Genomic DNA, 72,089 nt, shown 5'->3' with positions numbered 1-72,089 from the left:
CACCCACCCCAGAAAGTTCCCACCCTCCCACACCCCTAACGGGGAATGAGAGGATGGGGACAGCGGCAGACCCCCGGCCCCCCCCCCCCCGGCCCGCCCCCCCCCCCCCCCCCCCCCACAAGTGCACTTAACCCCGCCCCAACCACACACAGAAACACATGCACACACCTATTTCCTTGCATACTCCTACTCATCATAACTCACCTATGCCCTCTCAGCCCCACCCAAAAAATATAAACACTCGCACAGCATCCAACCCTCCCACTCTCACTCCCCAGACACACCCCCACTCATCCTAACACATGCATACGCACGCACACAAACATACCCCCCCATTCACACAAACATCCACAGTATAGACACACACACAACATACAAGCATCCCTGTCTCACACCCCAGCACCTCCCCCTATAATCCCCCGAATCCCACTCAGCCCTCCTTCAAACCCCTGTACCCCCCCTGCCCCCGGGCCATACCCTGGGTCCCAGGGTGTCAACCAGACACCAGGGCATGCACCAACCCACACCATGGCAGCACATCCGGGCAGGCCCAGACCCCAGGCACATACGGAGCCCACCACCCCGGAGGGAGGAGGACCACCCCCAGGCACCAGAGCCCAGAACCCCCGCCCAGCCCGCCCCAGAATAGCCCGGCCACCCGGCTCAGGACCGACGCCCACCAACCCAGGCACCACCAGTGGCCTCACCCCCCGCCACGAGGCGACTCCAACCGCTGGCCCCCACAGCCCCCGACGGGGACAGACTCAGAGCTACCCCCACCGCAGAGCAGCCCGGTCCCGCATCACGGGCAACCACAAAGAACCCGCAACCACCAGTCACTCCTGGCCATTTCTCAAACCCCCATAACAACGAGGTCACAGTCCTCCACCTACACTAAGTGATGGAACTAAGCACAGGGGACCAGAAGGAATGAGATTCAGCCGAATAGTTATTTAAGGAGGCAGACATTGTCTCATTACTGATGTGGCCAACTAAGAGATTCCTAAACTGCTGAATACACAGATTATTTTTGTTTTTCCAGTTCACAAGGATAGTTTTCTTTGCGATGCATAATGCTGTGCGTATCATGTGTGCAGAGTTAATTGCCATATTAATGTCACCCAGGTCACCTAGTAGACATAGTGCGGGGATTGTAGGAATATTACATTTAAACCATGTTGACATGTCCACACATACCTGAAGCCAGAACCTGCGGACAGGTGTGCAGGACCACAAGGCATGGAGGTAGTTATCTGGTGTGTTTTCATTGCAGTGTGTGCAGATGTTTGATTGTGACAGACCCATCCTGAACATCCTTTGTCCTGTATAATGTGTTCTATGCAGAATTTTGAATTGTATTAGTTGCATATTTGAATTTTTAGTCATTTTAAAGGTGTTTAAACATATTTGTGACCATTTATCTTTATTAAAGTTACTGGATAAGTCACCCTCCCATTTTGAAGTTGGAAGACAGATTGAGTCTTCTAGTTTAGATAATAGTCTATATGTTTTTGATAATAGCTTTGGGGCATTGAGATTCATGAATTCTGCCACCCTAATAGGTAGCTGTAAGTTTAATTGATTAATGGTATATTTTTTACATATAATAGATTTAAGCTGGTGATATTCTAAGAATGTTTTGCTACTGATTCCATATTGTGAAGTGAGAATATTAAATGATAAGAAGTTTCCATTTTCTATTATATGTTCTAACTGTTTTATTCCTTTATTTTTCCATTGAGTAAAATTGATAAGCTTTTTGTTTTGCAGGATGTCAGGGTTGTTCCAGAGGGGTGTAAACTTACATGGAAAAAGTGAGGATTTGGTTATTTTTAGAAAATCCCACCAAGCCACTAAGGAGGAACTGATATTGATGCTTTTAAAACACTTATGTGTTTTGATGGTTGAGCTGATGAATGGCAGATCAGAGATAAACACATCCTCACACAATGCTTGCTCTACATCTAACCATGGTTCATCCAGACTGCAAGGTTTAAGCCATTTGGAGATATACTGCAGCTTGTTAGCTAAGAAAACATGATTAAAGTCGGGTAGCTCCAATCTTTAGTCTGTTGTAAAGTTTTTAGACTGATACGTGATGGCTTATTTTTCCATAAAAATTTAGATATATGTGAGTCCAGTGACTTAAACCAACTGGAGGATGGTTTAGTGGGTATCATTGAAAACAGGTAGTTTACTTTAGATAGAACCATCATTTTAACTGTGGCAACCCTCCCCATGAGTGATATGGGTAAACGCCTCCACCGTGAGAGATCATCCTCTATTGCTTTAAGTAGCTGGACATAATTTAGCTTTGTTAGTTCTGATAAGCCTGGGGGAAATGTTTATGCCTAGATATCTAATGTTTCCAGACTGTATTGTAGTATTGGGTATGTTTTGTAGGTCACAGTTGATGGGCATAATAATAGTCTTAGACCAGTTAATAGAGTATTCAGATATTGATGAGAATGTGTTAATAAGTGTGATTGTCTGGGGGAGAGACATCGGTGAGTTCTGGAGAAAGAGTAATACGTCATCAGCATAAAGACTTATGTTGTGTTCTATATTTTTGGCATGGATTCCTTTAATCTCTTTATTTTGTCTTATGGCAGCAGCTAGGGGTTCAATAAAAATAGCAAAGAGTGATGGAGAAAGTGGGCAGCCCTGTCTGGTGCCTCTCTGCAAACAGAAGCTTGGAGAGGTTTGATCATTGGTCTTCACACATGCATTTGGGTTGTTATATAATATCTTTATCCAATCTATGTAAGATGACCCAAACCCAAATTTGTTCAACGTTGCAAATAAAAATTTCCAGTTTACTCGGTCAAACGCTTTTTCTGCGTCTAAAGAAATTACTGTGGATTCCAGATTATGTAGAGTAGAATAATCTATGATGTTAATTAATCTACGCATGTTAGTAGAGGAATGTCTACCTTTAATAAAGCCTGTTTGGTCAGGATGTATTATTAGAGGGGTTATTTTTTCTATTCTTCTGGCCAAAGCTTTGCTAATTATTTTGAGATCTACATTTATTAATGAAACTGGACGGTAACTGGATGGAAGTGTCGGGTCTTTACCTGGTTTTAATAGTAGAGTAATATTGGCTAGGTTCATATTTGAAGGTATTTTTTGTTTTTCCTTTATTTCTAATATCATATTGTAGAAAGTGGGTGCCAACGTTGTCCAGAATTCTTGGTAGAATTCTGCTGGGAAACCATCTGGACCTGGAGCTTTATTGTTGGGCATATGCTGGAGAGCTTCATGGAGTTCGCCGACTGAAAGGGGGGAATCCAAGACCATTTTATTTTCATGTTTTAATTGTGGAAGATTAATGTTACTAAGAAATTTATCAATATTGTCATCTGTTGTAGTTAGTTGCGATGTATATAATGTTTTATAGAATTCTTTGAAAGTGTTATTTATCTTGTCAGGGTCGTGGCTGATGTTTCCTTCTGGATCTCTGACAGAGGAGATGGTTGTTTTCTCCTTGTTTGTTTTTAACTGATTAGCCAGGAACCTTCCAGATTTATTTCCATGCTCAAAATTCTCCAAGCGAAGTCTTTGCACCAAGAACTGCGTCTTTTTATCTATTATTTCATTAAATTCAAGTTTAGCTTTCCTTATAGCATTTAGTGTGTGTTCTTCTGGGGAGACATGGTAAGCTCCTCTAAGGATTTAATTCTGAGTTCTAACTCTGAAATTCTCAAAGTTTCCTTCTTTTTCTTATGAGAAGAAAAGGAAATAATTTTCCCTCTCATTACTGCTTTTCCTGCTTCCCAAAGAACACTTGCTGAAGTTTCTGGCAAGTCGTTATTTTCTAGATATAAGGACCATTCTCTTTTGAAATAGCTGATAAACTCAGGATCTTTAAGTAGTGACGTATTAAATCTCCAGTTTCTAGTTGCTGGTTTATTGCTCTTACTTCTCAGAGTAAATGATACTGGTGCGTGATCACTAATGCTAATAGGATGGATCTTGATTTCTGACATGTCATTCAGCGAGCTGCTAGTTAAGAAATAATCTAATCTAGAATAGGAATGGTGGACTGAAGAGAAGAAGGTGTATTCTCTTAGTGTGGGATGGTGAGAGCGCCAAGCATCACAGAGACCAAAATCCTTCATGTACTGTTTTACAGTTTCTGAGGATTTCCAGACTCGATGAGCTCCTGTGGTACTTTTTTTCTCCAGTATAATGTTAAAATCACCTCCTATAATTAATGTGTTATCTGAGTGACCATAGAGTGAGGCGAAGAGGGAGTGAAAGAAGGACGGATCATCAACATTTGGACCAGATATATTTGCGATACATAACTTAACATTTTTAATAGATAATGTAATTATTATAAATCTGCCTTCTGGATCTATGATTGTATTATCTATATCAAAATTTAACCTTCTATTAATAAGAGTTGCTACTCCTCTCTGCCTAGAATTATAACAAGCTGAATACACGTGTGGAAACTGGGTTGTTGAGAGAAGATCTATTGTTGAGTCTGATAAATGAGTCTCTTGGAGTAATATTATATCTGCTTTCATTTCTTGCAAACGATTAAAAATTTTTAACCTCTTTTCCCTTGTGCCAGCTCCACGCACATTCCAAGTGACAAATGTGAGTTCGTTCATGAACCAACCACAGAAATGAGGCTATATGCATATTACTGAAGCGTGTGTGCGTGCATCCCACTGCTTCTCTGCGTGCATGTGTATGTGCCTGTTGGTTGTGACAGGGATGTATGTGCACTTGTGCTGTTCTGTGTGTGTTCCTGCGAATCATGAAAAGTGCTGATGTGTATATAATATAATGACAAGTGTTACCGTTAATCGTTAAAGGGTCGGAGAGAAGAAGTGTAAAGAGTGAAAAGAGCGACAGTGCCAAAGAAAAAAAGTAATTTAAAAAACTCATCTGTGCTGAGAGCAGTGTAGTGGAGACGGGCAGTGGATTCATTTTAACATATAAACATACCAAGCATTAAAAACACAGATCCTTATAAATCAAGCATGTAAATAAATAAGTAAAAGATGTCAAGAATAAGAAGAAGATGAGTCAGCAAGTATTGATGATTGAAGTCTGAAGAAACAAGACATGTTGGTAATTTAACAATGTCTGCATTTAACAAACAGGAGTCCCGGTATCATGTAGAAGAATCACACAGCCGCAGCAGCCGGGTAACTCCTCCTCATGGGACGGCATCCCATTCCTCAACCAGCATCACCAGTCAACCAGTGTGGTTGTGCTGGTCACTCTGGTACCAACGCCAGTCCAAGATAATCCCACAAGTGTTCACTGGGGTTGAGGTCAGGACTGCAAGCAGGTCATCCATCCACTGTTTAATGAAAACAAATGTGACATTTAACCTAAATGTGTTTTCCATTTACTTAATTCTAATTTAATCCACTTCAGACCTTATTTTCAGAGAGTTAAAGCCCAGATGTAAAACCAACTGTTTTAAATATCCTTTGTTTCAGCCTCCAGCAGGAATTTAATTAGCTTGTGATGTGTTACTGTCCCCTTGTTTTTATTTTTAAGTGTTGTTTATTGTATTGTATTTAAGAACGCATGTAATTTACTTTTTTTTTTTGGTATGTCAAGTGCTTCAGTGTTTCTGTTGGGACCTGCTGCTTGTATAAAAAATGGCCCCTTCAGGACAGTAAGGTTTACCTAGAACCTTGATGTTAACCGAAGCTGAAGTTTTCACAAAGCTGGACGCAACCTCTGGATTTCTGCTTCTCATGATTTTCATCGCCCCATTCAAGCACTATGCATGGGATCACCTGCCCTTTGGGATATCATCAGGACCGGAGCATTTTCACCGTTGCATCTCACGGATGCTGAAGGGGTGTGAAGGAGGGGCGTGTCATGTCAATGAAGTGGCGCATGGCAAGGATCAAAGACTGCATCAGGTCCTGAAAGGGTTGAAAGAGGTGGGATTGACCCTAATGAGAAGTGTAAATTAAACAAGAGACAGTGTTATGTTTGTGGCTCACCGTATTTCTGGAGATGCTGAAGCTAACAGGTGTGGAGGAGGTGAGTAGAGTGAAGGGATGGCCAACTATCTGGACAAGTTTCTGTCCCACCTCAGATCATAAACACGTCCCATTAAAGATGTGATCAGTGAGGTAAACAAACATCACAGTAAGACGGATTTCAGAGACTGAAAACACACCTGAGCTCACCAGAGCAGCTGATTCATCATCCTCTGGTCTGGGGGCGGTCCTCAACCTCTTTTTGACTAGACCCCCCTGTACAAGGGGCAGCATGAAATACTGCAGTACAGAAGATGTTTGCACGCACTAAGAAGCTGTAAACGTAACACACAGCATACAGAAATGAACAGGGACAAGCTCTGTTACATAGACTCCCAGTTTAAACCCCAAGCAGTTAGTACATGGGAATGTAACAAAAACATGAGAAGAGCAATGTCCACGTTGAAGCGTCTGTTAATTTCTCCACTTCAAGCAAACCACACAAACACGGAGTCATATGAAAGCCGAGACTCTGCTGATTACAGACATGCCTGTCTCACCACTGTGGGACAAAAACTCTTAAAGACATAAATCATGTCTTACTTTTGCTGTTTTGTGCTTAAAATGTTTATTCCAGCTTTAAAAACTCTGCTACTGTGTTGTCTTATGACTCTGCCTTCCTTTGAAATGAATCATGAAGGTCCTGGTAGTTTCCATGGAAATGAAGGGGTTTTATAGTGATGTATTCACTCTTCCTGTCATAGACTATATTGGGCTTCACTTCTTTCTGGATCCTCATGGTGTTTCTAAGATGAATTTGGAGGCTATCCCGGGACTCTCCTGACCATTGATAGGTGTCCATCATCATCATCATTGTCTTCCTGAGATATTTACCTGCATAATATTTCTATTAAAGCACCTGCAAAACTGCTCAGGTTCACCTTTTTCTACTTTTCCACAGTTCCTAATCAGACATTATTTTACTCATTCCTAAATTAATTGGGCTGCTATCCCTGGTTTTCACTGAAAGTAGATAATCGTTTACATTTTCTACTGTGTTCCAGATGAGTAACACAGAGTAACACATGTCTTGATTCTGATATTTCTGTAGTAATCTCATATGTCTCAGCTTTCTATTGAGGCCACATAGTTGCTGCAGATTGTTGGCTGCACAGCCATGACAAGAAGTTCCCGTTCCAGCACATCCCAACTGGATTGAGATCTGGTGACTGTGGAGGACAATGGAGTCCAGTGAACTCATTGTGATGTTCAAGAAACCAGTTGGAGATGATTTGAGCTTTGTGACATGGTGCATTATCCTGCTGGAAGTAGCATCAGAAGATGCTCCACTGTGGTCATAAAAAGATGGACATGGTCAGCAACAATACTCAGGTAGGCTGTGCTGGTTAAACCAGCTTGGTGTGGTTGTTTTTAAGTGCTCACCAAAACTGGACAAAAGAAGATGGAAAAACATGGCCTGGTCTAATGAGTCTCCGTTTCAGTTCCACATTCAGATGGAAAGGTCAGAATTTGGTGCAAACAGCATGAAAACATGGATCCATCCTGCCTTGGATCAACGCTTCAGGCTGCTGCTGTAATGGTGAGGGGGACATTTTCTTGGCAGACTCAGACTGGTGAACCTCTGTCCATCTTTACATCTGAGAGGCTCTGCCTCTCTGAAATACTCCTTTCATACTCAGTCACGTTACTCACCTGCTGCCAGGTAACATAATTAGTTGTCAAATGCTCCTCCAGTTGTTTTTGATTTGTACCAATTACTTTCCAGCTTTTTGTTCTCCTTGTTCCAACTTTTTATAGATGTGTTTCTGCCATCAGATTCAAAATGAGCTGATATTTTCCATGAGATGGTAAAATGTCTGTTTCTAACGATTCAGCCAGAGTGGTTAGAAAGACGAAAAAGTTCCTTCCTTTTCAATCCGCATACATAGCAGATGAATAAATCCATCTTCTAAACAGTGAACATAAAGTCATATAAAACAGATAATCACATATTTCCAGCCTGACTTCTCTCTGTATCTCAGGTGCGTTCTGACCGTGGATAGGTATAGCTCTTCATCTTAGCAGCTTCACCACAGTTCAGCTCAGTTGGAACAAAGGACGGAGGAGTTGTTGATGACAGCTGCTCTGTGGATCCCCATCCCAGCTGACTGAGCTGCAGCTGTCCGCAGCAGAGGGAGGAACGCCTGATGACAAGTCAGAGGGGAGGATCACTACATACATACAAAAAACAGTTCAGAAAGTGAAACAGAGACAGGCTCAGCTGAATACATTAAATATGACAGCAAATACAGAACAGAGGGCGATCTGAGCGTCAGTTCACTTCATTAAAAAGTTATGTCCCAGACACATTTGGGCCTGAACTGGGCTGCTTCTGGCACTTATGGCTCAGTTACGGCACTGCTAAGTGTTGTGTGGGCCAGATGACAGTTGTTGGCTAAGATGTGGATTACAGCAAGTGTGTGGGCCAGAACTAGTCCAAATATGAGGAGCTAGCCTGGACACAAATTGGGTTATATGGGTGAGTTTTGGCAGCCACACTCACAAGCAGTCAGGGCCGTGAGTAAAGTCCAGATATGAGCCAAAGTAAACTGCAGATGTGGGCTATATTTGGGCCAAACATTCTTTGCTATCTGGGGTAACTCTTCCTGGTTTATTCTGGAGTTTTCAACCACACCAAGGCCTTCAGCACGGAATTTACATAACTCTTAAAAAGACTTTGAACATTACTTGTCAGGAAATCTGTGTTGCCTGTTTTTAAACATATTGTTATCATGCAGACATGGACAAAACTGTTGGCACCCCTCTGTTAATGAAAAATCCACAAGTCACGTAAAATAACTTGAAACTGACCAAAGTAATAATAAATAAATTTTTTACTAAAAATCAATGAAAACCAACACTGATTTGAATTGTTGTTCAACAGAATCATAGAAAAAAAAAACTTAATGAAACAGGCCTGGAGAGTTATTTACTACAAAGAAGCTCTAAGCTCTTTTTACACTGGAAGTAAAATAATCCGCTTAAAGTGTCACTATGGTTCAGTGACCTAATGCACTTCATACAGTTAGAGAAGGTAAAGTACACTCTCAGGGGGTCACGGGACAAATTTTGCTCTGTCTGGGACCCAATGTTGTCTCACCTTGGTAAACTTAAAATTGTGCCATCTAATGCCACTTAACAACTCCCCTTATTTTTACTGTTATTACTCTTATTCTGGATGGATGTCCCCAGTGCTCTGGGGTGGGGGGCTGTTATTATTTTTAAAATTCTGATATGAGAACTGTCCTTTGGACCCTTTTCCTCTGTATATGTGTATATATGCATACCCTGTACCACTAGTGCTCAATAAAATACACTTTAAAATTCTGGATCTAGATGATAATGTGGATCACCCACAAAGTCTAATCACTTGTTCCTTATTCCACTTCTGAGATTTCCTAAAAAATTCATCTAAATCCATCACTTAAACTGTAAGAAATGAAACATGCAATTTTACAATAATGAAACGTATAGTTTTATGTCATTGGGTTCAAACAGCTGCAGGGGATGCCAAAAAAGGAGAATGAAAAATATCCTGACTCTTCCCAGCTTCAAGGCCACAGGAAGGTTCTTAAAATGTATTATTGATTTGCAAAAGCTTTTTAATATAACATTCTTAGAAATGTATTTAAAACTGGAGTTTGACTTTGATATTTACAGACTTTAACACACCTACTGTGGTCAGAATATGACGGACAGCATATAAGAATACAAGTTTGTCTTATTTTCTTTTACTTTTAACAGTTTGTCTCTGCACCTGATTAACAAACAGAATTGAAGTTTGATGGTTCCTCTGTAAATGCTGTTAAAGAGAAGTAAACCGAGCCAGAACATCCAGACCCTGATTACCGTGGAACCGGACGGGTTTCGGGCTGTTTGACGAGCTGCAGTCCGATCCCTCTGTTAGATCCGGTTATCAGCACGAATCTACACAGGCTGGAAGTCATCTTCACAGCACGAGAGCTTCATACCAAACCTCAGTTACCCAACATGAGTCCTTTTCTTTTTCTCCTGGATTTATAAGGAGGAAAATAAAGAAATAAAAATGTTTTATTTATCCATCAAATTTCAGCAGTTGGAGCAGTTGGAGCGGTTGGAGCAGACCTCTGCGGTTGGTTACATTTACGCTGCCTTCAGTGCAGCTGGGAAATCTTACATATTCAATCAATCCGCCGCAGTTTTTGTCTTCAATGGCGAGAGAAAAATAAATGATACAGCTCAGGGTTTTATGGCTGAAGCTTAAGATTTTCGATTAAAGAAAATCTTACAAAATTTTAATCGTATTTAGTCAAAAATTTTAGATTTTCAAAATACAAATTTATTACTTTCCTGCATGACTTTAAAACAAAACAAAACAAAAAAGTGATATATTGTTTTTCCACATATATTATACAGTGATGCTGTATAATTTTCTTTTCCTGTTTATCACAGAGGAAAACTTAATTACATTTACTTACAATTACTACAACTAATTATTTAATTACAATGCATTTATAAACATAATACATGTATTTATTCTGCAGTGAATTGCAGTGCACCAGATTCCTCACTGATGTCCATAAGTCGGAGTTATGTCGAACCCTGACCTATGGATATACTGGAAAACAGTTTTAGGTTGTCTGTCGTGGTGGACACTGTGCATGACAGGATTAAGAAATTTGACCATATGAAACATGGGCATTACATGTGTATCCATAAAGACAATCCACAGTCTGTTTCCTAGGGGTGTAAATCACAAATCTAACCATGAAGCAATTTTGTTTGGATTGAAGATCCAGGGATCAGTATGAGACAATATCACATTTAAATGAAAAACAACCTGTTCTTTCAACTAAAACAGACTGAACCACATTTTGGATGCTGAGCTTTAAAATTTTCACGTCATGGAAAAGAAACTAAAATAATACATTTTTATTTGTAGACTTTAAAACAGGATATTATGTAAAGTTTATTAGTCTCAAACCAAATATTTTTACTACATAGTTATAACCAGGTTAGTACAGTCTAACTTTATCGCACATGCCACACCTTTAGATATCCAAAATTTTCTCTTCAGATCACCATCAGTATTTTAGTTATTAGACAAAAGAAAATGGAAACAATTCCACATGTTTTTCTGCAGAATGTCTCAAATGTGAGTGTTGGATCTATGATTGATAAGATTAACACCTTTGATCAAAGCTGTTCATCATTGGTCATTAAACTGACATAGACACATGTATTGTTACTCTGATTACAGTCTAAAACAATAAGTAATAATAAGTTAGTCAAATCTTTACTCCAATGTGCTTGTCTTTCAATTAATCACATTTACTTATTTACTCAGTAGGATTGTCTGATTCCCACACATTTGATGGTACGTTAATGCAGCAATTTGCATGTTTTTTTTCTTTCTTTCTTTTTTTATCGCTATTGAAAGTGATTGAAGACTAAAATACTTTTCGTTGTTTGTGAAAAAAAGGAGCGAACATCTGGTATTGTATCGTTAAACTGACTTTGTGCTACCACTTTTCAAAACTTTGGTTTTTATTTAATATCCTGTTTCCAAATTTAGAGCTTAGCTGTTACCATTAGCTAACATTAGAATTAGCTAAGGTTAGCATGAGCATGTTCGGTTATTATCTGCTCATTGGAAATTGTTCACTTTTTTTCCAGGAAAATAATATGGATGAAAATTGTTGTCCAGCCAGCATATTTTATTTTAATACATTAAATCTGTTGTTATAAAGAAGTTTAAATGCTTCATTGTTGGAGAAAAACACTGACATTTTTGAAAACAAAAGAAATATTTACCAAATAAACAAGAATTTTAAGTATTGTAAATTTTTTCTCTCCCATTTTTACATACAGTTGAAGCTGAGTGGATAGCTGATCATTACGTTTATGCTTTATTTAATCAGGTTTCTTCCATGATGAACAGCCCTGTGTCAGAAGTAATTATTAATCAATACAGACAGGGCTGGGATGGCACTGTGGAGACTTCAGAAAGACAGATCTCTCCTGGGACAGACAGTGATGTCCCTGACAGGACTCTCATCACAGCAGGATCCCTTTACGAGGTCAGTGTGTCGGGGATTCTTCCTCATCCTCACCAGCAGACTGTCCCATCAGAGATGTTGTACCCTGCCAACTTCAGGTAAAAATGGCTTTCCAGTTTGGGCGTGGCGTTACATCCACGTCTTTTTTTTACCTGACCTTATCTTGGACTGATACCATTGATCCCAGGTTCCACTGTCCATGTCAGTCTGCTCAGTGTCAGCTGACATGTCCAGAATACATCGTGGAGCTCCAGTCAAGCCAGTACCACGTCCTGACTGGGTGAGTCTTCACTGACCTCCCTATGTACTGTCACAGAAGCATGGAGACATCAGCAAACATGGCGTCTCCATCAAATTAAATAAATAATTTGAAAATTAATTAAATAATTAATGAAATACCCAAATTTCCCTGAGGACCCTCTCTCCAAAGGGATTAAAAAAGTATTTCTGTTCTATAAATGGTTCCTGAATGCACATTACTGTAAATGGGATTTTGGAATAACCGGGAGTGGGGTTGTTTTTCAGCCCTGTTCCTGGTCCATCAGACGGCCAACATCACAGCTCAGTTTCTGCTTCCTGGTTTTCTGAAGAACCCATTCTCTCCAACATGGTGGTCAGTTCAGACGTTCACAATCAAATTATCATGTAAACAGAATTTATAAATGTTATGTTTATAAATGTTTATTCGTTTATGTATAAGCTTTCCCAATGTTTTTTTTTCTTTAGGCTGATTTGCACAAACCTGTAGCCATGGACCCACAGCAATTTCAGGAAGGTTTTTCTGAAGTCACATCTCACATCACACACCCTGTAAGTACAAACAAGTTATAGATGGATAAATCATTTATTTCCAACATGTTCTGACATTTACAATATCAACATCTTTACATGTTCTTCTCATCACAGAAGAATAAACTAAAATGTTCCTATGCAATTACTATAAAACACCACTCAGTTAATCAATTTCACAATAGCAGATTTACAACAACAGATTTATCTGCAAAAACAAAGAACAGGACAATATTTCTGATTTTAACCCTTAAAACCCCAAGCCATTCTTTGCTATTTTTGGTCTGCCTGTTTTTATTTTATTTTATTTTTTAATATTTCAATTTAAACCAACACACAGCAGAAAGTATTTACAGATTTACATTTTTTATTTCTTGGATATCTACAGTTATTTATGCGTTTTTGGCGCCACCATGCATCTAATTATCTTCTTGGCCTTATTCCAGCCATAGAGGACCATCATGTGACTGAGGACGTGTGTTCACACGGCCCCAGTGAGAAATGACTTAACTGATTCACATCTCTAGCGGAATTGCCTTTGTACCAGCTGTCATAATGAGACAAGAAATGCCTCATATTCACTTTATTTTCACTGTAGCACAATTCCCGAATGTACATATTCCCTTTATTTTTGTTGTGGTGCAAGGAAGTTTTTCAGTATCATTCACACTAAAGCACTTATACAGTGTTGAGTTTGAACTTTCCTAAATATGCATTACATTACAATCTTGTTCTCTTAATGAAAATCAGGAAACAGTTTATGATCCAAATCCTGTCTGGTCCTCAGTAATTCCCACTAGAATTTCAAAGGCACTTCTCCCAAACCTTTAGTCATATTTTTTTATGTTGAAATACCTGTCATCTTGTATCACAGCACACACACGTCATATCGAAATCATGTTTAAAAAAATCTAATGAGTAACGGGACAACACATTGAACCATATTATTATTATCCTGACATTTCAAAATGTTGCGACACTTCCTTGCATAGATGATTAACCCTCAGAATGAAAACAAAGCTGCTTAAGACTGAACTGATTGTTTTTTTAATCAAGAAGTGTGTGGCTGCTGTGACTGCAGCTGACCACCAGATGGCACTGATACGGTTTATTTTGTAGGGATTACAACAGTGGTTCCCAACCTGGGGTCCTGGACGCCCCAAGGGGGTCACCCAAAGAGGGGCCCCGAGGCTTTGAACATTCAGAGCCATTGTGATTCATGTCCACACATTGTAGGGTTATATGTTGTTAATATAACTTTGGCTTTATGAAGCCAGAATCTCACTTTTGAAAGCATAAAACCAAGCATGGTTTCAGCACGGTGTGGGCCAGGGGGTCCATGGCGTTTCAGTATTTGCATGACGGGGGTCCCCAATAAAACCCTTCTCATCCTACAATAATGATCTTTACAGTCTTGTCAGATCTTTAAAGTTGAATCTATCTATCTAAAATAAATCTATGTTCTGAATTAAGCAACCACTCAGACATATGTGGGTGAATCAAATGACCATATAAAGCAGAGAAAAGGTCTCAGAATCATGGAAAATGAGCTCTGCTCAGAGATGCAGGGTGGATGTCCATTGAAGACCCTGATTTACAGATCTCAGATAGACAGGCAGATGGAGGAAACATGAAGAAATACTGACGCATCAACATCACATGAACATGTCCATCTTTGTTGACCTGGCAGCAGTTAAACGGAATAACAGTTTAAAAGTGAAGTTAAAAGTTAGAAGAGCTGATGGCGTGGCTCAGTGGGCAGAGTGGTCGTCCTGTAGCCGGAGGGTTGCTGGTTTGATCCCGGCCTGTCGCGCTCATGTTGAGGTGTCCCTGAGCAAGATACCAAAGCCCTCATTGCTCCTGATGGGTCGTGGTGAGCGCCTTGCGTGGCAGCTTCCGCCATCAGTGTGTGAATGTGACGTATATGTAAAGCTCTATATAAATACTGACCTTTAAAAGTAGCAGGGGGTAAATGAGGAGAGTGTTGATCAGAATTGTGATGATTAAAGTTAGTGTTGAATCTAGTGGTTCTTTTCATTATCTTTTAGTTTATTTTTATTATAACTAACTGAATGAGTTAATGGGTTCTAAAAAAAAATCAAGAATTGCTGTAAAACATGTTTAACACCCAGAAATGTCAGGTTACTTTTTAAAAGGTTTTGTCCATCCCAGAGTAGAACAGCCAAAGACAGACTATGAGCCATCCCATATCAGACAAACATTTAAAGAAACAGGAGACAGAAAAAAATATTTCCTACTTAAATTTAAAGGAATGGATGATGAAGAAAAATGTTTATTCTGTGTAGGTGGCGCACAATGCCTCTGGAGATGGGCAAGAGATATTCCTTCATCCCTGTAACATGAGCTCTGTGTTTCACACCATGGAATCTGCACCAACACACGGAGACGGTGGAACAACTCCGGGGAAAGGTTTGGAACCGTTTACACACCAGAAGGACCACGGCTGCTTCCAGTTAAGACGTGAAGTTAGAGTGTAGTGGTGAATACTGGTTGCAGCTGCTTAAACTCTGACTGTGACCTGTAATGCCCTGTGTACAAAATCTTTGTTTGGACTAATACAGCATCATAGTACTCACCACTACAAACCACTTCCACTTCAGATAATATTCTCTCCTACCATCTCCTTAATGACTGACAGTAAAACACAATAACGCCTTCCTCAGCAGACAGTTTCTCATCAGACAGTTCTAATTCATAGTAAAGCACGACCCAGGGCTCCAGACTAACTTTTGTTTTACGAGGTCATGCTTTACAGTTATGTTGCATTGCTAAAGTAGTGTAATACTCAGTAATTTAGAGGAATCCCTTCTGAAGGTTACTATACCAGGAGCAGAGAACACAAGGAGATCAAAGAAATAATCAACACTTTATTATTTTCACGCATATATAAAAACAGCTAACGCTAGCCCGGCGAGCCCACAGTATTACAGATAGGAGACGCACTGCTTCCAAACACACACCTAGCCTACGTTAGGGTACACCGCAAGCCACTCAGTGTCACACCACCCTCTATAAAGCTAGGCACTGCACCACACATTAGTTGCACATCAATCTGCTATTTAGGATTCTACCCCCAAACCGGAAGAATCAAACACCTGTGAGGAGGAGGCAAGCTACGCACACCTCGGGCCCAGCGCGCTCCAATCCAACACTGCTTCCCACACCGAGGGCGAAGCGGCTGTCGTATTTAAAACTAATAAGACCCCACCCTCCCACACATACACACATACATCTAATAACAAATAAGAATAAACAAAACACTTAACTCTCCCGGGTTGCGAGACCCTCCCCCGGGGTCTGAGCTTAGTGCTGGTCCGGCTCAACAGATATGACAATTCCCCGGGATGCCGGTCCAGCGCTGCAAGACGCCTCCACTGACTGCAGGAGGGGTCCTCCTTCCGCTGGAGAGTGGCAAAGTCGCGCTCCTAAGTTTTCCCTATCTAACCCACCTTAGCCTGCCTATTGGCGCTTCTAACCCGCTAGCCCCTCTAGCTATCTTCGCCGCCGGCAGCCCTACCTGGCTGCGATCGGCACCCTCCCAATCAGTCCAAGTCCGTGAACGCTTACGGTTTGCCTGGCGGGGTTTCCCCTTTGACACACGCCAGGCTCCACTCTCCAGAACACCCTGGCCACACACACACAGTTCCTTTTCATACCTCTCACCACTCCCCTCCACCACAGGTGATCCCACTCCGGTAATCAGGGCACGTCATCATGCCCACTCACTACAGTAGCTTAAGTTACTTCCTGTCTGTTTATGTTAGCAGTAACATTGCTGTGGTTATCCCAACCAGCTTAGAAGTCCGTAAGTAACTGCAGAAATAATGTAAGTGCACAGAACACAGAACGGGCATTCGTCCCTCCATCAGTCGCATTGAGTCGCATAAGGAGGAGCGATGTGAACGCAGAGAGGAGTGGAAAAGTTAAAATGGTGAATATTACTCTCTGTCTTCAGCAGCTGTCATGATGTCCTGTCCCTCCTAGTTTTACTTTGTCAGAAAATACTAGAACATGGCTGTAACAGCAACTCACTGTGTTGTTGTAGAGTGATATAAGTACCAGACTATTTTTGACCATTATATGTTTAAACTGCATTTCTGTCAAAGATGATGTGTTTATATTTGGCATTTCTGGTTTTTATTTAGGTTCAAATGATTAATAACTTCATAGCAAAGAAAGTAATGGAGTAGAGAAAATGTGATTTAATTTTAAAGGACATCAGAGGGCTTCATAAATAATGTTTTCTAGTAACTTCACTCATTATATTGCTTATATATAGCATACACTGATGGCCTAAAGATTTAGATTTAGGCCACCTAATTCATCTCTACAACTGGTATGCATGCTCCATAGAAAGACAAATTCACAATGCAAATTAAAAATAAAATAAATCAAATAAAAGTTATTTCATTCACACATATTTTTTTATTTAACTGGCCGGTTAATCGGTTATCAGAATTGTTTTCTGCCAAATATCGGGATTGGCCAAGTTCTAATTCCTTCATTTATTTTGAGTATGTCATTTCAGACAAGAGGCAGAGAAATAGGCCTCATCAAGAAGAGATTATCTTCAGTTTTCCTCTTCTTGACTGATTAGAGGTGTTGTGGTGTCATGAGGAAGACTTCCTCAGAAGATCTGGACCCCAATGATCCTGCTGCATTCTGTTCCATCACAAAGACACACAGTGACCACCTGTCACCACCATAGTTTACCTGACAGGTGATCACTGTGTAACACAACAGCATGCATGCTGTGTGTTCACATGTTTAAGTAACACTCACTGACAGACAGTCCAGAACAACCAGAACCAGACCAGCCAGTCCAGATATGATACTAATCCTTCTCGGTTCTTTTGTGTTTACCAGGTGTCACTGAGTTGGTGACTGACCTGCAGGTAGGAGAAGTCTTCATCTTCATCTCTACCATCACTGGTAGATCACTTCACGCACTTTCTTTCATGTCTTCATGTGTAGTTTCCTCAGGACCACACAGTTTGTTCCCTCCACGAGTGTCGAGCTCAGACAGCCAACGTCCAGCCTCCAGGGTCCATTCACAGGTAAGAACTGTGGAGGTGAAGTTTGTGTGATTTCAGCCTCCACCACAAACAGACACCAAAAAGTCTGAAGGGTTGTAATGATAAGCTCCTGTACAGCTACGAGACAGATAAACCAGCTCCAAAGGTGGAAAAACATCCTTAAAAGTTTTTGACCCATCCTGCTTCATATGGTCAGGAGATACTGTGTAACAGTAAAAAAAAAAAAAAAAGTACATGTCTCAAATACACAGTGACTAAAACATAGAGATTTCTTCATTTAGGCACCTTTAAAACTCCCATAGTTGACGCAGAGCAAACTCAGAGCTGGTTTACAACCTGTGAAGGAAACAAAACACTCCCAGCCTTTTCCCCAAAAGTCAGAATTGCTTATTCACACCAACTGTCCTGCTTCAAATTCTATTCATTAGCTGAAAAAGTCAGATATGTTTGGGGAGGTGTGAATGCACAAAGAACTCTGATTCAGATCCAAACCATGAGCGCTGGTCTTCCTACAAATCAAATCTGATTTTCTTTATGTAGCGCTGTTCATACCAAAAGAAGCAGCACAAAGTGTTTTACACAATAAAAACAACAATATTTGCAAATTAAAAACCAGTTTTACATATCCAAGTATATAACCTACCCAAATTAAAGTAACACATAATCATTCATACACGCTCGCGCGGCGTCTGCATGCGGTCGCCCACGGCGTAGCTGATGCTGGTGAGTTGGTTTCACACTCGAGCATAGGGTGTACGCGTTGTTTGGTGTTGTGTTGCAGTTTCTCTTCCTAACCTGAAGGTGGCAGCAGGGGTGGTATCGGCCGGTAAACTCACCAGGTCAGAGTTCTTTTGATGGTTCACTTCAGTTCGGTAGGTATTTTCTGTTTTAAAACAACAATGGCGTCCAGTATGGTTCAGTGTCTTTAGTAGCTTGTGGAAGAAAATGAAGAAATAATTCGATCAGCCTCTCATCAACTGAATCCACTGGTTACTGTTTTAAAAACGGTGGTTACCACACACATTCAGCAAGAAGATCCAGATATCCTGCAACATGTGATCCCAAATTGACCAATCACAAGGGAGTACCTCCGCGTAACCATCTGCGTAGCAGGGGTGCACATCAGGTCTGGAAGAGGTGCGAGTCGAGCTTCTGCGGACTAGTCACTAGTGCAGTATGAAGGCAAACTTCAACCAGATGAATGCTGCAACCCTAAATTGTAAAGAGTCAGTAGTTGAGTCTAGCAAATTATAGAAAATGCGCATTTGACATCACCGTGGTTTTGTCCACCTTTTTGGGGGAACCCAGCTACTGTTTCCATCTACACCAGTGGTGTGTTGTGGGTGAAATTACAAAGGAAGCTAGTCACGCATGCGTCTGAGGTTTTATCATATGAAGGACTTAACCAACAAATGATATGCAACACACTTTTTAATATCGCCTCGGACACTTTGACTTTATGCTATGATTCTAAATTTATGCAAAAATCTTACACAAATTTATTAGTTTAAACTTTAAATAAAATAAGAACATTACCAAGCTATCCAGAGTCATAAATGCTTGACACTCTTAATATTGGAGGATGCAGCCTTTTTACAACCAGATAAATTCATGAAGAAACTGTCAGCTGCAACTACACTATCATACTGAAAAGTATATATATATGTTTGTCCATTCAGACACCATAGTAAATGTTGCACAAATATAACAGCTGCCATGTATGTGCACTCACGGCTAGTAGGTATAAACGGTTCATGCTTAGAGAATAAAAACAGTTATTTTAGTAAAGCGATTAGATACCAGTAGAAACAGTTTTCAATGATGGATTACATTTTTACCTTTGACTTTAACACACACCACACCTTTAAGTTAATTTTTAAAAATAATTATATTTTTATGTACTTAACATTCATGCTTCAAATAAAGATACATTTTTTTCTTAAACCTTATTATTGTTCACAATAATGCCATGGGTATGGGTAATGACCAACAAGCATTCCTTGAAATGTATTAAAAAGAGGAGCTGAGATCTGTGCCATGAAGATTGGGGAGCAACTCAGTTTTCGTTTGCTGGTGCGCCCAAATGAAAAAGTTATTGCAACGAATGTAGAAAATTATTCTGAATCCCTGACCTCAGACTGAAGATGTCAACATGTTTCCGAAATGCAGTCACTTGTTCCTTTATTCCATTTCTGACATTTCCTGGAAATGTAATCAAAATCTGTCCATGACTTTTTGAGTTATGCTGCTAGCAGACAGACAGACGTACACGACCGAACACCAAACCTTCGCCTTGGTGGAGGTAATTAATAGTAAAGATTGTTAATTACCTCCGCCTTGGTTATCAGAAAGATAACATCTATTACAGAGATTGCTGTGATCCGATTGGCCCTGTCCTTAACCTGTCATCATAAATATTAAGCCTAGGTCTGGGCGATAGGGCAAAAAATGACACAATATATTTTTTCATATTGTCCAATCTTGATTTCTATCACAATTTTTTCACGTGTACATTTTTGACTGCTTTACTGTGCAATAATATATGTTTAGATATCCAAGTACACATGACTTGTGAAGGCACGTGCCTGAAAGGGCTCCCCGGAAAGCCTTGATGTAATTCGAACTGAAGCAAAACTTTTGCTCCTCTTTGAATGCCGCTCGTTGACCACAGGGACTGCAAACGATGACGCCATTGACTGCTGTTTTGGTCGTGTTGCTTAGTAGTGGCTAAACTGCTCGTAGAGCTAAATCGCTAGTAGCGGCTGAACTGCTAGGTCTACTTTGTGCCAAACTTGCGCTTGCATTTTCATGCTGGGTATTTTTTAGGTTACACATTCTATGGTTATGTAGATGCAGTATTTGAAATTGTTTTATAGTTACTGGTGTTTTTATGAAGATAGATGAGTTTGATGAATTGTTTTCATTCTTGTAGATCTGTTGAAGCTTCATGTGAGCAGAGATCCAGGAAAGCCTGCCACTGCACCAGATCCCAGTGCCTGAAACTGTGAGTCTCTTATTTTTAATCACTAGATGAAATCAGCATTTCTCTTTAAACATCTAGAATCAGGTGATGTGAGTCTGACGAACTCCGAGTGTTCTGATGTTTATTCTTTTGCTGCATTGGTTGTGTCTCAGATTCACTTTTTTTCTCAGAAACCCACCACAGAGACATAAACACTCACTGAAACACTCACTGAAACAGGTGATATAAACAGTTTACTGTGTGTCTTTCAGGTACTGTGAGTGTTTTGCTAATGGAATGATGTGCAGCAGCTGTAACTGCTCCAACTGCCACAACAACACAAAGCATAATGATGAGCGTGAGAAGGCGATTAAGGTTTGTTTCCTGGTAAAACATCACATCAGAGCACTTATAAATTCATTTGCCTGAGACGAGTGAACGTCTGTACTTTGACCCTTGAATGTCAACTTTGACCCTCTTTAATAAGAAGAGGCCAGAAGTAAAGCTCGGATTGTTGGCCTGCAGGGTTTTGATGGGGCTGGATGTTTGTGATTTATGTTATCACCATCCAGCTATGAGAAGATACGCAGTAGTGAGTGGAGTGTGAGAGAGCTGCTAATCTGTCAATAACAGCTGAAACACTGTCAGCTGCCACTTGCTGAGATGTGGAGACTCGGACCATCGGGGTCGATCGGATGTAATTGTTATTTGAGGCAGGCTGACAGGTGCCATGCGTTAAACAGATCTGATTCATCAGCACGGCTACTGGAAAACACTCAATGGGAAATATGTTGTGTCAATCTGCTGCTGAGTCTGTGAGGAAGTGGACTCGGCCCTGCATGAGAAAACAGACACAGAAGATCAAATCTTCATCAGACATTTACTAGGCTCATTTTTATGTAGAAAATAAATAAATAAAACTTAAATTCTGTTTACTTGCACATTTTTATGAAATAAAGTGTTCTTGAAGCTCAGCTGGGTCACCCTAATGTTCCCTTTAGTACGCTCAGATATTTATTGAGCCTCATTAATATGAACTTCCAGTCACTCTGAATAAAATAAAAAACCTCCAACATTAGTGGACTCTGTTACTTAGAAAATCAGTGATCTGTTCAGATTTACAGCTCTGTGATCAGCTCCCTGTTCAGCTAAACTGGTTCTGACCAGGGCTCTGTGGCCTGATTTTTTCTGTATTTTTACATAAATCTTACAGATGTTTCATTAAAATATCAGTAATGTGTGTCAGCTTGTTAAACTAAAAAAGAGCACAATCTGAAACAACGAGCCAGGAAACATGGTCCACATCAGTTTGAAACTTCATGTAAGCAGATCAGGATCCACCTATCCATCCATTCTCTTCGGCTTATCCAGGGTCATTCATTTATTAGCTTTTGACTTAGCTTGCTAAATAACCATAAACTAAAGCTACACAACATCTCCAGTAATCTTTATATGACTCATGTTTTATGGCACTGCGGTTCACCTTTGAAGTTGCACTAACGTTAACTTAACTTGGGATCCTGAAGTGTAAATGATTGAAGGCTTCTGGAGGTGGGAGTTTAAGCTCTTTCTGACAGGGGACTCCGTCAGAACTTCCCAGCAGACCCTCACAACCCGTTTGGGTCTGTCAGGCCTGACTGGCATCCTCCCCCACCATCTTAGCCAGCTCACCACCAGGTGTTGAGCAGTTAACAGCTCTGCCCCTCTTTTCATTCGGGTCCAAGACATGCGGCCGCAAGTCTGACGATACGGCTACAAAGTCGATCGTTGATCCGCAGCCTAAAGTGTCTAGGCCACGTGTGCTAGGTATACACATGGACACTCTTCTGCTTGAACATGATGTGTGTTATGGACAATCTATGACGAGCACAGAAGTCCAGTAACTAAACACCACTCAGATTCAGATCAGCGGGGCCGTTCCTCCCAAGCATACCCCTCCAAGTCTCCTGTCGTTGCCCACCCGAGCGTTGAAGGCCCCCTGCAGAACAAAGGGAGTCCCTGGAAGAAAAAGGGGGGCGTGGCTAAGTGGGTAGAGTGGTCGTCTTGTAGCCTGAGGGTTGCCGGTTTGATCCTCAGCCTGCTCACCAGGTGCTCACCTCTGCACCCCATCTCCAGGCCTGGCTCCAGAGGGGGTCCCCAGTGACCCGCGTCCGGGCAAGAAAAACCTTGAACCAATGTTGTTTTGCATTATATGGGTCGTTGAGCTGCACTTGGTCTGGTCTCGCCCCAAATGAAATCAAATCAGATTAAGTCAAATCAAATAAAATAAGAAAAAATCAATTTCTAAACCACTTTTCATTCTTTTCACAATAAAAACAAGCGTTTGCATATCAAAAACAATAAAACAATTTAGATACAAATGATCCTCTGTCTTTTTCTCTCGCTCTCTCTCTTTTTCCTGCTCTCTTATTCACACAAACACTCACACACACACAAACACACTTGCACATACATACACAAACACACCGGTCTCGTACACACCTTTTTTCTTTTGCTTGTTTGCCATGGGTGACCCTACTGGGTGCTTAACATCCCCTACAACTTAGCTCCTACGCTGGAGTGGTACTCGATTAAAAAACATTATCTAATTAATAAAGAGGCTTTGTAATTAATTCATCTTGATTAATTGAATTCAAATTGCAAAACAATAGTTGCTTCAAAAAGCAAAATTTTTTATTTTAAATGGATTTTAGGGGATGACTGAATCAAATAATAGACATAGACATTAATATTGTAAACTCAAGCCTCAGTAATGTTTGGAAAAATGCACTTAATTGTGTTTCAATTCAAAACTATAGAAAAAGAAATAGAAAATATCCCTGGTCAACTTTAGGTTGAAGAGACCTAAAGTTAAAGTGCCATTTTAAGTTCTTTAAGGGTCTACAACATGTTACAGTACTTTAACTTTTTTATGTTTTTCTCCACACTCTTCTTTAATAGGCATTAATATCTGACGGTAAGCCAGATTAGCCAGAGGCAACTTTGCGCGTTTCATTTTCAGTCTGACCCGTCTAGCAGAGGTGAACATCTGCTGTGACTGCAGTGGTCTGAAAACTCACAAAATACAGCGCCAAAGTCGCTAAGTTAACTACGTTCTAACATGTGTTTCAATGTAATCGGTCTACCAGGAAATCGTGCACTAACAAACGTTCTACATTGTTTGGAATGCAAACCTCAATTAATTGTGTTAATTTTTTTGTAATTATTAACTGTAATTAACACTTTAAAGTCTCACCCCTTTTTACCGTTTGTTCGCTTTACCCCTGTTCGCGTGCCTTCTTGCCTTAACGATTTGACCAGTCAAATACACAACAACTGTCTTGAATCACTTTCCTCGGTAAAGACAAACCCACTTCATATTTCAATTGACAGCTTAGCTTTACGTGCATTACGTGCTTGCACGAGTGACATATGCATAAATTACAAAATGGGTTTATAGCATAACATGTTATTTATGATTGTTTCTTGACAGTTCTTGTACTTTGTGGGATGTTGGCCCACTCTTCCTTGGCGAAAGTCTCAGTCAGTGTCAGGTTGGTCGGTTTCCTAACCATCACTCTGGTCTTTAAGTCTTGCCACAAGTTCTTGATAGGATTCAGGTCAGGACTCTGACTTTCTAGGGCGTTGACATTATTGTCCTTGAACCATTTTTTCACTACCTTGTCAGTATGTTTCAGATCATTGTCTTGCTGGTACCTCCAGCTGTGGCAGAGCTGGAGTTTCTCTGCAGAACACTCATGATCCTCATGATTCCTTGGACCTTGACAAGGTCTTAACATCTTCTTCTTATAACAGGTGAACTTCTTACATTCAGTGACAATCTCAGTAAGTTTCCATGCTCCCATATTCAAGTTTGCCACCTTTCTTATCTTAGCCAGCCCACTTCTGAGTCCACAGTGGTTAAGTCTCAGTCTAGTAATGACAAGTGAATCTCCTTTTTCCAATAAACTAATCTCTTCCTATCGCATTCAAATAAGCTTTGCCCCAGCTCATTTAATTTAGACTTGTCTAAAGTTTCCATATAGTATAAGGCCCATACAGTAAATAAAATCCTGTTTTTTCTTCCTTTTCAGCATTTTTTGCCAAGTTTTCAGCTCTTTCATTCCCCTCTATTCACACATGAGATGAATCCCACAGAAATTCAGAAATCAGACAGGCAAATCAATAAAGAACAAACACTGAATTCATAATTAGCCCTTTATTTAACCACCTTTTAAACCGTAACTAAAAGTTTAAGAGACCTTAGTAATGCAGTAACTCTTTACAAACATAAAGAATAGACTAAAGTGACCAGAAAATTTGATAAACATTAAAATAAATAAATGAAATAGCTTCTTTTGGTGGGAACAGGACACTACCAGTTTTACGGCCAATTTCCACTGGGTCCATGGGCACCACGTTCTGGCTGCGCCAGGGTTCCGACTTCCAGCACGTCCAGAACGCGTCAAGCTCAGCAGTTCAGATAGGGCCAGACAGGAAATCACACATGGGAGCAGTGTAAAGCAGCCAGTAAATTTCAAAATAAAAGTCCCCGTGCAGATTTACGATCACTGAACCTTGTAAACATTACATGATTAATGATCAGGGGGTCCCAGAGGGTTTTTTTTCATCATGGACGAGACATTTATCCTGGAATTGGAGAATCACAAGCTTCTCGATTCTCTCCTGATTTTGTGATGTCGTGCATCCAGCTATGCGGACTGACTTTGCGGGCACTCCGTGTCTGACTCCCAGTGTGAGCTCAGAAACTGGTAGGACCATGTGAACAAACACCACTCAACAGGAACAAACTGTAGGCAAACTTCAGCTCAGCCTGCAGCCTACCATCACTATAAGGTTTTTTTTTACCGAACCCCCGGCCTCTTTTCATCTTTTGAATACACGTGGTCTCTGTTGCGGTTTGAGAGGGGTGGGGACTTGGTGACGGCGTGTGCCTGGATCTGTGTTTGTGATTGGTTGGGAGGAAGTAATGAGTAGTATTAAGCTACATAATAGTGAATAACGAAAAGGGAACAGAAACTGTGGTTTTCTACTGAACTTTTTATTGACCCTTTTTTTTCGCACCACACGTCTATCGATCGATATATATTGTTGTCAAATTATCGTCCATCTTGTACAGAGTTCGGTACATTCTGCGAATATGTCAGGTCTTGTCTTGAATTTCTGTAACTGCGGCTGAATCACTTCATCATCAGCTGCTTTGACCCTCACATTGGGATGAAAATGATTCTCTGGTATTTAACACAGTCAGCTATAATTTTTCTTTTTTCAGTTCAGGATGATGAAAATGTAAACAGATGCTGTTTCTGTTTTCTGCTATGTAGTTGTGTTTGGATCGGAACCCCAATGCCTTCAGACCAAAGATTGCTGGTGGGAGGTCAGGAGCAGCCCAAGGTCGGCACAACAGAGGCTGTAACTGTAAACGCTCACACTGCCTGAAGAACTACTGTGAATGCTACGAGGTGTGTACACAGACACATATTCTGACACAGAGGTTATAGAAGTGACAACATGACAAGTGAGTGTGGACATCATATCTACTGTGACACTGATATCGCTGTAGAGTTAACCTTTAAATCTCCGAGCCATTTTTCTATTTTTTTTTTTTATGTAGAAATACATCTAGAAGCTCAACCCTTTCAATCCCACTCAGCATCCAGACATTTTTTTCAGGATGGCCTCATTTGTCAGATTATGAGGCTAAAATGTATAAAACTTATTACTAAACGTACTTTGTTGAAATAAGACATAGATCAACAGTGACCAAGCCTTTTATCATCTGCATATTAGGGATGGAGAGAATAACTGATTTGCATCGACTTTTGTGTTGCGGCTGCACCGGTAGCTTCAGCATCAGATACAGCTGCCAGCTAAATGCACAGTGTATCTTAGCGTGTCTGCATTGGTAAAACCCGCGGTTTTATTACGTGGTTTATTTGCACCCGTGTTTTCAGGGCACCTTGAACGCATCATCACTATCTTTTTGGCATTTTGTTATTTAAACTAACGAAGCTGAGTGGCACCGGGGGCAGTGCTGAGCAGAATAGTTGACATTGGAACAGCGAAAGAAACAAACCAGAGATGAAGAAGAGGATCAGGAAGGGAACAAAAAAGCAGAAGAAGAATGAAGACGAGCACAACAACTGTAGAAATTGCAAAAGCTTTTGAATAAAGATTGTATGCGAGTGTTTAGAGTGTGTTGGGTGGTTGTGAATAACTCAATAGTGATGCATTACTGCCACCAATAGGTGTCTGAAACGACGTCGGTTAACGGGAGGGAACTGTGAACTTAGCGCTGCCCACTAGTGGAGCAACTGATTTAATCATGGCAACACAAAACACGCATGGAAATATGAGGACATATGAGTGACAACGTTTGAAACAGACGTCCCTATTTACACACATAAGGGAGCATAAATGGTCCTTCAGTGTTTAGTAGGGATAAATCAATCCTCTACCATATCGCATTGCTTCTTTCTAAGTTGGATTTATTGATTTGCTTTATAGAAAACAATCAAATATATCTTTCACAGGGAAAGAGAGAGGGAAAAATAATTGTGACGTTATTTAGAAACCACATGTGGCCGTGTAAATTCTTTGTGTTGTGTTGAATTGGTTTGAATCGCATCATGAATCATATCGAACCGAATCGCATTGTATAAAGTGAAATCGTTGTTAAATAATTGATGAATCGCATCGTTAACGGGCAAACTGTACTGCATTGTATTGGCAGGCGTCTTCACTGTTTCATTAATATGTCGTATCGCTGGCAACATATCGAGATGCGTATCGATTCGGCCTCAGTGGTGAGGATTCACATCCCTACTGCATATTCTCTCAAATCTTGGCTTTCAGGGGAACAAATATTGGCATTGAAACAAACACACAACAAAAACTATTTATATATTTATACTTTTTCCTCCAGCTGTGTTTTTTTTTTTTTTTTTTTTTGATGCACCGTTCTTTATTCCAGCCATAGAAGATCATAATTTTTTCTATTTTTTTCAATTTGATTGGCCGACTGATTAAATTGACTGATTGTTGCCCTTTTCAAAGTAATCATAATCGGCCGGAGTTTTGCCGATTAAACAAGCGTTCATGACTCCATCAGGGGGATTACATCTGAGTTACATCTGAGATGAAGCCCCTCAGTGTCTCTTCATTTCTGCTCACCTTCTTTGGATGAGGCAGTAACAATGTTAGAAGGTGAATCTTCAAGACAAAACTGAGACTTCTAACAATAAAACACAAGTAAAAACTTAAAACAGACGGATCAGTGACTGCATATGTGGAGACAACCACCAGCTCCAACCAGCAGGAAATGAGCTCCTCCCAGGTTCTCTTCTTCTCAGACATTTTGATGTACTGCAGATGCTGCATGTAACTCTCCAGCACCTGAGGTTTTCTTTTATAAATAAATCATGTTTCACCAGGCAGACGTCTCTGGTGGATCACTTGTGTGAAATGACAGTAATTTATACTTCCTGTTTGACTGCGTAACAGTGATGTGTGTGTGTGCAGGCCAACATCATGTGCACCTCCAGTTGTAACTGTGTCGGCTGTCGTAACTATGACGACAGATCACAAACGGCTGTTAAAGAGGAGACAGGACGAGTGAAGAGCAGGTGAGTCAGTTTCACAATCACTGATCTTTAAATGGAGATGTTTGGTGTCAAACATCAAACTTCATCAAACCATCTTTAATTTACGAGCTGTCACAGCACTAAGGCTCGTTTGAAAACAATATCTAATTCTGGTTGAGAATAGAAAGTTAATTCAACATTTCTGTGTTGTACACCTTACATACTCTTCTCTTTTCACTATACACCTCGGTGCAGTCATTAGCTCTCATGGTTTCTCCTACCACTGCTATGCAGATGACACTCAGCTTTTCCTTTCTTTCCCACCTGACGACACAACCGTCTCAATGTGAATATCACCATGTCTTGCTGATGTCTCTGCATGGATGAAGGATCGCCATCTTCAGCTAAATCTGTCCAAGGCGAGCTTATTGTTTGTCCAGCCAATCCTTCTTTACCACCACAGATAAGCGTGCAGCTTGACTCTATCACGCTTGTGCCTACGTCTTCTACCAGGAATCTTGGTGTCATGGTAGACAACCAGCTGACCTTTAAGGTCCATGTTGCCTCAGTTGCTCAGTCTTGCCGATTTGCTCTCTACAACATCAGGAGGATCAGACCCTACCTGACTGAACACACGGCCCAGCTCCTGGTCCAGGCTCTGGTCATTTCACACATTGACTACTGCAACTCCTTACTGGCTGGCCTGCCTGCATGCTCAGTTAAACCTCTGCAGATGATCCAGAACGCAGCAGCACGTCTGGTCTTCAACCAGCCCAAAAGAGCTCATGTCACTCTGCTGCTAATCGCTCTCCACTGGCTTCCAGTTGCAGCGCGCATCAAAACAATACCCCAAACGGCTCCGGTCTACCTCCACTCCTTAATCCAGAGCTACGCTCCTTCTCCAGTTACGCTCTGCCAGTGAAAAATGCCTAGTGCTCCCACCACAAGGTGGCGCAACATCAGTAGCTAGACTCTTTTCTTCTGTTGTTACCCGGTGGTGGAACGATCTACCAAACTGTCCGATCCACAAAGTCCTTATCCACTTTAAAGAGCAGATTACATGTACAAATTAGAGACCAAATCTATAAATTTTAGATTAAATCTATGAAGTTTAGACCAAATTTTGAAATCACAAATAATTTCTTCAAATGATTTTTGTGTGTGTGTGTGTGTGCAGGTGTCCTACAGCAGTGATAACTCCTGCTGTTGTGGAGACTGTGTGTTGCTGTCTGCTAGCTAAGGCAGAGGAAGCTGAGAGGGCGGCCCGGGCCCCGGCCGTGGCGGAGCACCTGGTTCTGGATGAGTTTGGATTATGTCTGTCACAGATCATCCTGGCGATGTTCGGGTCTGCTCCACAATGAAGCCTCACAGACGGGACACTCATTGTCTTCTTGTGCAGCAGCTTATAGAGGTGCTGGGTTTCCAGAGGTTCTTTGTTTATAGATGTTCTGAGTTCTAAGTTGTAGTTTTTGAACTGTTCTGCTCTGTTTAAAACTTAAGTTATTTTATTACAAATGACTAAAAGTTCTGTTTCTGGGTTTTGTATTAAACAGTGTTATTTCATTTATTATAAGTGGAGTGTGATGTCTGATTAATGATTGATGAATGAAACTGTTCCAATGCACCATGTTCAAACTTTAACATTTTACTGTTTTTTTATTTATGTAGAGTTTTTTTTTAAGTTTTTTATAATTTACAGCAGACTTTAAATAAAAGTCACATTCAGGTCTTCTTGTCTTACAAAAGAAAAACAAAACCTAAAATGACCTTTTATCAGGACTTTTCTCATTTCTCTCTCATTTCTCATCATTTCATGAACAGCTGACAGTCTGACTGAAGGAAGCTGAGATAAAGGAAGTGGATATCAACCACTCTTCTTGTATGAAGACTGAGCCCTGTGTGTTTGTATCATGTCACCAGTAGTTTTCTGAAAAGCAAAATTGAAGCTCATTAGGCGTTCCCACCGTCGCCATCTTGCTAAAGCTAAGGCGCGCTGTTAGGTGGCTAAAAACCGCATTTGTGCTGCACTCTCCCTTCTTGCCACGAATATTGGATACCTGTCAATCAAAAGGACATGCCCCTTATGCCAAATTTTAAGATTAAATAACAACCAAACGGATGAGTTGTCATGAAGTTAAACTTGACCTATTAATCCTAAAATGGATTTTTGTACCAGGCTTTAAACATGTTTATTTCTGCTGTGAAGTTGGTCTTTTTAACATGGGAGTCTATGGGGATTTGCTCTGTTTTGGAGCCAGCCTCTAGCGGATGAGGGGGGAACTGCAATTTTTGGCACTTCCACATAGGCTTTACTTTTTACCGGCGGAGGTTTCCCTTGAGTGGAACCAACAGATTATTGAGAATATATCAACATTTCCTTCATAGAAACAGTAAAACGACTGTAAGGTGTTCCCAATGTCTCCGAAGGTGTTGAGTTTCCTCAGGAGATGGCTGACAATGATCTGTTTTACAACAGCAGCTTCCAGATGTAAACACGTTGCATGGAACCAGCTGCAGACCCTCTAACTGCTTCACTGGTGGAGGAAAGCGCGCAGCTGTTTATGAAATAACTTTTAAGTCACTGAAAAACACCGTTCTACATATAAAGACATCTCACACACTTGTACACACCGTTTGTAGGACTCAAACAGCAGCAGCAGATTATTGATGTCCAGATTACGGTGGTGACGTCAGCCTGTTTTTTAGCTGTTCTCTAGCTTCTAGTAAACAGGAGTGTTGCCAGGCCTCATGGGGTGAAAGATCGAACTCGTTACGGCTTCCTCGGCTCCGATGGAGGATAAAAGCAGCCTGGAACATTCTCTGAATCACACATACGTGTTCTGACTGGACCCCTGTTCTGGCTGCAGCAGATATGGTGAGTAGAGGTTTTTACATCTTCAGTTAAAACTGTCAGTAAACATTGACACAGTTTTTATTTTTAGTTCTTTTTAAAATAAGTTTAAATCTGCTTTTTAAAAGAAACATATATTCATTTAATTTAAATGTTTTTAGTTTTGTTCATTTTTTCAATCTCTTTAAAACTGACATTAAATTTAGACTTTAAATGGTTAAACTGATGTTACACATAACATTTTGTATTTTACTCTAATTTGTTTTACTTTTGCTATTAATTTTAATTTTAATTCTTGGCATCAGTTGTTAATCTTCTGTGTTTTTTGGTTAAAACTTGTTATATTAAGATGTCTTTTTCAGGATCTGATAAGAAAGTCCAGAGGTATTTCCAGCCCCAGGAAATTATGCAAACTAATCAAAAAGAAGCTGTTCAGTGCATAAAGAAGAAGAAAAAGACCAGACAACTTGAGCAATTTTTCATTGAAAATAAATTTACTGTGAAGTTAATGCAGAAAAAGAATATTAAATAACAGGAATACAAAGCAGTATAGCCTCGATCATCCTGAAAACAAGCCGCATTTGTTTTATTGTTTTTTTTTTCAGCAGCTGCCAAAACGTGAGAACTTGCACTGAAAATATTTTTAAAATATTTGGCCTAAAATTTATAATCGTTTTAAATCAGTTTTCAGGCCTTAAACAATTAAACTAAATCAGCATTAATGATTGTGTTTGATTTCAACTTTTTAAAATTTGTTTTCTAGTATTTTTATGGGTGAGGATTAAATTAGTAATTTAACCACTTCTAAGGAAATGATCATCCAAAGCACTGAAGATTATCACCTCCACTCAGATTCTGGTTCTGCTGCCCCAAACGTTGCTGTAAAATCGAATGAACTTTCCTCCACAGACTGAGAGAAGATATCAAACATCTTGGTGCAGATACTGAATTATCCTAGCTTCCTGCAGAAGTAGAGTCTGCATAGTTCTTTCTTCTAGATGCCTCTGTGCTGCGTTTCAGGTCTAGTCTGTTGTCTTGCTGAACTTGTATTGCTCCACCACCTCCACCTCTTGTCCTGGGATGTAAAGAAGTCCTTTGTTTACTCTGGTTTTTTCTGAAGTCAACAATCATCTGTTTTATTTTGTGTTACGACCCAACTTCAGTAGTATAACCAGCCAGTTGAAAACAAAATCAAAGTTATCTATTATATGTGAAAACCAACTGGCTTACTAAGCTAATAACAGGAAGGAAGCAGCTCCAATAAACTAAAAGAAATACTTCTAGCACAGCATATACTAGTTTTAACACTAACTAACCTAAACTCTTTCCTTAATCAAAACGAGGTACAACAACAACAGAAACCTAAGCCAAAAGGGCTTGAAGTTTATATATATATATATATCCAAGGGTATCAAAACAATTAGTCTATAATCCAAGTCAAATAATCCAAAACGAACACAGGCCTACAGCCTAGCTACACAACACTAGCCACCATGGTTCACCAATTCAAAGACACAGATTCACTAAGACACCAACGCCGCAATTCCAAAGGCCAGGAGCAGACTGCCTGTGTCAACAGTTGCTCCCTGAATGAACTGGGACTTCAGGCTTTATTTCCTGGAGGGCGCCTTCAGGAGCTGTGATTGGTCCAGCAGGATCCAATAGGAAGGGAGAAGGCAGCGGTGTTACCATTCCAACCAATCCACTGCAGGCACCAAGAGTGGAGGTTTGCACCAAGGACTGGAGTCAGGTGGTGGCAATAATCAGCTGGTGTAACATTTTGTTTTATATTGATGATGAGGCATTTCTGCAACATCTCACAGTGTGAAGAGAAACGGTGAGAGTACCGTCCCTGGTGCTCCAGTGCTGCTGACCACCCTCTCAGACACACAACCTTTCAGTTTCAAACTGTGGTCTGTTTGTTAGCTAGTCATAAACTCAGGTGGTTCTCGATGTATCCACCTGGAATTTATGGAGCTTCTCACATAACAGCGCAACTGAATTGTATTAAAAGCACCTGGAAAATTCTAAGAACAAGATCCTCAAAGTGCTGCCTTATTGTTCCAGATGAGGGTGGGCTCTCTGAAGCAGGTAGATGATGGCGTCTTCAACCCTAAGCCCATTACGATAAGCTAACTGTAAGGGTCCTGAAAAATGTTCACTTGTAAGTCGGTTGTTGTGTCCCAAATTAGGGCCTTCGCACTTCGAAGTGCAGGTTCGTTGGCTACATGCATCACTGTGGCACACCAAGCACTGCCCAATGAAAGGCGCCTCCGAATCTACCCCACAAACCTGCGCTCCGCTTGGCCTGTAGTGACGGCTGCTGGTGGTGTATCCTTCGTGGCCTCTTTTCTCCCCGAATATCTTTTAAAAAAGATAACAAATGAGCAACAATGCTCCAAAGAGAATGTTTTTAATTTCCCCCATTTTAGGAGAGATGTGACAAAACCAAATACATTAAAATCATGTTGGTTAAATGCTGGTATTAAAATTGTGTAATATTTGATATTTGTAGATTTTAAGGGTTTAATGAAAATTGTGTACCGCTGAAAAACGACAGAGCCTCAGATATTTTTCTTTTTCTTTTTTTAAATTATTCAGTTATAAGGTTAAGATAGAACCAACTCGGTTGGTATTAATGTTCATTAAAGAGTCCTACGCTATGCAAAACTTTGAAATTTCACAGGTTTAAGTGATTCAACGTCCTACGTTGCTGCTATGGGAAAATTCTTGTTGGCTGTCTCATTTCATGAGGGTTCATGACTGTGCTCCAGGGCGACAGTGTGGAGGTGTGACAGGAAAGCTGTGGGCTCAGGGAGGGTGTTGCTGATGTCTTTCCTCCTTTGCATTGTGGTCTGTTGCCTCCAGCCCAACAGACCACAATGCGAAGGAGGAAAGACATCAGCAATGATCATAGAGAAGAAGCAACTTCTTCATTTATCTTCATCCCATCTATCTGGGAATGGTTATGTGGTCATTTCCAAACTATCTGGAGTCCATCATTCTACAGAAAGAAAGATTACTTACAAGTGGAGAAATGTCAAGACAGCTGTCAGTCTTCCCAGGAGTGGACATCCCAGCAGGTTCAGCCCAATATCAGACTGTGAAAAACCAAGAGCTACATCTCAGACTCTCTCGGCCTCAGTTAGCATGTTAAATGTTAAAGTTCAGGATTATCCAATTAGGCAAAGGCTGAACAAGTATAGCTTGTCTGGAATAGTTTCCAGTCTGCTGACAGATAAATTGTGTTTATTTTATGCTAAAATATTCATGTCTGTAAAGATTTGCCCCAGATTATTTGTAGTGTGTCTAACAAACTCTCATCCAGTTTTCTGTTCTTCAGCGATCTCAATGGTCTCTAAGAAGAACCTAAACTAATAAAACACAGGTTTGACAGGTCCACACTTGGCCAGTTTAAAGTGTTGTTACCGTGGAAACAACGGCGTTATTATCTACTGTGGAAGTCTTCAAAGCTTGTAAATGAGCTTTTGTTGTTTTTATGAATTGACCAGATTGTAGATGTGGATCTTTGGATGTCTCTTCCATGTCTCAGGCTGCTTTTTGGTTCCATCTAATTTTGTACTGTAAATATGAACATGGGAACATTAAAGAACTGGAACTGTGACTAAATTTCCATTAAACCATGAGAACAAGCCTCACCAAAACTATTAAACCTGTTAATTGTAACATAATGATTATTCATAAAGCGGTTGTTGTTGTACCCTTTGAATTAAAACTGAAAGTTTACAGTCATAAAATCGTTTCTGTTTCAGAAGACAAAAGCTTCAGTTGTCTGGACATGCAGTTTGGTCCTTACTCTGTTTGTGGAGGCCTGTCATGCACAGAAGGTAAAACTCTGCAGCTTCTTACATAATCCATGCTAATCCTGGGCAGTTTGACCAAAATAATATGTTCATAGTATTGTTCAAAATTTTACATCTTGGGTTGTCCTTATGCATGAAATCTGTTATGTAGATAAATTTGCATCATTAGTTTCGGTGCCTCTCACCTGTTAAAATGCTGGGATAGGTTCCAGGTGACCCGCAACCTGTAATGGGTAAAGCAGAACAGATAATGAATGAGTTTCAGTGTATTTGACAATAATTTTCTTTTACACTGATTAAGAGAAGAATCCCTGCAGTAGATTGGCTGAGAATAGAGTTTTCTATTGTAATAAGAGTAAGAAAAAATATTTTAACATCTACCGTGTCTTGACCTTCACTCTGAATCCATCTTTCTTCACAGAACTTATCAGAAACAGATCTTTGGCTGGTTGGATTATGATGGTGTTGGTTATTTGTCTTTGTCATACACAGTGCATCTAGCAAACATGTCTAACAAGCCACATTTGACTCATGTGTCCTCCATCTTTTTCAGTTTTTATCAGAGGTTGTTGATCTTAGTTTCAGACATTCTTAATTCTCCAAGCATGTTAGCGGCTCAGGTGGTGCAGCAGATTACGTTAACTTTGTCTGGACATCATCTTCAGTAACTAGTAGTTTGATCCACATTTGACCTTTTGAAACCAAATTGTCTCCAGACATCATGTCATCATGTTCAACTTTACCATCTGCTAGAACATCACTTTCTGAACTTTCTCTGTATTTTTCCCACTCAACGTCTCCAGTAAATCAGCTTCTTTGCCACATGTTTATTCTATTCTATTTCTAGGCTTACATCTGAAAGTAAGAACAACACAAGCAAGACTTCAAACAGGATGGGACGTCATAATTAAGTGGTAGTCAGACTGCTGGGAGTCCGGTTAGACCCAGGTGCCGTCATGTAGTGCTGGAGGCTGTGATTAGCAGCAGAGTGACATGAGCTCTTTTGGGCTGGTTGAAGACCAGACGTGCTGCTGCGTTCTGGATCATCTGCAGAGGTTTAACTGAGCATGCAGGCAGGCCAGCCAGTAAGGAGTTGCAGTAGTCAATGCGTGAAATGACCAGAGCCTGGACCAGGAGCTGGGTCGTGTGTTCAGTCAGGTAGGGTCTGATCCTCCTGATGTTGTAGAGAGCAAATCGGCAAGATCGGGCAACTGAAGCAACATGGTCCTTAAAGGTCAGCTGGTTGTCTACCATGACACCAAGATTCCTGGTAGAAGACGTAGGCACAAGCATGATAGAGTCAAGCTGCACGCTTATCTGTGGTGGTAAGGAAGGATTGGCTGGAAAGACAATAAGCTCGTCTTGGACAGATTTAGCTGAAGGTGGCGATCCTTCATCCATGCGGAGACATCAGCAACATGCTGATATTCACATTGAGACGGTTGTGTCATCAAGTGGGAAAGAAAGGAAAAGCTGAGTGTCATCTGCATAGCAGTGGTAGGAGAAACCATGAGAGCTAATGACTGCACTGAGTGAGGAGGTGTATAGTGAAAAGAGAAGAGGGCCAAGCACAAAGCCCTGAGACACCCCTGTTGTCAGCCCATGTGATCTGGACATTCCCCCTGCCAAGATACTCTTCCTGTGAGGTAGGACATAAACCATGAGAGGTCGAATCCCAAATGGAACACTTGAGCACTCCTGCACTCACGGGCGCGCTCCCGCGAGGGGCTCGAGGGTTCAGTGGTATTCCAATTGGAATTGTGTGAGTGATCAAGGGATGATGGCGGACATTTTTGAGCCCTTTCTGCCCCCTTTCCATAAGTCAGCATCGATGCCAACTTTCGCTAAGGAATTACCCATAAATCACTGCGATGTCACGTGAAACACGGAGTTTACCGAGAGAAGCCGACGTGTGAAACATGTTCTTCAGTATTGTGGCGCTGGGTCGTTACCCAGCAACCCATGTGCATAAACATTAAACAGGTTAACCCTATATTTCTTCTTTAAGTTTTCCCATTTCTTTGCAGCCTGGCTGGGGGTCACAACCTTCTGCAGACCCATTTCTGCAATGATAACACTATACACATACGCACACAGACACAAATGCTGCTCATCAACACTGGTTTTCTTTTGTTTTCAGCCCATTTACTTTTATATGGATTACAAGAACTCAACACTTACTCAAATCCTTGTAAGGACGCGTTGCGGAAGCCCGTAAATAGCGCTTCATGTTTTATCCTGAGACAAATTAATTTTTTGGTTTGGTCTTCAGACCCTGTTGATGGAGATATTACGTTGTTATTAGCCACATTCTTTCAGACATTCATGACAATAAATCATGGCTGCAGTGTTTTATACTTACAGACAAATCGTCGCTGCAGCAACTTCTCTTCTGTCATTTTTTTTTTTTTTTAAAGAATTGTAATCCTCTCGTTTTGGCGTCTCTCTCCTTGCAGTGCAGGTCTCAAAGTGCTGTCCCAATCCTATTTAAAGCATTTCGAGCCCTTGTGGCCTGTCACCCTCGACTCCTCATGCAGGTGATGTCATTTAGTCATCAGGGGCTCAGGGCGAGTGCTCAAGTTTTCGGTTTGGGATTGGGGGAGAGGCTCTTTTTTAGTGGTGCAGCAGTGAAAAGGTCCCCCTCAAACAGTTTCCTTCTGCACCACATTCCCAATGTTGTTCTGTTTATTTTTTTTCTCATTAAATTTTTATTTGAGGTTCAGAACCAAGAACAATCACATTTCAATCACACAATTACACAATCCCACAATCATTATGCTTCCTTACCCCCCACCACCAAGAGTCTGCAGCAGCAGCAAACTTTGTCCATTTTAATAAAAGTTCTGTTTGGTCAGATATTAGATTGTTATGCATTGTAATCGTGTCTGTTTGGGCATCATTGATTCTTGCCATTGATAGTTCCAGGTAGGCAATATCCAGGAAGCTTTGAAGCTAATGGCTTTCTGAGATGTCATGAGGTGGTTTCCAGCGCAGAACAATCTTTTTTTTTGCTGCAGTTAGCCCTGCTAGCCAGATTTTCTAGGCTTTACGTGTGAGTGATAGCATAGAATCATCATTTGTTCAGGCTGCTTAAACCAGCAGATTCAGATTAAAAGAAGGAGAAAAACCAGTATAAACTGGTATACCACTCAGCACTACTCCGTGTTTTCTGTAACATGCACTGTTACTAGCTAACTGTTGTGTTTCTCCTCAGCTGAAGATCCATTGGGGCCCTCAGTCCATGATGTATCTGAAGGGGAAGTGTGAGTTTAACCACAGAGCTGTCATTATATTAACACCAAACTTCATTTGCATCAGCTTTAATCTGTAAAATACATACAAATGCATCCTCTTTGATAGGCCCCCAAGTGTCCCCAAGATCTGCTGCTTTGAGTCGGCCCTGGATTATACTAAAACTTGAAAATACCTCAGCATCTGTTATTTTCCACACACATCAACAACCTTAAGACACAATTCAAAGCTTGATTAGCTTTAACTTGATGCAGTAAGCTTCCTTTGTTCACTCTGTCAAACACACCCACTCCAATATGACAATCCTCCTAATTCTGGACTCTGACATCATCTTCAAAATCTAGTAAAAGTAGGAAGGGGGAAAATCTTTCACACTCTCCAATGTGATCTTCTCAAATTGGTAGGTTGGTCCTCTCTTCATACTCTGTGGTCCCATCACTGGTTTCACTTTGTCTATGAGACAGTCCTGGGCCTTACACCACCGTATCTGAATCTTCCTAATCTTGCCCACAGTACAAATCACACTCGGTCATGTGAATATATCAGGTTTATTATTGCAACTATTTTTGGCCACAAATCCTTTCAAGTCAAACTGCAACAGATTATAACTGATCGTTGCTCTTGTTACTCATTCTGGATCACTCTTGCATGCATGCATATGTACATACATACACATATTATTTTCTTATACACGCATATATGCAAGCACACACACATTTATATGCACTGTAACACTTTACAATAAGGGTCACAAAATTGGCTTAGTCACTCAGTAACTAATGAAGGACAAATCGGGGACTAATGATTCATTAATGATTACCTAAGCTTTGCATTCTCATGAAACTGGATAAATTGGCCAATAATTATTCAGTGATTACTTAATGGTCAATTAGTCATAAAATGACTGGATACCTTATCAGGGACTAATGATTCACTAATGATTAAATAGCTAATAATAGCGCGTTTCAGATGGAAATGAAAGACACTTCAGGTTTTATTCAGAATAATTAAAACATTTTATGAAATGAACATCCTGCTTCTGCGTCTTTCATTTCCATCTGAAACTCGTTTTTGTTTTTAGGAATTTTTTTAAACTCATCCAAGTTTTGAGCAGCACCAGGTTGTTTTCTGGAGCTACAACAAGCATCCTGACATAGTCCAAGAAATTCATTTTAAAGGACATCAAAGCAACTCTGAACAGGATTAAATATTATCTGTCAAAGCCAAATAACCAGGAGCTCTGATATTTATTTGATTTCCAGCTAAAGCAACAGCTGAAATATCTGAATTCTGATGATAAGCAGAGGAGCTGAAGCTTTAGTTTCATTCTTTAGGTTTCGATTGTTATGCATAACAAAGTGAAGTCTGCTGAAAGGCTCAGAGTTTTCTATCAGAATCATGTATGAACTCAGACATGAGGAGGATTTTTTCAGTCATGACAGCGGCTTGTTTTTCTTTGTCTTTTCCTCAGATGGGAAGAGGTTTGTGTTGGAGGATCACAGTGGCGTCCTGAAGCAGAGTCTACAGAGTTTTTACACACTGCTCAGAGGTACAGTCACACAATTCACATCAACCAGAAATCAGATCAGCTGAAAATTTTCTGCTTTGCCTTGATTTTTTATTTTATTTTTTTTATTTTTCTTTTCTTTTCTTTCACATTTGGATTTAATAGGTTATTCTCTGTGAGAATGATCCATTCAGTCTCAGAGCTGCTAGCAGCATGTTCGCTCATCCCGCTGCTCATCATGCAATCTGTATCCAACTCATGGTTTGTTGTGTCGATGTCTCAGTTTCTGAGTGCAAGTTGTGAGCCGCCACAGACACAAACTGACATGAAAGTGGTTCTCATCTTTATTATTTGGTGTACCAGTTATACAAAGACAGTTGTTGCCCAGCTCCATGTAACAGACTGATGTTTCCTTCCAGGATTTCACCTGGAAAAAGAAGCAAATCAGCAAACTTCTACCATCAATCCTCCCTCAGGTTACACCACCAGCAGAGATGATGTGGTTTCTAAATGCAGCACGACTCAGTTGTTGTTGCCATGAAAACGTGTCTTCAGCAGCTGTCAGAGCATGTTTTTAATTACGGGAGAGCTGAGGGGCTCCCCTGAAAAGCAGAGCAGCTTCCCTAAAGAAACCCAGCTGATACTCTAAGGGGAAGCCCTGAAAATAGTCCACGTTCAGGTTAAATTTAATTTATCCATATGGTTTCTGATGCTCATAAATAGAGATGCACCAATACCACATTTTTCCCAAACCAATTACAAGTACTTACATTTGAGTACTTGCCAATACTGAGTACTGATGTAAGGACTAATAAATCCCGTTACAGTTTACTATTACTACTAAGAAGTGTGGACCAGAATGACAGATTGTGTGATATCGAATGAGTCATCCTGCAGCCATCTTCTAAATGTAAGGCTTGAAAACTGTCAGAATCTTCATAAATAAGGAGGATTAAGTTGTTTTTTTATTACTTCTGTTCACCACTGTGAAAATATGCATCACTTGCAGAGATAATCAATTCTTCTTTTATGGCATGAAAAATAACTTTGTTGTTTATACGTTATTTTTTCAGTAGTAATAGAGTGTTCTTGTCAGTAGCCATATTTTTGACCGACCGACCGACAGAATGATTGTTGACAGTAGGATTAATGATAGTAGGATGGTTGACAGGAAGTTTGTTGACAGAAGGACAGTAGTGATGCAGATCATGTTTTAAGGTGCAAAAATATAGACGAGCTATGGCTGAGTTCTTATGGGATGAATCTAGCTACAGTCCAAGGGTGGGGAGCAGAGGGGGTGAATGCATAGTGGAGGATGCTGTTCATCTTGTGGAGCAGGCCTGAGGGCTCTGGTAGCTTTACCCTGAAGGCAGAGGATTGAAGGGAGTGTGAGGGGTGGGAGGGATCACCAGCGATCTCACCAGCCATCTTGGTGTCTCTGTGGGTGAGCCGGGTGTGGAAAATGTCCACAAGCAAGGACAGAGATGACTGATGATCTTGCTGGGTGTATCCAATATGTCTAGCTGAGTCTACCAGCAAAAAGCCGTGCAGCCTCTGTACCACACAGTGACTATAGACTCTCATTGGGTGGAGGAGGGACTCATTCACTCTGCAGTTTGGAGAGGAAAGTTTGAGCCCTCTTTGCCCGTGGACCAGGAGAGGTCCTGAGTAATGTGGACCCCCAGGAAGTTGATGCTGCTCACCCTCTCAACAGCAGCACCATTAATATTCAGAGGGGGGTGATCTGGAGCGACTCTCCTGAGGTAAATCTCTTTAGTCTTCTCCATGTTTATGAGGAGATTGATTCTTCTCATTCCTATAGTTGCTTTCTTCATTGTTAGCGATGAGATCCACCAAAGTAGTGTCATCCTCAAGCATGATGACGTGACTGGTGCTGTAAGGAGGTCTAAAGGTCAGGCCAGGTGCTAACCCGGGGAGAAGTGATGACGACCGGAGGAGGATTTAGCCACTTAACGGAGGGGAAAGCATGGCTCTTTCAGAGCAAAGTTGATAATAAAAACAATAAAAAAGTTAATGAAGTGATAATTTTGCATGCGTTTGCTTCAGGCTGCAGTCTGCAAAGAGCAACACTGTCCATTAGAGGTCTATTAACAAATCAGGACAATCCAGTATAAAGGAGCTGGATACAACTTAGAGCAGCAGACAGAATCATCATATACACTGAAGTTGTTTGAGGAATCATTTCAATGCGCCAATATTTACTGAACTTAAATTAAGGCTACACATCAACATTATTCATTAAGTTGAAACATTTTTTAATTTTATCTGCAAATACTCTGATTCGTTTGTTCCATCCATGTGTTGAAAAGGAACAAGCCGTCCGATCTGAGCAGGTCGTCTGGCTGGTGGCCTGGCTGATTGTGTGGTTTAAATAGTTGGAAAAAAATGCCCACCCGACCGGCCACTAGGTCACTCAGGTGGTAAATGGTGTGGACTCAGTCATGATGAGTCATCAGGATGAAGAGCAGTGGGCTGGTTGCACACACTAGTGGGGCCCGGGTGCTCTGTGTGATGATTTTGGATGTGTCCCTTTGTGTCCTCACCTTAAGAGCCATCACCTAGTTACAGAGAGACATTTTGAGTCCTCATATGGACTCCTACAGTTTTTAATTATCAGTTTCCAGCTCTGGTCTATCATTAGCTGGATCAGATGCTAGTCTGTCAGTACCTGGATCAGATCCTGGCTTGTCATTGGTCAGATCAGCAAGTCTGCATTTTGTGACTATAATGAGACAATCGTCAGATTATCCAGTAAGCAGTAATACTTCCATGGTCTTTGTTTATGACACTGGACCCTCCCCTGATTATGTGTGTGTGTTTGTGTGTGTTTGCAGGTATGCAGGCGCTGCGGTTGCTGAGGTTAAAAAAACGTGATAACAACATGAGTTCAGATAAAGTCCTGGTCCACTGTCTCCAGGAGAGATGAGTCAGACTGGGATTGGGTCCAGAATAACAGACTTCAGCTCACAGCAGTGAACATGAGCGGTGCTACGTCAGCTGTCCAGCATGAAAGTTCTAGTTTTCTCAGTGAAATATGCTCTAATTTCTTTTCTGCATGAGATGTATTTGAGTTTGCTGTATATAAAACAAGAAAAACGGCCTCTGAATAAATATTGGCAGATGGTGTTTACTTTTGCCTTCAATGTTCTGACTGCAGTTTATCTTTTTGACCACAAGATGGCAGCAAAGGAGAACGGAAAACGTGAAGGTTGATTCCACAGATCGCAGTTTTGATTCAAGAGGTTTGACACCTCAGCAGCTGGGACAGACTCCACCCAAAACCCAGAATTAAATTAGGTTGGTATAGAAAATGGATCAGTAGATGGGTGGATGATCTGGTGCTTCTAGATTAACCAACAGCTCCTGGTGGATGTCTTTCAGCCTCCAGGATCTTGGCAGGAAAAGATCATTTAGTGTGATAACAATCCAAAATTATTTTTTAAGTGGGAAAAATAAAAGGGACATCCTGGACAGTAAGACACTAGCAAAATCCTGAGAAACTTTTCAAAGAAATGAGAAGGGCAAAGAAATATAAAATATAAAAAACAAATATAACAAAATATGAATATAACAAATATAACTCTGAAATATAAAAAACAAATTTCAACAAAAATGATAAAAGATTGAAATCTTTGTAATAAAAGTTGACTGATAAAGTTCCAAATCTCAAATCTAGAGCTTTGATCTGGTCATCGGTCCACCGATGCGTTAATCAGGCAGATGTGATGGATTTGGAAATCTGAGCTGACAGAAAGAAAAGAGAACAGAGAGATCATCAACTACTTTCAGAGATAAACTGAAGGATGAAATCTGGAGAGAGCTCAGTGATACTGGAAGAATTGATGCCTATGACCCTGAAATTGGTTATAAGGCTGCAGCAAATTTCAGGTTCAACATGTAAGTCAGGAAGAGTGTCTGACTAAGAACCTAAACTCATCTGGGACTGTTGGACTCCTTTTATGTTCTGAGTGGAGCTTCCACCATGAAAATAGCAAATTTGGATTTGCTGGCTGTTCCCTTTCTGTTCATTTCCTACAAATAACAACAAGATCCAGTCCAGCCAGTTCAGATCCATCCCTGTCTGGCTGTAGAAATACTCCGGATGGTATTACCTTGACTTCCAGTACTACAGTGAGGAACCTTGGCGTTGTTGTGAACCAGAGTCTGTTGTTTCTTTCACCTACTATAAAGTGGACTAATGTGGATCATATAATGGGTTTAACTGGATTATAACTGGACTACATGAGAAGGACTGTCTCAGTTTAAGTGCCGTGAGATGGCTGTTGTGATTTGGTCCTGAACTATAAAGCTGAATGGAAGTGAATTCATCCATCTCGATGAATAAGATGTTTTGAACCTCCGTCTGGACAGTGAGGCCTTCTGTTTCTCTTCCTTCATCCTCAGTTCCTCCCAGTTCCTCCAGTTATACAAACAGTCCGTATTAACTCCAGTTAAACCAACAGCAGCAGTGTTTGCTTTAGTTAATTGTGTCAGATATCACCTCTGTTTACACTGGTCACATTTCTGCTTGGCTTCATCACATCACTGCCGGAATCGCTTCAGATGTTTCCTTCACTTTTCACTGGCAGGAAGGCTGAGAGTGTGAAGGTAACCCCACATTCACCGTTAAGGAGGAATGACTGACTGTCAGCTGCTGGTTAAGACACATGAACTTCTCCTCAGACTCCTTCACCTCTGCTGAATATCTGATCATGGCTGTACTTTTCACTATAATGAACAAGAGTACAAACACCTCATCAGGTAAACACAGAGGAAAATGAGACATTTACATGACAGTAAAAGCTCCAGAGAAATCGGATAAGAAACCATGCAACTGTAGGCCTACTGTTATTAAAGGTTTTGAATCAATATTAAAGAAATGAAAAGGAAAGACAAAACAAGAAGACACAAGGTGATAACTACTACAAAAGGAGCATTTCAGAGGTAGGGTCTCTCCCACCATAGTTGCCCCTGGAGAATCAGGAGGAAAATTAAAACCACAGATGATTCTTGCCTGGAAACCACGGCATGGACTCAGGAAGACTTCCAGAAATCCCTGTCTGTGAGCACGCTTCACCCTGAAATCCACAAATGCAGGTTAAAGCTCCACCACGCAAAAAAAAAGCCAAATGTAAACAGGATTCACTTCACATTCAAATTCAAAATGAGCTAATCTTTTTCATGAAATGGTAAAATGTCTGTTTCAAAGTCTGACATTTTGTTTTTGTTCTACTGGAAATAAAATATGCATTGAAAGAATTAGTAATTAAGTGCATCCTGTTTTTTACATTTACTACATCATCCTCAAAATTCTTATCAAGAAAGAAAGACAAACATAATGTTCAATAATTCTTTATTAGAATGATAATAATTTATCTGCTCTCCAGATGACAGTTTAGTGATAGACAACAACAGAAAGCAGCTTTTTCCAGGCTGCAGCGTCCACTTCACATTTGTGGTGCTCCAACATCACACAGGACTCTCACCCAAGCTTCAGAAAGGCACTTCCTTTGTTTTCTAACAGAATGTAGAGTCAGGAGGACATCACGTGTCCAAACATCCCATAACCTGTGATAAACCTGTAGCAGAGGTTTTACCAGCATGACCATCAAGAGCATCAGGTTTGTGGTTTACTGTGGACATTTTTCAGCTGTCTGACATCAGTAGTTCACCGTCTGACCAACCTAAAACTTTGTTTTATTTAAATGGTATCAAACTCATCCAGGTCACATGACAATTAGTGACAGAACGTCAGATGTATGTAGACATCAACATTAGTCCATTGGATATGGATCTTAATGAGGACATATCTTTTGCTGTTTCTGCTGAACATTCAAACTGTCAACATTGCATCACAGAGACCTCGGGTCTTCAGGGGCCCCTGGAGGTTCAGGCCAAGCCCCCCCCCTCCCAATGTCCTCCCACAAAACATCTCAGATGACAAGAATAAGAAAAATAATCTCCATATTTTACACATAATACAAAATGTTCTGGCATAAAAACTTCTCCCAGATAAAGAAAACCATTAATGTTACATTATTTTACTTTTATGTTTCTCTTTACATTATGATACGTTTAAATGGAACGTGTGTGTGTGTAAGAATGGATTTTGTTCGGGCAAGTAAACATGATTTAGAAGAAAAATCAAGTCTGATCTGATCTCACAGAAACACACAGAATGACCACAATCTGTAAGACACACATGATGCAGTAAATCACATCTTAACACTGTAGAATTAACGACACTGTAGTCCTTACAGAAGAAAACACACCACGCGGAATCTTGCCTTGGTAGCAAATCTGTTTGGGTGGGGCACTGTTATATGAAAAACAGCATATGGACACAAATGAATCACAGAGGCAGGAGGTGGACAGGAAACACCGTCACCATGGTAACCAAGTCTGTGGAGGAGAAGCTCCACCATGTCATGTTGTGTTAATGATTTGTGTTAATTTCATGTCTTTCTGTGAGACAAGACTGTAGGAACATCTGTCAGGTGAGGAACAGAAAATGAGTTCAGACTCAGAGATTTAAACAATCCTCTAAGTTCAGTGGAAACCTCGCTGTAGATCACCAGACCTGAAAACTCTCATTATTAGTTTTAAACACCTCCAGCTGTACTTCAAACCGTCAGTTATTATGTGACATTTATTCAGGCTGACAAACTAAAGTATGTTGATGAAATCCGAAGCAGTAAGTGTGACGGAAGAAATGCTGGGTATGATAGTCTGAGTAAAATAATACCCACAGAGCTCCGAAACACACACTCAGTTTCTCTGACCTGCTTCAGCAACATTCAGAATCACAAAAAGTTCATTTTATCTCCCTCAATCTGTTTTTAGAAGAACACACTGATCCAGTGAGCTCTGACTGACGTCTCACTTTCAGCAGAACTAAAAAAAAAACTTTTGTGTGATGTTTAACTAAATGTTCACTTTATTTCATGCATTTAAAAGATTCCCATAAATACTCTTATTTATTAGAAATAAACTGTTGAAAAGGGAACAATGATTTTTGGAACAAAGACCCTAAAGATATTTTGCAGAAAGTGAGTAAATGAGTGTTTGGTATTTTGTTTCTTTGACTTTTGGAAAGTCTGTTTATTTCCCTTTTAAATGAAGCCACATTATGAGGATATGCATTTGTGGGATGAGCAGCAGAGTTGAGTATGTGTGACCAAACAGGCCTCAGTAGCATGCAGAGCTTACAGGTCCATGCTCAGATGTACCTGGGATACTAGAAGCTCAAAACATGAGTCAACAGCAGAATCAGCCATTTGGCAGAGAAGATTTGGACAGTTTTTATGAGAAAAACACACATACTCAACTCTGCTGCTCATCCTACAAATGCATTGTCTTTACAAATATGCCTCCAATAAAAGGGAAACAGATTTTCCAACAGCATTAGATTTATTACCAAGAAGGATTGTTACAACAAAGAAATAATTAATTAACACTTGTTTTCTGACTTTTTCTGCTAAATTTTGTTTTAAAAAATTCTTATACAACACAAATAATGTCACTTAGTCTTAATACCACTTCTCACTGATGTTAATTTGTGGATTGTAATTTTCTTGTTCCAAAGAATTGGTGAATTATGGTATGATTGGGACACAATTACATAAAATTTATGCTCCTTGATAAATAACGTGAGGCAGTTTTACCATCCGGCGCCTCCTGCTGCCGTTGCTACCAGCAGGGGTTAATGAACTGATGGAGTAACGAATTGTGTTTACAGACCGATTCTTCATGCTTCATCTTAGCCTCATTAAACCTTAATCTGACGTGCTGTAAGGCGAGTCGTGAGTTAAGCTATTATTGTTAATAAAACCCTGTGCTCTTGTGCTTTTGCAGAAATGATTTAATCTGCTGTAAAAATAATCTTCATGGAAACAGACTGATGGATGTCCTTCTGAGACAACAAGCAGTTTCCACCAAAGCAGCAGGAGCTGGACATGAAAGATGCTGATGTTCACCTGTTTTTATCACAACCTCCCCCCTGCACACCATGTGGTCTGTGACACCGCCAGACAGACGTCAAACCCACTCGGTTTTAGATTAAATGAAGTTCATGATAACATCTTCTTTTTGGGATTCTTTACAAATGCTTTTGGACACATGAATTCTCTGAATATCTTCATCTTAACCTGAATTATGATTCTCACCTGTTGCATTCTATAAGCCGGTTTTAATCAGTTTAAGGGGAAGTATGAATCATTTCTATAAAATTATTGTAGTTTATTGTTGTGTAAGAACCTGATGCTTTACATGTTACCAAAGCTGCATGTTGCTGCACTGTGAAGCCTGAACGATGTGAGAGCACCGAGGTAAGAAGCTGAATGATGTCTAGGTGATCCGGTCTGTAATTAGGTCAATGATCGAGTCTGTGATCCGGTCTATGATTTGGTCTATGATCCAGTCTGTGATCCGGGTCTGTGATCAAGTCTGTGGTCTGGTAGCAGGATTCAGGAAGAACCTGCTAAATGTGTGTAGTCATGCTCATCACAGTGAGTCTGGAAGATTCTGCAGTCCTCAGTGATGCAATGTAAGCATCTGTATCGTCATGGTTACGGTAGTCACAGTGTTATCACATTGCCATCCTCTCTCATGGTCTCTTGGCTGCTACTGGCTACGTGGGCGGGGTTTCCGTTGCGTGACGTCATGACGGCGCTGTGATTCAGAGATGCTCCGATGCTGGTAGGCAGTGAGACGCTCTGAGGGAGGGGCCTCCCCACAGCGGAGCCGTGGAGCCCTCTGTAAGGTGAGTCTGTGTTCAGGTTCATGCTGTTCCTGTTAGATACCGGATGGGAGTGGTAGGGAGTTAGAGAGTCGTTCTCCAGGATGAGGTCACCGTCATCATCATCATCATCATCACTGTCTCCCTCAGCGATGCTGCTGCTGCGGTAACAAAACGACAAGCAAATAATCATACATGGAAGATGTGTGTTTCTTTCTCATTTGTTTAGTGGTTAAAAACAAATGTAAAAATAATAATTTGATTTCATGATGAAATTTTCACTCCTCATTTAATGTGTCATAATCGCACCGTAAATATGTTATTTAGTGAGTAAAACTCACCGTGATGTCTGTCTGAAATACTTCATAGTTTTTATACTATTGTTTTATACCATCATTTTTGTTCTCTTCAGACACACATAGAACTTTCTGCTCACTTGTTGATCTTTGGCTGCTGCTGATTGGACATTGCCGTTAATCTAAGCTCTCTGATTGGTGGAAAGTTTGAAAGGAAGTAACTCAATACTTTTCAGGTCAAAACCTGCCTGGAAAACTCCCGTAGATCACCTAAAGAGTAAGCTACCCATCATAATTTACCCCACAGAGTTACACACTACCATTCCTGAGAAGCTGTTGACAATATAAGCGATAACACTCAGATCTAGTGGAGTTTTAAGGGTTAAAATCCAGACAGTCCATCTGAGCTCCTCCTCTGTTTGTTTACCATCATCATCCAGGATCTGAACCCTCGCTGTTTAAAGAACGTATTTCTAATGTCTTTATTAGTCATGTCTCAGTGAGTTGTGAATAGAAATCATGACATCAATTCATTCAGTTTACTGTTATAAAAGTTCTTTAGACAAATTCAGACATCATACCTGGCAGTGAGGGGGTTGCTCTGAGAGGCGGGGCTGGGGGAGTCATGTGACAGAGCGGAGCCCGTGGATCCAGCTGAGCCCACTGAACCAGAGTTTCCCATCGACATCTTGCTCCCACGATGCACCACGTTGTTCCTCTGGTTAGCCGGTTTCACCGTCACGATGAGATTGTGGCTGTTGGCCACCATCATGTCCGTCACCTGAAACGACAACGTCCACCTCATCAGTCACAGCTTCAAACGATGGAAATAAAAAGAACATTTTACTTCCTGCTGTTCTTCATTCTCCCCATAAAAAAGTAAAATGTTGGTTCAGGAATATCTGTAAAAAAGGTTTAGGTGTTTGGTTTCAGCTCCCACAATCTATCAAATGGAAAATAACTCACGGTTTGTGTTTTCTGTTTAATAAAAACAGTGACATCTTGTAATCAAACTGGAATTTAGAGGGTTGTTATTATCGAATAATTACATATTTGATAGTTTTGTTTAGGACTAAAGTCAACTGGACGATCTGAACCAAAAATTTGGAAAAATATTAAACTGTAGTGTTTTTTCTGTTTTATTTTTTTGTTTGTTTGTTTTATTTTAAAAGTGTTTGGTAGAGGATTTTCTTGTCCACTAATTATCCAGCATTCAATTACACATTTGACAATAAATAAAAAAACAACTAAACCTGCATCAAAATGAATTTAGTCTCAAATTTGTTGAATGCCTAAGACTGATCTTTCGCTAAAATCTCCAGCCACTCAAAATCTATTAAATGCAAAATAACTCACTTTTTATGTTTTTCTTTTTCATAAAAACAGTGACATCAAGAAATCAAATGAGCATTTAAAGGGTTAAAATGCTTGATTAATTACAGTTTAATTATAAATAAAAAGCGGTTTTTGGGAGAGGACTTTTTGTCCACTAATGACCTAAAATGGATGGTAAATCAAAGTGACCCACTCGGGTTAATACAATAACGCCAGCCTGTCAAATGAAGTCAGAAAATGCAGCTCGGAAAGCTTCTCCTTTGGTTCGTGACCTTTAATCCGACTGTGTCATTTCTCTGTATTTGTTTACCTGATCTAAAGATTTTCCAGCTACATCGATGCCGTTGACCTCGAGAATTTCGTCATTGACAGCCAGCAGTCCCGTGCTCTCTGCCACTCCACCACGAACCAGACGAGATATGAACACTCCTGGAACCTGCAGGAAAACAGACGGAAAACATTCCCACTTCCTGAAATGTCATGATGTCACTGATTATCTCTGCTTCTGCTTCTTTTCAGTGAGGAACATCAGATACTGTCTTCATTTCCAAAACAATGATGTGAGCTTGTACCATCTGTACTGCTGATGGAAAACATAACCGGCTTCTCCTGCACAGCGGTCAGCCATAACATTAAAACCACTGGCAGCAACATTCTGCTAGGATTCTGACTCATATGGACATATAGAAAACTTTTTATAGCGTAGTCACAACCCCAGCATGGCAACAGCACCACCTGCACCCCCACCCCACAACCTAAATGGCTGAAGGATCTGGTACCAAACACTTCAGAACATCCTCAGATGTTTAATTACCAGGTTTTCAATATAAGATGGGTCATTATAATGTTCAAAAATCTCAACTAAAAGGAGACGATCAAACATTCAAATATATTGTATCGTGCACAGTAAACTTTTATCAGTTCCACCTTGTGGGTATCAGGCTGGACCCCTTCTTCTTTCAGAACTGCTTTAATTCTTGGTGTGATAGATGAAGCAGGTGGTGGAAACCTTCCTCAGAGGTTTTCTCCATATTAACATGACAGCATCACACAGTTGCTGCAGGTTTGTCGGCTGCATCCATGGTGAGAATCTCCCGTTCCACCACATCCCAAAGCTGCTCTACTGGACTGAGATCTGGTGACTGTGGAGGCCGTTGGAGTCCAGTGAACTCATCGTCATGTTCTAGAAAGCAGGTGGAGATGATCTGAGCTTTGTGACATGGTGCATTATCCTGCTGGAAGTAGCATCAGAAGATGCTACACTGTGGTCATAAAGGGATGGACATGGTCAGCAACAATACTCAGGTAGGCTGTGCTGGTTAAACCAGACCATGTTGGTACTAAGGGACCCAAACAGGGCCAAGAAAATCTCCCCCCACCATTACACCAGCAGCAGCCTGAAGCGTTGATCCAAGGCAGGATGGATCCATGTTTTCATGATGTTTCCAGCAGATTCTGAGCCGAGCATCTGAATGTGGAGCTGAAATGGAGACTCATCAGACCAGCAACGTTTCTCCATCTTCTATTGTCCAGTGTTGGTGAGTGTGTGTGAATTGTAGCCTCAGTTTCCTGTTCTTAGCTGGCAGGAGGCACCCGGTGTGTCTTCTGCTGCTGCTTCAAGGCTGGACGTGTTGTGTGTTCAGAGATGCTGTTCTGCTTAGCTTGTCTGGAACCAGTGCTTATTTGACCTCATGTTTCCTTTCTACAATCTCCTACCAGTCTGCACATTCTCCTCTGGCCTCTGACATCAACAAGACATCTTGGTCCAGACAACTGCTGCTCACTGGATATTTTATTCAGGCCATTCTCCGTAAACCCTAAAGATGGTTGTGTATGAAAATCCCAGTAGATCAACAGTTTCTGGGATACTCAGATCAACAACCATGCCATGTTCAAAGTCACTTAAATCCTCTTTCTTCCTCATTCTTGTCATGATTGCTGCTCTGCAGTGATCACTGTCTGCAGGAACGTCCACTTCCTCTTCAAGCTCATCTGTTCCACCTGCCCTGATTACTCACTCTCCCCACCTGCTTCCCGCCCTACTTAAACACACTCCAGTCTCTACTTCCCTGCCAGACGGTCAACATAGCTAACCCTGATGATATCCAGCATGTCTGGAGCCCTTTTTCAGGATCCTGCACCCCACAGCGTTTTAGGAACTTGTTGCCACTCTCTTTTAGACTGTTTCCGGATTCTGCCCTGGATTCCCCAGTTTCAATAAATTCATTCCTTGTTTAATACTCCATCACTGTGTGGCTGAATTTCCAGGTCCCCTGTGACAACTTATTACACATTCTGATGCTCAGTTTGAACTTCAGGAAGATGTCTTGACCATGTTCACAGGACAAAATGCACTGAGGTGCTGCCATGTGACTGACTGATTAGACATTCATATTAACAGCAAGTTGAGCAAGTGGCCCTAATAAAGTGGATGGTGAGAGTAAAGTATTACATACTAATAACTAATAACTAATCACTAATCACTAACAGTCATCAAGATGTTCTAAATGATTGTCAGTTAAAACTGATTTTTGTGCTCAGAAATTAAGTTGACTGTAAGACTCCAGACTTTTTAATGTTTCTAACAGGTATGAGGACAGGTGAGGAGGTGGGATAAGAGTCGTACCTTCTCTACACCCTGTGGTGTCACCCTCACGCTCACTCCATCACGGATGTAGAAGCCAAGGGGTTTCTTGGTACCATGCTTGTGAAGTCGGACCCGCCTGTGAGTCTCAGGTAAGATGTCCACATCGATGATGGATGAGATCTGCCTGAAGTTTTGCGGGTGGCCAATCATAATGCCCGATTTGTTCTTCGACTGGAAGGAGCCCGAGCCGGTGGAGCGAAGTGCTGTGAGGCCCAGCCCCTTCTTACGCCTCTGGAGGGAGTTGGAGGCAAAAACTCCAGGTTCATCATCTGAGATAGGCGCACAGAAGAGGAGTTAGAGGTCAATAACAATCACACACTATCAGCTGCAGTGGCATCAATTCATAAGTTAAGACATCAGTAAACAACCTACAACCAGGCTGACTTACGCTGACTTATCATCCCTTCAGAGTATCCACCCTGGTTTATTTAAATAACCGGAGGAACTCTAGGCAGAGACTCTTCAATTAAAATCAGTCCAAAATATTATGTTATGGATCATATTTCATAACTGGTTCGTTTACAGTGAAAGTGCTATGAGAACAGATAAACATTTAAACTAGAAACACTCCGAGAACGCAGACCTCCGCCAAGCCATAGGGTCAAACCCCCCAAAGGCCCAACAACCCACCCAGTATATCACATATTCTGAACCTTCTGGATCACCAGATCCAGAATATCAACATGATCTGGGTCAAGCGATGTTGGATTATAACATCTATCATGACTTTTTTTTTTTAACAATGATTGCAGACATTATATGATGAGTTAGAAGCTGTAATGACAAACTTATTCGTATCTCCCAATAGTAAAGAATCCTTCAAAAAATTCCTGGATCCAGGCAGTGATCCAGATAACCCCCAAAATGTAATCGCTTGGTCCTTTAATCCATTTCTGACATTTCCTGAAAATTTCATTAAATGAATGAGGAAGACTCAGATGGGGGAGAAATGATCAGCTCCTCTTACTCCTCTTACCAAGTTAGGAGTAGACATGAAAACATGCTGAAGCAATATCCGTCTCTGGCTGCAACTGGAAGGTGGCCTGTTGTGGTGTTTTATAACGTTTTGGGCATCGCTGCACTGAATTCATGAGTCCTCTACAGGAGCTGCACCGATGCCAGAATGACATGTGTGATACAATAACTCAATATCAGCTGACATCCAGAGCTCTGTTTCATTACTTTAGCATTATATCATGCTTTTTCTAATTATTTCCCTCAAATAATTGAAAAAAACCCAATATTTATCTGTCTATCTATCTATCTGTCTGTCTGTCTGTCTGTCTGTCTGTCTGTCTGTCTGTCTGTCTTTCTTTCTATCTGTCTGTCTGTCTGTCTGTCTGTCTGTCTGTCTGCACATTTAAAAAAATATTTAATTTTGGAATATTATAGCTGATAAGTGAATGTTGTAAGCATGTGTTTGAAATTTTCTTTTTGAAATACAAACCCAAAGTAATCTTACAGGCTAATTATGTATTTATTTATTGAAGCTGTCTACTTAAATGATAAAAATGAATGATAAAAAAAAATCAGTTTTGTAATTCTGTTGCACTTGTAGCAATTACAAATAAAGTTCTATTATCAAAGTGAAAAAAAGACCTCTGTAAAAACCACCTTTACTGTTAATGCTGCATTGGAACGGTGTTAAAATGACCCCTCTGGTGGTTCTGCAGCGTATAGGAATGCTGGCGGTTCTAGTGTTAAAATAACTTCCTGGAAGCCCAAAAATCTAATCAGTTGTTCCTTATTCCTGAAACTTTCATCATAATCTGTCCTTTACTTTTTGACAGACAGACAACGTTGAAAACATCTCCTCTGCCTTGGCAGCGGTAATAACATGACGTCATTTTTATACATAAACACAGTTTTAATACACAGATGTGGTGTTTGGACAGACCCTGAAACCCTTAACTTTTAAAACCTGAGGTCCTCTCAGGAGGGGCGTTGAGAGCAGATGGTGGCAAACTGACCTCTCCTGAACTAAGATGAAGAAATTACCAGATTTTTTTCTATAAAATTATCTTGTCTTATCCTAGAAGAATTTTAAGTAGTTATTTATTTTAATAATCCCAGAAATTCAGAAAACAGTCATATTTTATTTTATTTTATTTTGTGAATTGGTTTTTATCAATTTAGAAAAACCAAGAATTTAAATTTAATTTATTTTAATCATCTCATAAATTTAGAAAAAACAGAATGGGCAATTAGTTAAAAAAAAAATGATCTCAAAATAAGTGTCTGTACTAAAACCTTTAATTTAGTTCTGTTTTTACCTCATCAGAGTTTATTCAGCAGAGATGATGTTTCGTGCTGTGATCTTCTATCATTCCACAGATATTTTCATCCTGAAAGCGATTGTCTTATTTTAAGGCCTGAAACTTTTTCATCTGTACCATCTTCATTTATTGTTCACCAGTAACACATATACTGACACTTACACACATCTCCCTTTACTATGACTCCAAACGTAATCAAACATCTTGTGGTTGCAGAGAAATACTCATTTTATTATGGAGACTCATTTTCAAAGGGTTGGAGGGCTAAAAGGGTTAAACATCACTATAGCTCCATGTTTGAATGGTATGATCTTAACATGAACATTTTAAAATGACTTTCACCACTTTAAAAGTAATAAATCAACTCAAGTGATTCAGAGCAGCAAATAATGTTTCATGCTTCAAAACATGAAAGACACCATAAAATAACACAAGCAATAAAAGGGAATATCTGCACTACCAGTCAAAGGTTTGGACACATTTTCATATATCAGGTTAAATGGAAAAGTGTGTCCAAACTTCTGAATGAAACAAAACACAGTGCTGGAAGGAATTGAGGTAATGCCATCAAGGGTAATTAAAGGGTTTGATAATGAATTTCTAAGTTTCTTAGAAACAAGAATAATTGATTACGTCTTTCTCCAGATGTGGAAACTGACAGGTCATCCAGGTTTTTATGTCTCCGGCTTTTTTAAGGCTGCTGGGTGTTATTAACAATCAGAAATGTTGGCCATGTTTCCTGATCGTCCAGAGGAAGCATGTATAAAGTGAACAGAAATGATCCAAGACAGAACCCTGAGGAACACCAAAATGAACTGTTGTAACTGGAGGAGGCACATTATAAACATGTAGGACGTGGAATCTATCAGATAAGTACCAAACTGAGAGAACGCTGTCAGAGGCAACCAGGAGATCAGACCACGTTTTCTATTTTTAGTGAAAACTGTAAAGTTTAGTGGCTGGTGTCCATGTGACACGACTGGAAAATAATTCAGAGAATGATGAGATGTTGATGCAGGAATCATTCCTTTACCTTGATTTCAGATTAATATCAGAGGCTTATGTGGGATTAATGGAAACCTCTTTATCTGAGCATGCTTAGGAGGGTCTGGACATAAGACTGAGTCTGAAGCAGATTTAAGTTTTAATCTCAATCTGTAATCCCACTGTTGTCCTTCAGCACAAGATGACTGTCTTTGTCTCCTCCTCAGGGTGAAAGCATGGAAAAATCTGTGACCTGGAAACCCGAGCAAAGTCAGACTGGTCCCCAACAACAACAAAAAAACAACAACAACAACAACAACAACAAAAAAAAAAGTGTGTGTGTGTGTGTGTGGGGGGGGGGGGGGGGGGGGATTAATTTAGAGATTAATTTTTATTAATTTATTAAATTAGTTTCATGAACCAGAAAAGTAGAACAATAAATATATATTTTTAAATAAAATAATTTTGTTAATTTGGAAATAATTTTTTATTTAATTATCTCAAAATACATTTGAAAAATCCAAGAGACTGAGAGGTGGAGGGATGAGCAGGGCTTGTAGATGGATCGTGAACACATAAGGATGAGAATGGGAGCAACATGACAACACTAAGCTCATATCATATGACATGTTTAACGTCGCCTTACAGACCTATGATGGGTCGGGGGGTTTGGAACAGAGGAAGGAGTGGGGTGAAGATGGCTGCATCACAAAAAACTCCACATCCTTCATAATGTGGGAAAACTCTCCTGTGAACATTTATATTGAGCATATTTGTTGGAATTTGGTCCTGAGGTACTTTAACAGCGTCAGAAAAACAAATTCAAAACCTTTCGCAGGAGAATGTTGAGAAAAGCGTAGACAAATCTGAAACCAGCGACGGGATTCAGAGTTTAGGATTTAAACTATGTGCAGAAACCAGCCACAGTGTGCTTCTTTCATGTCACATGACTCTGGTAGCCTATCAGATGTCATGATGTCATGATGTCATGACGATGATTTAAGTCTCGTGTTGATGATGTCAGAAATCTGGACACACTGTTCCACTGAATCCTCTGAGAAATGTGTCCAAACCTTTGAGGGTTAATTAATTCTATAAACATTTAGAATTTATTTTTCTATCTACCTTATTTTCATTTAATTTACTAATTGATAAATTTAGTTATTTTAAAAGCATTTATTTGTGCTCATGAGTTTGATTCATATTTGTCTTACACTATTACAACTGTGTCATTTTCCTTAAAGGAGCAAGAAGTAGTAATATTAATACTGATGAAAAAATACAAATGTTGGTATCACGTTTTACTTTTTCTTTCTTTAGTGACATGAGTCCCAAATCTTTCTTCTAGAGAAGGTCTGAGCCTGAAAAACTACACCTGGTTTGAACCAGCAGGTGGCATTTGAGTTAAAATAACAGAAAACGTGTTTTTATGTTATTAAGTTATATAATGAAAAACAAGCAAACAAGCAAACAAAGAACAAACATACTTTTGGACGCACTAGCCATTTAATAGTTCAGATAAACATACCTGCTGCTTTTCTCCAACTTATCTGTCCACTGTTGTTCCACCAGACTCATAACAAAGAAGAAAAAGTAAAACCAGAAAGCAGCATCATCACACACTGTGATGCAGGCTGAATGTGTAGCAGAATCACTGAGGAAAGCTTCTCTGCTGGAGACAAATACCTGACATGCTTCATTCCTCAGACCGCATTCCCTCGCTGAGTCTGTGTGTGTGTGTGTGTGTGTGTGTGTGTGAAAACCTGACTTCAGACATATTATGGAAACTTCCTGTAAACCCGAGGACAATAATTTTTATCTATACAGTCAAGAGTTCAGGCTTTGGATCAGAATCAGGTTCAGGTTCAGGTTCAGGTTCAGGTTCAGATTTAGGTTTAGGGTTCAGCTGTGATAGTTAAGGTTAGGGTAAGGAGCTCCGCATGGTCAATACAACCAGACATGTGTGAGGCATCTTCATTAACCCAGTTCAGGTTCAGGATTACATAAATACAAAATAAATAGAGTCAAAAGTAAAAAAAAATTAAATAAAAAAATTGGAATGAAAATAAATAATTAAATATCAAATAAATAGAAATAAGTTAATAATAAATTAATAATATTAAAAATAAAGAATAGTTAATAAAATAACTAAATAAAATAATTATATAAAATAAATCAAATAAAAAAAAATTGTAAAAATTTGCAACAACAGGCACAAAAGTTTTATGTGGTATTAAATGACAGAAAGCAGCATTAGTAGCATTTAGGACAAGTCTCATACACGTCCTCCTCTTACAGAGACAGGACATGTCTCATACATGTCCTCCTCTTACAGAGACAGGACATGTCTCATACACGTCCTCCTCTTACAGAGACAGGACATGTCTCATACATGTCCTCCTCTTACAGAGACAGGACATGTCTCATACACGTCCTCCTCTTACAGAGACAGGACATGTCTCATACACGTCCTCCTCTTACAGAGACAGGACATGTCTCATACACGTCCTCCTCTTACAGAGACAGGACATGTCTCATACACGTCCTCCTCTTACAGAGACAGGACATGTCTCATACATGTCCTCCTCTTACAGAGACAGGACATGTCTCATACACGTCCTCCTCTTACAGAGACAGAACAAGTCTCATACACGTCCTCCTCTTACAGAGACAGGACATGTCTCATACATGTCCTCCTCTTACAGAGACAGGACATGTCTCATACATGTCCTCCTCTTACAGAGACAGAACAAGTCTCATACACGTCCTCCTCTTACAGAGACAGGACATGTCTCATACACGTCCTCCTCTTACAGAAACAGGACATGTCTCATACATGTCCTCCTCTTACAGAGACAGGACATGTCTCATACATGTCCTCCTCTTACAGAAACAGGACATGTCTCATACATGTCCTCTTCTTACAGAAACAGGACATGTCTCATACACGTCCTCCTCTTACAGAAACAGGACATGTCTCATACACGTCCTCCTCTTACAGAAACAGGACATGTCTCATACACGTCCTCCTCTTACAGAGACAGGACATGTCTCATACATGTCCTCCTCTTACAGAAACAGGACATGTCTCATACACGTCCTCCTCTTACAGAAACAGGACAAGTCATACACGTCCTCCTCTTACAGAGACAGGACATGTCTCATACATGTCCTCCTCTTACAGAAACAGGACATGTCTCATACACGTCCTCCTCTTACAGAAACAGGACAAGTCTCATACACGTCCTCCTCTTACAGAAACAGGACATGTCTCATACACGTCCTCCTCTTACAGAAACAGGACATGTCTCATACACGTCCTCCTCTTACAGAAACAGGACAAGTCTCATACACGTCCTCCTCTTACAGAAACAGGACATGTCTCATACACGTCCTCCTCTTACAGAAACAGGACAAGTCTCATACACGTCCTCCTCTTACAGAAACAGGACAAGTCTCATACACGTCCTCCTCTTACAGAGACAGACGGAGCAGAGACAGTCTGGCCCACACCAGTCAGGTTCTATGGCCTGGAGGGACAGACAGAGCTAAACCCCGTCTAAACACTGAGACAAACACAGACACAGTCCAGCCGGATGCTGTGAGACAGAAACATTAAGACCCTGAAAATATGGGAGCAAAATCTGAACATCAGGACCTCATGGAGCCGCTTCTTCCCTCAGGCTCCGCAAGTTCTGAATTCATCCAGGTTTATTTCTGACTTGATGATCTCATTAATGATTAACTGTGTTTATCATGAGGAACTAAATCTGTAACTTCTCTGAAGATTAAAATGAAAACAACCTGATGTAAACCAACAACAGGGAGGGTCGTTGGGCCTCCAGCATCACTGCTAACCAATGTGAAAATTCTCCAGTGTCACTGATGGATTCGTGTGGTTCAAGGTTTCAAACAGACAGAAATCCTCTTCCTCTTCACCTTTATACAGCGTCCTTCATATCTCTGCTCTTCTTTGTATAAATATTTGATTTCTCCTCCTCTCATCATGCTGCACACAGATATTTTCAGCCACCTCTCTATCCAGAACTCTGCAGCAGCGTCATCCATCAGAGCTGGAACATATGATTCCTCTACAACACATGTTCATACAAACATGTTCACCACCAGTTTCAGTGTTATTTTAGAAAAACTGACTACGGATCTACAACAGAAAACCTCCTCAACACAGATTTGATATCAAAGTATGCCGGCTTCTTTTCTGTCAGCTTCAGCGTTCAGTCTGTGCTTCTGCTACCTGGAACTGATCAAAACGAGCAAACTGATGCCACCATGGGACAGATAATTTTCTGAATCATCTGCAGCAGACTGTTCAGACATTAACTTGCAAACTGTTTACACCTGCTTGGAGACATGTTGCTTTACATCAGATGTGTGGCTGTCTATGATTGGCTGTTTCCTCCCTGCTCTACATATGGAAAAACACACACCTTTCATCAACCACAGACACAGTCAGGGAATGTAGGAAAACACGAGAACAGCATTTTCCGTTTTAGAGTTTCTGCTAATCTCTCCACTTCAAGCAAAACACAAAAACAAGGTGTCAAATGAAAGCAGAGACTCTGCTCTTTAAATGTCTGTCTCATCACTGTGGGAAAAAATCTCTGGAAAAAGCCCAATTTCCCTTCGTCTGAGACGCATGTCGGGGACCTTTATGACAAAGATGTCCAAGGAATTTAACATATGATCAAAGTAAAAGAGGATAAAGTGATGTGTGATGCTGGAGACGTTTAAAAAGTGGTTGAACTGTCTCCAACACAAACATGCACACAAAAAACTTTTGATTTGTGAGAAGCAAAAAGTAAAATATTAAATTAACAGCAAGTCCAGGATTAACGTGGCCGCTCACAGATTACATTTCCTCTCAGTCACTCATGGAAATCTGAAGTGAACATCTGAAATGTCCTTAAACAGGAACACGAAGCATACTTACTGGTCTGGAACAAACACACAGATTAGTATGAACAGGTTATTTTATATCAGCTGATATTTCTGTTTTCTTCAGTAAAATCAGCTACATCCTAAAAAAGATGTAAAAAAAAGTTGTTTCTATTTCCACTTTTGGCCAAAAAATGATCAAAAAAACACATTTTGTGTTGTGGTTGATGGTTTTTGGACGAGTTAACCCTCGTTTCCGGAGTCCGGAGGGAAGTTTAGAGTTAATCCTATTTTTCTTGCCTGGTTACTTGTGTTTATAAAAATAATAATTAAGGTTGGGTCAGGTGCCATTTGCTTTCCCCAGCACCAGCCTTACTGTTACAACAGAAACACGGCCTAAACTGGAAAATAAAATAAATATTTGTGATTAATACTAATAATTAAAATTTTTAGTGAGCAATTCTTACCTAAAAAAAGATATAAATAGACAGAAGATGCTGAACACGTAAAGAAATCCTGACTTAGGGAATTAGTATTTTTTTAGGGTAAAAACTTGGCATTTTGCTCATTCTCTCCTCTTCTCCTCTCAACCAGGTGCAATAGATTAAAAAAAACTTTTAAGTGAGTTTTTCTTTCCTCTTTCTAACATAACGATGCAGTCAGGTTCAGAGTAACTGGATTCTGTGATAAAGAGGCAAACAGCTGCATTAGCACAACAGATAGATTATTAAATGGTTCTCCAACAACTTGTTAAGTTCTTGTGTGTTACAGCAAGAAACATCTAAAACCTGCAGGCCGACAGGCCAAGCGGTCCAGAGCTGGACGTCCCTGCATTGGTGTGTAGCATTTTGTCCATTTTCTCATTCAGAACAAAAAGCTAAATACTGTAATATTTGTTTAGAAAAGGTCCAGATGGGTTTTGCTTCATTTATAAAACTCTTAATTGAGTTAAATATTAGAAGCATACTAATCTGAATACATTTCCATATTCATCTGCATGCTTACAGAGGTCTTCCAGCGAAGGGACAGAGCAGTGGTCAGTTTAAGCTGATGATCAGCACTGTTACAAAATACTGAAAGATAAAGTAGAGATTTCAAATTCCCTGGATACTATGATGCAGTGATCTGAGCAGAGCAGACGGCAGACAGGCGTTGTGGGAAATTATTCACTACAACTAAAAGTCGTTTACGAGAAAAATGACTTGTTAACATCTGTGGTACATCAACGCCTACACAGAAGCTGCCTCTAAATGACTTTGTCCTGAAAGTATCTGACTACTTAGCCCACAGCCAAGAATAAATGAATAAAATCTCAAAGCTCAATGTAAATGTTGTTGAATGATGGTTCTCATTTTCAGGTAGATGATTTAGTTCAGGAAGACACACACACACACACACACAAAAAACCCCACTAACTTAAAGCTCTGCTGTTTTAACCAGTGAACAAAAAACCTGACCAGCTGTTCTTCTACTCTCAGGTCATCAACTCATTTCACAAATGCAACGAGACAAACTAACATGATAATAAAACTGTTGTTTTGGTGACGTGTTCTTATCGCTTCATGCCTGATGGCTGGTCTGCTCCTGACCTAAGGTCCAGCTGCTAACAGCTGACCGCCAACCACTGAGGGAGATGCTCAGAGGTTTATTTACAACTAGTTTCCATCTCATCACTGACGAACATTCAAACAGAGCCAAATGTACTGCTATGAGAGCTGTTTGAAGGACGTTTACTCAGCTATTTTTTTTCTGAAACCTATGAAATACGTCCTCTGTATTAATGTGTTCATGTAGCATGAACCTCTCCAGAGAAAACAAACAGCAGCTCAAAGTGTTCACGTTGATGTGGAATATATCAGGGATTGGACTTGTGTTGGGGGATAAGGTGATTAGATGAGTAGATTTGTGAATTTACCAACTCATTTCCTAATCCTTTCTAATGATGGCGCAGTCAAGACAGAATTTCATTAAGAAGAATCTAAGGGGCCTTTAACCAGTATCTACATGTTTTAGCTGGTACACTTGAAGCATCATTTTTACCCACACACAAAAGTGTGTATTCTTTTTATCTGGTTCTGTTGCCTGTCTTACTTCCCCCTGCTCTCTTCCTCTTCTTCTGCCTTCCAGACCACTGAGTTAATCTGATTAAACTGCCAGCTGTGGGTAATTTTGAACAATAGCTGCCTGCTATGCAGCAGATTAACATCATTGCATCATGACTTACGCAAGACGCAGAGAAACAGCCAGAAAAAAAAAAAAAAAAAACACACTAGGGGACCACAGGACATGGGGTTGGAAGGTGTGACCCATTGCTGGTTAATGTAAAAAATAAACACATAGATGGTAGACATAGCAACAAGGTCATCAGAAAAACTCTGTATAAATACAGATAAAACTAAAACTGGGAAGACTTGGAAAGAAATCCAAAATACAGCTCTATAATGCAGAAGCTTTGCTATCCCATCTTTTTATTTTAACTCAATGTATAGAGCAGTGATTCCCAAGCCTGGTCCCTGATCATCTGATGGTTAAACTATTAAATATAATTCACCCACAGAGTCACGCACTACTGTTCCCGAGAGGTCGCTGACAGTATAAGTGACAGTTAATATAAAAGATCTAGTGGAGTTTTAAGGATTAAAGCAAATTGTTTCAGAGCATAAAACAAAAGATGATGGAAATAAAGACAAATTGGAAACAAAAACAAAAGGGAAAGAATATATGACTAGTAAAATGCTAAACATCTATCTCCTGTTGGTTTCACAGCAGTTCTGTATGAATGAGGTGAAGCTTCATTCTGTGAATAACAGAGCCGAGGCCTCTTCTCTTCCTGTTTCACACATCAGCACCCTGATTGTCCTCTCACGGGTGTAATGAGCAGTGCAAATCCAACCATAACAGACAGGAACTTAAAAAAGTTTCTAAAAAGTGCTGCACCTCACCGTATATCCAAACACCTGAAATAAAACATTTGGAGTAACACGTCCTCTCCCAGCTGGCTGACAGTTGGACCAGTGCAGGCATATCTAGCATATTCAGACACGTTTCGTCTCTATTCATAGAAACTGACAGACCAGTTCAATGCACTCCAGTCCAGTTTATAAATACAACCTATTTCACTCCAGTTCAACACAACTGTTTCACACACTTCCAGGTCATAAGACGCTCAGAGTTGTTACTGCTCTGAATTCAGAACCTTTTGTGCCTGTTGTTCCACAACACAACACTACGCATAAAATGCTGACTTTTCTGAGCCAGCGTCCCTCCTCATTGTGAGCTAACACTGGGTTGTAAATAGAAGAGGAGAATATGCTGCTAATGGGAAGGTGGGGAGGTCCAAAGATGAGAAATGCTGGGGGAAGAGGAGGGGTGGTCTTAACTGAAATGTATAACTGTTGCTATGACTGACACAACTACTGTATCAAGAGCTGGGTTACAGCAAAACAACCATCTGTCCAGAAATAAACCAGAACACTATCCCAACATATAGCCATGGTTCGCTTCACGTCCTGTTTGGCATCTTCTGAACCGGTTTTAACTGGCTGTGATGGATGTGCTTACTTTATTTGAAAGGTCTTTACAAAGCTTAGTGAAACCTGAACTACACTTCAGGGTCATTCATCAACTGTTTCTATGCACAGACGTGTCTGCAGCTCCTGCATGAGAACATTCGCCTGCCAAGTGGAATTTACCATCATAAAGTAAACAAACTGTAGCGTCACTGGTTTCAGAACTTATAAAAGACACCTGCAACAAACAGGGGAGAACTTATTATTACTGATCTGATGTTATCAAATAAATTGTTCACCCTGAGCTCTGCTCAGTCATCAGACAGCTGATCAGACTGGTGAGATCACAGAGAGACTTCTGATCAGAAACCACGTCCTGAAACCGATCCGGTTTGATTTCTGCCATTTTTCCAGTTTATAGTTTGGTGCTGGGTGATTGAATGATCTCTTTCTTCTTAAATAAATGTAACAAAGATCTCTCCTCAATCATTTTCTGCTCTCCTTCCTCTCTGCAGCGTTTAGTTTTTTATTTTCAGTTTAGCTTTTCTTTTACCGTTTGTGGTATCAGAGGATTGTTAAATAATATTTATCTCAAGCTCTTAAATTTCACAAGTGAACTAAACACAGAAGTTTTTTATTCAAACTTAGCAGAAATGAATTCTTTCTTCTTCTCCATCTCTCCGAGGAGGAACACCAGTGTGACTTTAAAGGGATGTTAACATATCTGGTTAATGAGGGAGTTTCTACATGTAAATGACCATGAACGGATCGAGCAGGTGATGTAGAACAGGTGGGATTCATCATGAGATGATTACTGACTAACCTGCTGCGACTGGTCTCTACATGGTTAATAAACATTTTTTTTGTACTTATGAACATTTTAAATTTCATTTATAGGATGAACTTAAGGACAGTTTCTAAAAACAACTGATAAATGAGGGTCCTGGATTTTAGGAGATGCTGTAGCCAAAACAGACGTAAACCGAGCTTTGAACTGAGCTGAATGGTTGCTTATTTTAGAAAACTGAACATGTAGTTCAAATGTTCTGGCTCTAAAAACACCTCCAACTGTGACCCTGCAGAACTTCAACAACACCTGCACCATTACACAGACTGAATCCCTGGATGACCGTGTGTGTGAACGAGCAGCGTAAAAGTGCTCAGAATGGTCAAAAACCAGGAAAACATTATATAATAAATACCATCAGAACCATTTACCATGAAAACGTAAAGCATTAATATCTCAAATTCCATTAGAGTACCACATTATACCAACTCAGAGGTGATGGGCAAGAAATGAAGAAAGATTCTCTAAAAAAGTAAAAACAAAAATCCCTGTGTGCTGTTTAGATTAGCGCTGCTTCTCCCACCATCTTACCTTTCTTGGTAATAATGATGCGGAGCAGAGGACTGGCTGACGACACTGCTTTGTGGAAGTTGCCATCGTTGTTGATCGGAAGCAGGTCTCCGTGGATGTCTGCATATTCCAGCAGCACGTCGATACCATGGATGCGATGGATGGTTTGGAGCAGGCGGTAGAACTCCTGAAAGCCACCCGGGCCGTTTCTTTTCAAAGCAAAGCGACGATATTCTGCCTCAAACTGTAAAACAGAGTACACACACCTCAAAAGGTGTTTCCCCGACAAGAATTTCTCTGAAAAAAAACTAAACAAAACAAAAAACTAGCTGTTTAATAAATTGGAGATCTCAAAGTAAATTACAGCAGTCTAATATTATCTAATATTAGTTAAGTGGATCTAACTGTTCTCACTACTAACACTAAATATTTAAATTTCATAACACAACTATCAACTGTAAGACTCTGTTCAGTATTCTTAAACATAGAAAACAAATTAGACACAAATTATACACAGCTAAATGAGTTCTCCTGAACACACCAGCACCAACATCCAATTCAAGCAGCGTTAGCTCAGGAAAAAATACAGCTGCTACTTTAAAGGCTTGTGCTTCAGGTCCAGACCAGAACAACGTGATATGAGAACAGTCTGTTTACCATTTACTATTAAAAAAGTTCGAACAGGGCAACAAAAGCTGTAAAAGCAAGTTGTTGTAAAAATTAAACATCTGGAGGAAATGCTGCAAATTATCAGAGGAATTATCAACAGATCAGAAAAATGGGTATAAAAACACCACCTGACAGGCTCTCAGAAGTACAGGTGGACAGAGGTGCAGAAAGCTGCAGCACTGCATTAAAACCAGATGATTTTCTACTGGAAACCACTGCATGGACTCATGAACACTTCCAGAAATCACTGTCTGTCAGCTCACCCTGAAATCCACAAATGCAGGTTAAAGCTCCATCATGCAGAGAAGAAGCCAAATGTGAACATGATCCAGAAACACCGCCGACTTCTCTGGACCAGAGCTCATTTAAAATGATCTGAGCATTATAACATACGCAGATATTTCTTATCTTCTTAATATTTGTAAACAATACCAATAGCTTTAGACTATTTCTGTTCTATATGTGACTTCCAACTGAATTTATGATCTAAAATTACTAGTTTCATATACTTTTTCAGTTTCCACTCCATTTAAGATTAATTTAGGACAATTTGCCCATTTACACCATCAAACACCATACATTTGGTTTTACTTTCATTTAATGATAACTTATTGATATCAAACTATTTTAACCTGATTAACTGTTGTCATCAATTCTTTGTTATCTGGTCCTGTACAAAATAAATTTGTGTAATCTGCAAATGTAATGAATTTAATCTTATTAACTACTACACCAATATCATTAAAAAAAAAGTATAAATAACTTAGGTCCCAATAGCGAACCTTGTGGAACACCACAAGTTACCTTTCTAAATGTGATACAGTATTACTAAATCTAATATACTGAAATCTATTATTTAATTAACTTCTTATCCAGTTTAGTGTACCACCTCGTACACCATAACGCTCCAATTTCTGTCAAAATGTGCTTTACACAAATCAGCAAAAGCACCTACATTGTATTCTTACTCATCTATAGCTGTAGCTTTTTTTGGTTTCAAACATGTCAAACCACTGTAACCGCTCAGATACTTCCAGATACTTTTCCACGTGTTGAAACTTGTCGGCCTTACGGAAGCCGTGTGGCTGTTATCAGCTTCACCGTGAGGAAAACATGACCGTAATCTGAGCTGAGATCAAGTTAGATGTGTTTACACACTCGTCCCAAGGCCGGAAATCTTTAACCTGATGACATCTGCAGAGCTGATCTCTGGCATGATGCAGCTGTTCTTCTTTTAACTTCTGTTTACTTAAAAAAAAAAAAAAAAAAAAAAAAAAAAAACTTTCGGATGATGGAAACTACCAACAATTAAATTTAATTAAATTGTCATATACAAGTTACCTTCCTTTAAACAGGCAAAAGCTCTTGGAACAAACACATCTGCTATGTAGCAACACATTGATCCAATGATCATTAATCCAAACTGATATTCTGGATCAATCATAGATCCGGAATTGTCTGTCAGATGTTCTCCAGAAACAACATGTGAAATTTCGTTTCTATTTTCTTTTTTCTAACAACAAAAATGTCTGGTGAGGAAAACGTTGATAACTAAAGGTAACTGATAAAGTCAGGCTGTAATAACCTGGTTATGATAACATGAACTACAGGTTTTTGTTAGAGACTTTAAACATGAGGAAGGTTTACATTATATTCTGATTTAATGTCTAAAAAAATTTCTTTCAGCTTTATTTTTCATGCTGTGAACATTTTAAAGCTCAACATCCAGAATCTTGCTCAGTCTGGTCTGGTTCCAAGAACAGATTGCTTTCATTTACATTTCTGACTGAGCGTAAGGAAAAAAATAGATTTTGATATTTTAGTTGGTTTTTGTGAACTGATTTGAATGGAAGTCATTTTGTTAAATCAGATGTGACATCGTCTGAAATAGATCCATGGATGTTGAATCCAATCCTGATTGTATCAAGACAAAATTTATAATGTCAAACATGTTTCATCTTCTATTTAATCCACAGACTGTAAAAGATTTCAAGGTTTCAACTCACTCAAACACCGAAACTGGGTGGTTTTTATATTTGCAAAAGTTGACGTTTAAATTTTAACTAAATAGTATACAAGTTACCACGGTGAAAGTAATTAGATTTTGTATGGTTTCATGAACTTCAACAACAGGTCAGATTCAGTCATGTTACGAGAACGCGATTCAATTTAACCTGTGATCATGTACCGAAGAATAATGGTCTCGCGAAATTATAAGATCACGCGAGATCATACAAGACCTCAAACATTTCAGAAAGAGGGAATCCAAGGACCGCGCGGTTTAAAACTGTAACGATTTATCAGTCATCTTCTTTTAAAATAAAAGTTACATTATGTGTATAAAGTTATCATGAGTTTGTTTCTTATTTTCAGAGATAATTATTTCCACTGCAGCAGGTTCGGGTTGGTGCTTTGTCGCCTCATCCCAGTTCATCTGTGTGTGTTTCAGTTGGGAAAACGCGTCACCCACTTGCCTTTGGAGTTGGTGGTAAGGTGGGTAATAAATGTTTGGTGGTAGTTGGAAAGGCTGTTGACCTGCACCAAAACATTTATAAGTTGGACCAACTAAAATAAACTTATTTGGATAAAGTAACTGTAAATATATATAATAATCCTCATGTTTCTGCTACACCCGCTGTAACGCCTTTAATGTTTTATGTAAAGCACTTTGTTTTGTACATGAAATGTGCTGTAAATCTAAACCTGCCTTAACTTGCATAATGTTAAAATAAAACAAATGAATCCCGTGTTTTTAAACGTGTATTCACGTATTTTTATTGTATTTTATTTACTGCTGATCGAGGTTTCAGATCGGATTCCGAAGGAAGTTTTGTAAAAATGAGAAGTTTAGGTCTGTCTCATTCATCACAGCGGTAACTGTAAATGTGGAAGCTGTTTAGTTTGATTTGAACGCAGTAAGGATACAATTAGCTTAATCACACATAGCTTACTATATGAACTATAATCTGACATTTTAACTGGTGTTACGGTGTGACAGCTCCAGCTGTAGCTTACATGTCGTGTTAAATGAACTAAATGACAAAACCATAACATTTACTGGTCAGAACCGACACCACTGGAACCAGAACCAGCAGCACGCGGCCGGAGGAGGTGAAGCCGTAAGGAAAGAGAACCGGGGATAATTCAGCCCGGCGTGGCGGTGATCCAGCCCGGTGAGGAGGAGGTTCAGCTCGGTGAGGCCGCCGATCTGCCCCCCTCCCGTCACGTTTACTGTATTCTACTGTGTGGTCCAGGAATGAATCATTTTGGCTCGAAAACAGGCTCGTTTGATTGTAAGCGGAAGCGTGATTTACTAATCTTATATGATCCCGAAGACACTGTAACCCAGCTGCGACACGAACCCCGCCCTGTGTTCTGTTTACCACCGAGCTGATGATCGGGACTCACTTTGCTTTTCACCTCTACCAGGTTATCGATGTGTTTGATGGGCGTCCGGAGCTGCTGCAGCTGCTGTCTGTACATCCTGCTTCCCGGTCCTCTGCTCGGCGGAGACACTGCGGATAAAACCATCCAGCGGAACACTGGCGGTCGTCTGCTCCTTGGTACCGGTGTCGGACAGGATTCGGAGCAGAAACGGCTGCGGGAGGAAAGGCTTCAGAAAGCCGCTGCGGCGTTTCTGTCGCCCGGTGTCAGAGCTACTGTTGTTATTCCCTAACACACATACACGCATTACACTACACGCGCATGCGCGTGCGCACACACAAAGAAACGCAGCACAGTGAGCGTGACAGGTGGAGTCCGGTAAATCCGGAATGGGATGTGAGATGCCAGTGTTACCCCCATCCCCCACCTCTACGGGACGGAGGACACAGCAGAGGGGGCGGGACATGGCACGAGACTAATAACACCAGAACATCAAAATACCGGGTTTCTCAAATCCTGGATCTGCCATCCCCTAACCTTCTGGGGCCCAAATCTAACAGAACCAGAATCTTCCACACATCATCACCTCACCTGAATGTACGTCACCTGCTCCACACCCGACTCTCACTGTGATGTGTGTGCGAAGTTTCAGCTGGAACAGGAATGAAACCCAACCTGAAAGACTGGCCTTTCAGTCCGTCTGAAACACTCCACCAGCCTGTCATAATACACACACTCTAAAAACACACTCATAACACACACTCACCTTAACACAGGTACTGAAACCAGTTTCTGATCTCGAGCCTATATGAAATTATCACACAGCTTTACTGACTTTGATTTATTTTATTTCGCTTCTTGAAATATTGACACCAGACTACAGTGTTTATTTCTAGTAATAAAGATGTAAGAACAATTCAGCTGAACAGTAACTTTAGGAAAAGAAAGGACAGTTTTAACCTGCAGGTTTGTATTCATTTCACCTTCTTTGGAATATAAAATGGAAATTTAATCAAGCTTTCTAAATGAAATAAAGATACAGAGGAATGTGTTTTTTGTTTGTTTAGCAACTACATGGAGCATTTTTGATCAGATTGATAGGGATGGTTTAAACCTTTTCATGATAGGATCAGCAGGAAAAAATAACCACGTATACACTTTTTCCAATGGTTTCTGTGGTATTTGTTGTGGGTTTTTGAAGTTTGAGAAAACCTGATCCCTGTGGATGCCATGCATGGATGCAGTGCTGGCTGGAGAAAATGACAGCCTTTAGAAATCCAGAACCAAAAACAAGATAGAGATCAGGTTGTGGAAAAACGCTCGTGAGCAACAGTTTGAGATTATGAGTTAATTTTCCATAATAATACTAAAACAGTGCACTTCTATTTTGGTTTAGCTTTGTGTGACATTTTAAAAAACATACATCATTTTAAAATACTAGATAAGCCAGAGAATACAGAACAAACAAACACAAAAACACATCCTATTATGATCTGTGGGTTTTGGTAGTTTTGTCATGTTATGTTCTTCTTTGTGTTAGTTTCTAGTTCTTTCGTTTGTGTATTCTCTTCTGCTTGCTGTCATTAGTGCACCTGGTTTAATTTGCTCTTTTACTTCACCTGTACCTCGTTAGTGAATCTGCGTGTGGTTTCCTCTTCACTGGTCAGTTTATTGTAGTCTTCATCTCATGTTTCGGTCCTCGTCACCGCGTTTGGTTCATGTAATGATTAAAACCTTGTTCCTGCACCAGTCAGCCTTCTGCCTCCTCATCTGTCTGTATTTTGGTCCTCGTCTTTCACATCTCGCAGCTCTGACACCCCGATGGTCCCTTTAATGTCTCTTTATTCTTTATTTCATTAATTTATCTATTTGATCCATTTATTTATTGTAATTTATATTTATTGCAATTCATTTTATGTTGTTCTGCAGCATAATGAGCAGCTTCAAGTAGTTAGGGCAGTTTTTACTCTAAGAAAGGCTAAAAAGATCTAGATAGGAAAACAGAATATTTATTGCAAGTCTTGTATTACGAATCCATATTTTTATATTTAGCATTTTATTAATGTGCATTTCTCTAGTCTCAATATACATA

At 40.2% G+C, this 72,089-nt stretch overlaps 3 protein-coding genes across 4 annotated transcripts; 2 read left to right on the top strand and 1 right to left on the bottom strand.

Annotated features, from left to right (window-relative positions):
- The first annotated feature begins 11,374 nt into the window (after positions 1-11,374).
- Positions 11,375-30,152, top strand: tesmin (testis expressed metallothionein like protein). 2 transcript variants are annotated; one of them, XM_041997542.1, is made up of 13 exons: positions 11,375-11,497; positions 11,924-12,159; positions 12,249-12,341; positions 12,587-12,674; positions 12,788-12,838; positions 15,157-15,280; positions 17,738-17,766; positions 17,846-17,928; positions 20,840-20,911; positions 21,142-21,244; positions 26,194-26,331; positions 28,391-28,494; positions 29,630-30,152. In XM_041997542.1, exons 2-13 carry the CDS (start codon positions 11,933-11,935, stop codon positions 29,811-29,813), a joined length of 1,296 nt encoding a protein of 431 aa, XP_041853476.1. In that variant the 5' UTR covers positions 11,375-11,497; positions 11,924-11,932; the 3' UTR covers positions 29,814-30,152. The 2 variants fall into 2 exon arrangements, with proteins under 2 accessions (XP_041853476.1, XP_041853477.1); XM_041997543.1 differs by lacking the exon at positions 26,194-26,331.
- A 3,910-nt stretch (positions 30,153-34,062) lies between these two features.
- LOC121647481 (spexin prohormone 2-like) lies at positions 34,063-42,996 on the top strand. Its single transcript, XM_041996976.1, has 5 exons — positions 34,063-34,092; positions 35,077-35,151; positions 38,342-38,390; positions 39,851-39,928; positions 42,742-42,996. The coding sequence occupies exons 1-5, from the start codon at positions 34,063-34,065 to the stop codon at positions 42,831-42,833; spliced, it is 324 nt and encodes a 107-aa protein (XP_041852910.1). The 3' UTR covers positions 42,834-42,996.
- Positions 42,997-45,243: 2,247 nt separating this feature from the next.
- pard6a (par-6 family cell polarity regulator alpha) lies at positions 45,244-70,523 on the bottom strand. Its single transcript, XM_041997544.1, has 6 exons — positions 70,022-70,523; positions 65,966-66,188; positions 52,902-53,191; positions 50,586-50,711; positions 49,522-49,721; positions 45,244-48,805 (listed from the first exon to the last, which is right to left on the bottom strand). Exons 1-6 carry the CDS (start codon positions 70,142-70,144, stop codon positions 48,484-48,486), a joined length of 1,284 nt encoding a protein of 427 aa, XP_041853478.1. The 5' UTR covers positions 70,145-70,523; the 3' UTR covers positions 45,244-48,483.
- Between the last annotated feature and the right edge of the window lie 1,566 nt (positions 70,524-72,089).

Source organism: Melanotaenia boesemani, chromosome 10 (genome assembly GCF_017639745.1).
Source record: "Melanotaenia boesemani isolate fMelBoe1 chromosome 10, fMelBoe1.pri, whole genome shotgun sequence".
In the NCBI taxonomy this organism is placed as follows: domain Eukaryota; kingdom Metazoa; phylum Chordata; class Actinopteri; order Atheriniformes; family Melanotaeniidae; genus Melanotaenia; species Melanotaenia boesemani.
Note: the sequence above shows the minus strand (reverse complement) of the source record. Positions and strands in the feature narration are given on the sequence as shown.

Coding starts and splice junctions, on each gene's coding strand:
- tesmin (XM_041997542.1), top strand. CDS start 11,933: ATGATGAACAGCCCTGTGTCAGAAGTAATTATTAATCAATACAGACAG. Junction 21,245..26,193: donor AGCGTGAGAAGGCGATTAAG/GTTTGTTTCCTG, acceptor TCTGCTATGTAG/TTGTGTTTGGATCGGAACCC. Junction 28,495..29,629: donor ACAGGACGAGTGAAGAGCAG/GTGAGTCAGTTT, acceptor GTGTGTGTGCAG/GTGTCCTACAGCAGTGATAA.
- LOC121647481 (XM_041996976.1), top strand. CDS start 34,063: ATGACTGTGCTCCAGGGCGACAGTGTGGAG. Junction 34,093..35,076: donor TCCAGGGCGACAGTGTGGAG/GTGTGACAGGAA, acceptor TTTCTGTTTCAG/AAGACAAAAGCTTCAGTTGT. Junction 39,929..42,741: donor TTTTTACACACTGCTCAGAG/GTACAGTCACAC, acceptor GTGTGTTTGCAG/GTATGCAGGCGCTGCGGTTG.
- pard6a (XM_041997544.1), bottom strand. CDS start 70,144: ATGGTTTTATCCGCAGTGTCTCCGCCGAGCAGAGGACCGGGAAGCAGG. Junction 66,189..70,021: donor TGGTAGAGGTGAAAAGCAAA/GTGAGTCCCGAT, acceptor TCTGTTTTACAG/TTTGAGGCAGAATATCGTCG. Junction 49,722..50,585: donor CTGGAAAATCTTTAGATCAG/GTAAACAAATAC, acceptor TTGTCGTTTCAG/GTGACGGACATGATGGTGGC.